The sequence below is a fragment of the Haliotis cracherodii genome, unplaced genomic scaffold (assembly GCF_022045235.1).
Source record: "Haliotis cracherodii isolate W230 unplaced genomic scaffold, xgHalCrac1.p SCAF_12, whole genome shotgun sequence".
Taxonomy (NCBI): domain Eukaryota; kingdom Metazoa; phylum Mollusca; class Gastropoda; order Lepetellida; family Haliotidae; genus Haliotis; species Haliotis cracherodii.
The window spans coordinates 12,864,548-12,936,636 of NW_027266267.1; the positions used below are offsets into that span (position 1 = coordinate 12,864,548).

The 72,089-nt window shown below is 38.5% G+C and overlaps 2 protein-coding genes and 1 long non-coding RNA gene across 3 annotated transcripts in view; all 3 read right to left on the reverse strand.

The window, feature by feature from the left end:
* Positions 1–18,039: 18,039 nt before the first annotated feature.
* On the reverse strand, positions 18,040–48,471 carry LOC139457044 (uncharacterized). The gene is made up of 7 exons (XM_071238487.1): positions 48,310–48,471; positions 44,351–44,680; positions 22,312–22,641; positions 21,902–22,015; positions 20,902–21,015; positions 19,111–19,233; positions 18,040–18,179 (listed from the first exon to the last, which is right to left on the reverse strand). The coding sequence occupies exons 1-7, from the start codon at positions 48,377–48,379 to the stop codon at positions 18,040–18,042; spliced, it is 1,221 nt and encodes a 406-aa protein (XP_071094588.1). The 5' UTR covers positions 48,380–48,471.
* Positions 38,993–39,562, reverse strand: LOC139457564 (uncharacterized). Its single transcript, XR_011652602.1, has 3 exons — positions 39,505–39,562; positions 39,234–39,321; positions 38,993–39,028 (listed from the first exon to the last, which is right to left on the reverse strand). It is a non-coding gene; the product is annotated as an uncharacterized lncRNA (long non-coding RNA).
* Positions 48,472–56,817: 8,346 nt separating the features above from the next.
* The window catches only part of LOC139457045 (uncharacterized), a 24,541-nt gene continuing 9,269 nt past the window's right edge, over positions 56,818–72,089 (reverse strand). The window contains exons 3-7 of the mRNA XM_071238488.1: positions 60,641–60,973; positions 59,047–59,148; positions 57,723–57,833; positions 57,453–57,492; positions 56,818–56,827 (exon numbers count right to left, since the gene is read on the reverse strand). Of these exons, the coding sequence (XP_071094589.1) occupies positions 56,818–56,827; positions 57,453–57,492; positions 57,723–57,833; positions 59,047–59,148; positions 60,641–60,973 (596 nt within the window). The remainder of the gene's footprint in view (positions 56,828–57,452; positions 57,493–57,722; positions 57,834–59,046; positions 59,149–60,640; positions 60,974–72,089) is intronic.

The following is a 72,089-nucleotide window of genomic DNA, read 5'->3' on the forward strand; positions in this document are numbered from 1 at the left end:
TTGCGTCATTTAAGTTATGAACATCTGCTCCGAGAAACAATACAAGCATATCAACATCAAATTTATCATTAAAAAAATGTTCTATAAGACATAAACTATTTACAGTGCAACATAATGTGGCAATCATAGTCATAGCAGTGTCGATTACAATGTTTGCTTTCTTTCGACACGTTTGCTCTTGATCCGATTCTAAGGTGTCTTAAATGTGGATAGAGATGTACTATGTTATGATGAACATGCATTTAGAAGCATGTTTGACACGTGAGAGATCTGGTCCCTCTTCGGGTATGGACTGGGAACGCCAAATCTGAATTTCAGATAGTCCCGGGAGTACAGAACTCGAGAGATTCTGCTGTTGGTGCCAGGAGTGTCAAATCGATGGATTACACGTGAATGCGGTGAACTGTGAATGCATACGTTTTATGATATAAACGAGGCATACCGAAAAACATAGTAGAAAAATAGTAGAAATACACTTTATGATATAAACGAGTTATTGAGAGTTATTGACTGTGTGTACAGTTGCAGCTAGTGAGTCTACTCACGATTCAGATGTGTTTCAGATAAAGCGCTTGTTTTAGATCAAGCATACCAAAAAGCTTTCAAAAGCCGAATTGAAATAACATCTATATCCACTGAGTGAAAATTCATGCTATGTAAGTCTTAGCTTCGACAGTAATATAGCTCAACTACAATTAGATCCGCTATCTGTCATAGATCTCCTGAAGCCAAGAGATGCCATAGCAAAGGCCAAACTAACTATTTCTGAGAGATGCACAGATACTCGGACGTTTATAAATGGAGTAGCCAATGATAAAATGAAATTATATCAATATACGAAAAAAGAAATCATATCAATACAAAAACAGATATTCTGTGAATACCAAACTAGACATGTGTAGCCTACTGACACACCCGAGTCCCAAATAGGGACAGGTCAGCCAAATTTGCTAAGGCAGAAGGCGATCTCTTAAACACTTAAAGCAACAACGACAATAGTATCACCAAAATGGCAAATGTGCAAGTGAGACTGACTTTATTAGAGAGTGTGAGAGGTGGGCAGCAACAGTACTGTGACGGGTGTAGATTTCGTCGCAGGAGCGTACACCATGAAACAAAGTATTGGATATGTGCTGTCGTCGGGTGTACTGCACGCCTTTCAAAGCCTTTGAAGACAGACAAAACAAGGTTGAAGAACTGGCCCGCTGGAGACGATTGCCGACAGCCATGCAGTACCTAAGATCACCGCCTTCATGGACATCTTGAATTGAAGGGAGGCAGTTCAGTCCTTTTGTTACTTGTTCTTGGGTTTCTGTACTACAGCGTATATGTCTGAAACTGACGTTCACACATTGGGTATATAACGTGCATCATACATTTTTGTTTGTTCTTAAACGCCGCATTCAACACTATTCCAGCTATATGACGGCAGCATGCAAATAGCCGAGTCTGGAGCAGTCAATCCAGTGCTTGACCTTATGAGCATCGACCCACGCAAGTGGGATACGATGATATGGATCAACCAAGTCAACGAATCTGATCACCCGAAAACCTTACGCCTCTAACGACAAGCATAGGGTCCTGAAGATCAAATTTAAGCAGGATCTTGCTACATGTACCTTCATATATGACTATATCATATTTAAGGATAGAGAAAAATGAGTAAAATAGATAAATAACAGATTCGGATCTAGACTTCGTCATTAAATACATCAGATGAACTACAAGAGCATGCATTACGGATGTGCCTCACCATGTTGAACCTCTGCATGTTTGCATCTGGTGACACAGTATGATATTTAAATGAATACTGCAAATATCATTAGCCAAAAAAACATATCCATTTATGTACGTGTAATCATCTGGTTCTTGTAACGTTTAGAGATAAATGCTAACATGCAGTTACCTGACAACATTAAGTCATCCTCCTGATTCTCAGCTGCGTTCATTGGTTGGACATCGCATGACCCTTCATACAAGTCATTTCCCACTGAAACATACACAATGAGAGAACACGGAAATGCGCCACGTAAATAGGATGTGACAAGGGTAACTGTCAGCTACAGTACAGCTGCAGTATACTTCCAAAATCAGTTTTAATTCTAATACCGTGTTATTCGAATTATGATCAATTGAAAAGCATACCTGTGTTGTTGCCTGCCGTGTTTTGATAAACTGGTGAGCTGGAAGGAGAACAGCAATAAGACCAAAGACTGAAATATTTTTCAACAAACGTCAAAAAGTACAATTTAGTTTGAGTGTATGTGCTTGCATAATAATGTGTGTGTTTGTCTTGTGTGCATGTGTTTGTGTGTGTGTGTGTGTGTGTGTGTGTGTGTGTGTGTGTGTGTGTGTGTGTGTGTGTTTGTGTGTGTGTGTGTGTGTGTGTGTGTGTGTGTGTGTGTGTGTGTGTGTGTGTGTGTGTGTGTGTGTGTGTGAAAATATGTTTCCGTGCTTTCTGTCTGTGTGTTGTTTGTATGTGTGTGCGTACGTGCGTGGATGTGTTTGTGTGCATGTGTATGTTTAATCTGGAATAACAGTAACACTTACGCTTTATTATTTCTTTCTTCTTTCCTATCATTTTGCTGATCTGGAAGAGGAACTTTTCATCATTTTAGGAAGTCTATATATCATACTAACCAGAATTAACTCTGACAATCAATGGATACATATCAGTGCGGAGGTGGACGGTTATTGCAATTGTCAAACTGCCTTTTAAAACTTGTTTAATTTTTGGTGCATAATTCAAGTCGAAGTTTCATCTAGAATTATCATAAATCGCAACACAAATACACACGGGTAGCTTTTCTTCTCCGTCTGATACACACGACGCCCACGACAACGACGATAAGCAGAACAGCTCCACCTACTGCCCCAACCACCATGTAGAGATGTTCACCTGTAAATGCTGAAACAGGATATCATGGTTAGTCAAGGTTGTGAAAAGAACGGCTCACCTACTGCCCTAACCACGATGTAGACAGACAGGATCTGTATGACTGTCATCTGTAAATGCTGAAACATAACATCATGGTTAGTCCAGGATATATACAGAACAGCTTGTCAAGGGTGGAGGTTATATTATGGACAGTTAATTAAAAGACTCGCTGAAAAATAGCATCATAATTAATTAGTCCCGGAGATATACAGAACAGTTTGTCAAGTTGTGAGCATTACATGTGTGCAATGTATGGAGAAGTGAGAGAATGTGTTGGTTTTAAGGTGTTATGCGGAAAGTCTCAGGTTGTAGACGTTTCCAATCCACGTGTACGCGGACGGTGCTACAATACAAATGATAAAGAGGGTACGAATCTAAGATTCAAGTCCTACAATCTAGGATCACAGACACAGCTATGACGCGCAACTATGCACACATAATGTTCAGGCCTTATCAAATAAATCAGATGAATTCGGAATCTGGTTTGTCAGACGTTGCGATGACACACACTGGTTGGGGATTCCAGGTTAGAATAGGTCCCCGGATAATTTAAGCTTTGCTGGACATGGATCGGCTGTGCAGGACCGGCAATTTTAGCGTATACGTGTACACCGACGACATAGATCGTTGCTCAGAGACTCGTTTGCTTGATTGTCTGGTCCAGGCGTATCACAACAAACACTGATTTGTTTTTTATGACTTCTAAGAACAAACATATAATATGGCCCCTGTAATATTCAGATAAACATGTCTTGTTTATTGTCTGACCCTTGTATGTGTTCTCCAATGTGTGTGATAAACAGCTGACAGCAAGTATTACACTACTTACTGCATGAATAAATGAACAAATGCGTCATGACTGTCCGCTGGTCTCTATTCAAAGTATTTTATGTGTTATAATACATATAATGTATATTATTAAAATCTCACTTTCCAATTTAAAGACAGAATGATGAAAGAAGGAAGCATTCTATTAACTACCACGCCAAATACACTCGCCCTCTTTTGCGCACATTGTTGCATAAAAGTGTAAATATATGTATTTAAGTTGTTTGAATATTTTTTCAACAAATATATGAAACGTCTATCTTTAAGCTAATATAATTTCCATATGTCAGTGTACTATTAAGCAAACAGTATTTCGCCCAAATGTGACAGGCAGCGACATTTCAATGATGACGTTATACAGTACTATGACGTCACAAAACGAGGTTAGAATGCAGATTTCATTGTTCAAAGGCTCTGCCCCCATTTACGCGACCTGTCGTAATTCACGTTTAGTTTCACATATAAATCTTTGCCACTTTGACTCTCCGTCTGACATTTGGACCTGTATCGCATATTTTGGCGATATATTGACTTAACAAAATCCATATACAAAACAGTTCAAGTTGCTCAGACACTGTTAAAGCACACTGCATGGATTCCCAATAGGAAACAGTATACATCTGTGATAACTTGGTCGGTAGACAAACTGTGCACATACAAGCTAGATTATGAACCGACACGGTGTGACAATGCCCCGGCAGGTTATGCCTGTAAAGTTATTTTTGATATATCACAAATTTCAAAGGCCACTGGAACGACAGTGTTGTGTTTTCTCAAGTTTCTAATACTGGTCGTTTATTATCGTATATAACTTATACTATTTGGTGCATATTCGTGGTGTGTTTGCGGCTCCCCGTGTAAAGTGTTGTTGTTACCTTGTACATATTCCCAGTACGATATGGATATTTAAAAGAGAACTACCATTCTTTGTCGTCACTGTCTCCTGATCCGATGTACTCTTAATGTATCGGGTTGTTGTTGATGATGACTGCGTTGACATGACAGGACTTGAAGTATCGCTTTGTCCAGCCGTACCTGAAGGACAAGAGCTTATCTCTGTGTATATCGTTCCTGAAAAACATATCATTCATTTCGCTAGCTCACATAATTATATGTACTGCGCTGTCCCCAATTACTTTTGCGGTAAGTCATACGCAATCTGTCGTAATTCACGTATTGTTTCACATATAACAAACCCAATCTTTGCTGCTTTGACTCTTCGTCTAACAATTGGACATGTATCACATTTTTGGCCGATATATCGACTTAACAACATCCCTATACACAACAGTACAAGTTGTGCAGACACCCTTAAAGCAGACTGCATTGATTCCCAATAGGAAACAGTATACATCTGTAATAACATGGTCGGTAGACAAACTGTGAACCTACATGATAGATTATGAACAGACACGGTGTCACAATGCTCCTGCAGTTGAAGCCTATAAAATGATTTTTATATATCACAAATTTCTTAAGGCCACTGTGGTTTTTTTAAGTTTCTAATACTGATCGTATATTATCGTATATATCAAATAATATTTGGTGCATATTTGTGGTGTGTATGTTAATTTTTATTCTTTCGTTACATCCGTCTCTCCGTGTAAACTGTTGATGTTACCTTGTACATATTCCCAGTACGATATGGATATTTAAAAGAGAACTACCATTCTTTGTCGTCACTGTCTCCTGATCCGATGTACTCTTAATGTATCGGGTTGTTGTTGATGATGACTGCGTTGACATGACAGGACTTGAAGTATCGCTTTGTCCAGCCGTACCTGAAGGACAAGAGCTTATCTCTGTGTATATCGTTCCGGAAAAACATATCATTCATTTCGCTAGCTCACATAATTATATGTACTGCGCTGTCCCCAATTACTTTTGCGGTAAGTCATACGCGATCTGTCGTAATTCACGTATTGTTTCACATATAACAAACCCAATCTTTGCTGCTTTGACTCTTCGTCTAACAATTGGACATGTATCACATTTTTGGCCGATATATCGACTTAACAACATCCCTATACACAACAGTACAAGTTGTGCAGACACCCTTAAAGCAGACTGCATTGATTCCCAATAGGAAACAGTATACATCTGTAATAACATGGTCGGTAGACAAACTGTGAACCTACATGATAGATTATGAACAGACACGGTGTCACAATGCTCCTGCAGTTGAAGCCTATAAAATGATTTTTATATATCACAAATTTCTTAAGGCCACTGTGGTTTTTTTAAGTTTCTAATACTGATCGTATATTATCGTATATATCAAATAATATTTGGTGCATATTTATGGTGTGTATGTTAATTTTTATTCTTTCGTTACATCCGTCTCTCCGTGTAAACTGTTGATGTTACCTTGTACATATTCCCAGTACGATATGGATATTTAAAAGAGAACTACCATTCTTTGTCGTCACTGTCTCCTGATCCGATGTACTCTTAATGTATCGGGTTGTTGTTGATGATGACTTCGTTGACATGACAGGACTTGAAGTATCGCTTTGTCCAGCCGTACCTGAAGGACAAGAGCTTATCTCTGTGTATATCGTTCCTGAAAAACATATCATTCATTTCGCTAGCTCACATAATTATATGTACTGCGCTGTCCCCAATTACTTTTGCGGTAAGTCATACGCGATCTGTCGTAATTCACGTATTGTTTCACATATAACAAACCCAATCTTTGCTGCTTTGACTCTTCGTCTAACAATTGGACATGTATCACATTTTTGGCCGATATATCGACTTAACAACATCCCTATACACAACAGTACAAGTTGTGCAGACACCCTTAAAGCAGACTGCATTGATTCCCAATAGGAAACAGTATACATCTGTAATAACATGGTCGGTAGACAAACTGTGAACCTACATGATAGATTATGAACAGACACGGTGTCACAATGCTCCTGCAGTTGAAGCCTATAAAATGATTTTTATATATCACAAATTTCTTAAGGCCACTGTGGTTTTTTTAAGTTTCTAATACTGATCGTATATTATCGTATATATCAAATAATATTTGGTGCATATTTGTGGTGTGTATGTTAATTTTTATTCTTTCGTTACATCCGTCTCTCCGTGTAAACTGTTGATGTTACCTTGTACATATTCTCAGTACGATATGGATACTTAAAAGAGAACTACCATTCTTTGTCGTCACTGTCTCCTGATCCATATATCGGGTCGTTGTTGATAATGACAGTGTTGACATGACGGGACCTGGAGGACAAGAGCTTATATATGTGTATATCGTATGACTGGAAAACATTCCATTTATTTCAGTAGCTCACACAATTATATGTATTGCCTTGCACAAACAGTGAAGCCGAAATAGACCAAAGTTCCAAATAAATTCAATGCAGACAACGATTTGTAATGCGTTAATCCTGATGCAAAATAATGATAAGTTTTCACTGTCATGTCGTGTGGGTCTTATCACATCATTTCTACTGCAACTTGTGATAGTGGTTTGTCCTACCGGTAGAGGAACACTTGTTTAACCTTTTTCCACGAACCCGTGCTGTCATCACTGTTTTTCAGAGATCCACTCTGATATTTGCAATATGGTTGTAATCTCATGGATGTGACGTTATTAACTCACATATTATCATCATACTCATCATATTTTTTAACAAAGGAAATCTCATTCAAGTCTACATCTCTTCAAAATGCTTGCTAAAGATAAAATATAGTACCTTAGTTAACATTTATTTAAGCGATTTTAATGCAAATTGTGAGAGTGGTGGGTCCTACCATGGTTACCCTTTTTCGTCAACATTTGGTGTCATCGCTGATTTTTTCAGAGATCCATTCATCTAATTGTCAATTCTTGCCCCATTACGCCTTATGCAAAGAAAACACCTTGCAATAATGTAATTTTTGTGCAAGCATTTTTTACAATAGTCTGTAGTATATATGTATTTGAAAATTTATTTTGGATAACTATTTAAATGGTCTGTCCCTTATTAGTTAAATATGTTTGTGTTCATCACAACAACAGCAGCATGGAAATTGGAAACATTGAACAATTTTTACAAGTTTTGAAAGGATACGGTGAATTTGTTAGGGAATGGATGTTGTGGGAAAATAAATAAATAGTTAAATAAGGGATTATTACAAACTAACGGGACACGTTCCAATTTCGTATGTATTTAGTATGTGTCACATTGATACCGTGATTCGTATATCATAGTTTATCTATCAGGCCTTGTATTATTTTGTGAGCTGGTCGTGTAAAGTGGTACGTGACCTTATGTACAACGCTGAAGTCACTTATCACATGGAGTAATGCAAGGTTAGTCGTGGAGAGTTCTTGGATGGGCGACCGTGTTCGGCAGCGTGAGAGTTTCTAAGTATTTGGTCCTGCCCCACACTGCGTCTGCTTTGACAACTGACTTCGCATTATGCCTATAAAGAATTATATAGCAATGTGACTGTAACCTTCTAGCGCCTCATATGCAGCTGAGGTTGTCAACTTGCCTTCTTAATATTTACGTCCACAGTAAATTCACAATTCACAATCTTAAAAAAACTAGATAATCAGATATGTATTTGTACACAACTTGCAGATGTTTTGACATATATGTTGTTATGTAAAGGTAATTTCAGTCGAAGCTGTTGTCAGTATATCTTTAGTATTTGCCAGCAACATTGTTATACTGGTAAAACTGTCAAGTGTTACTACTTACGTAGCCTCCTACATTGTTCGTTTTACCATAAACCTAAAACCGTATGTTTCAATATAATTGATTGATCATTTCTAGATATGTTTGGTTATTCACTTATTTAACAGTTTAATTCTGTGTAAACCTATTTCTGGGTTCACCTCCGCTTTTAAATATGGAAATCACATTGTAACAATATAAACACACTTCATTACTACAAATAACAGTGGGTCATAATTAACACAAAGACAACGTTAACGTTTCAAAGTTTAGAAAACGACACCTCAACCGATGCCCCACGTCATACATGTACATCTAAGGATATCACTTCAAAGAGTATGATTTACTTTATTCTGGTACCGTCGTTGATAAAAAATAGCACGTTACCGATCTCCATGTTGTAAAGCAGATACATAGTCCCATAGTATATCAGATCACGTCCCATGTTTAGTATTTATCCATTTGGGAAATTTTGGTCAAACTGATTTTGAATAAATCAGATCAAGCTGATTCGGGGAGTTAAGGGCCAATATCTCTGGTCAGATAGGCTTACGCAAAGATATCTGAGATCTATTTAACATCTTTACCTGTATTTACGGGTATGTCTGTCATCACAATCGTGTGAATATAATACACATCTTAATTATGTTCACAACTGTGATCTATATTGTCGGCCTGAACCTGTTAAAACATACAGCGACCATGTAAGTAAAAACATTTTTCTTGCAAGTTCTAAGTGTATTCCCAAATGCGAATATAAACCCTATCTTAAACCATTTTGAAAACCTGATGGACTTAATGATGCACATTACCGTATTAGGGTTGGTAGAACTTGGAACATGGCTAAAAATGGTATCAGGGAGGACAGCATACAATATCTAAAGTAAGTGCTAGTTTCCATAATACATGTTTTGAGTGAAGTGACCTGTATCTGATCAGATAATCTCTCAGAGATAATCTGAGTTTCCATCGCTCTTCCTCATATAAGGACATTGCATTTCCTCCATTCAGTTCTGATGAAGGTCGAGAGGACACATTTGAGGTTAGAGTTACTTAGGAAATGGTTTTCAAACCGTGTTTGGTTTGCTGGAACCAACACAAAATGAAATTCATTTAAGGCACAGGGTGTTGCATTAATATTATTGTATACGCAATATTTGCTTTGTATGTTGTAACAAAACTTATAACAATATATGATTCCTGGTTGGTAAAACCTGTCAACTTTGTTGGTAGTCAGTCATCTTACTAGTAGTTACAATTATACTTGCCATTGCCATACACGGCTACGTGAATAACGCCTATCCACATACAAATTAATATATTCCAGCAGACCTTCATTGTAGCATATCAAGTCCCAGTGTATGTCTTTCTGTATATCCTTCCTTTACAACGTGTGATGTAATAGGTTCAATTGCAGAATCCACTTCCTCTCTATATCTCTGTATAGAAAGGAATCATAACTCAGTATATGCTCTCCGCTATAACTTGTGTTCTCTCAAGTTTCAACACACCGCCATTTTGTTAACATAACCGATCTGTCTCACTTTGGTTACTAAAACTTAAATACTGGTCAAACTTGTTTAATACACTAGCTTATCTCTTTCTCCGGGAGACGTGTATGCAAGGGGGAAGTAGTCTCGATAGTCAATAGGGCGTAATATATTCATGTGATAGTAATACACACCGAAGCAGGAACATAATTTAATGAGAACAATCGCCAGATACAGTAGCTAAATCTCTACGCATTAACCATGAGCATGTTCTTTGTATTCGTTGATTTGGGAATCGACACGTAACAGTTGTTAATAGAATGATGTACCTGTCCCCGTTATATGCCGTCTTAAATACAACTAGTGTATCTGGGGAGATATGTTTTGAAATACGCTCGCTATAACACAAACGGTAACAGACGGGGACCCGTTTATCATTCAGAAAACATAATTTACTTGGTCTAATTTAGATATTATTAAATTTCGCATTGTGATGGCACAGTTTCCCTGTAGCGCACATATTTCTTCTTATCAAAACTGGCGGGTATTCAAATATTCCCAGTGAACTGAGATTTTAGAAAGTATTTAATAGAAGTTTGGTTGAAATGCGTAATATTTTCGGTTGGTATGTGAATTTCAAGATACTCTTAGATACCTAAGAGCTATTACATATATATTAGCGCTGCTTTAACTTAGTTTAATATCTAATGGCTTCCAAACATATTCATATTGTGAGAATTTATCCTCCATGGAATGGAACTGAGAGAAGAAGCCTTGAAATAACTAATTCATGTGGTTTACAAGTGCTCATGGGTTACCTCCCTTTTACCAAGTGGTCTGACCGGGTGTACATGAATGTTCTTGTTTGTTCTTTAACGCCGCACTCTATAGGACAGCGGTCAGTAAATAATCGAGTCTGACCAGCATCGATTCACGCAATTCGGATACGATGACATGCATCATCCCAGTTAACGAGCGTAGTCGCCTTTCTCTGCAAGCATGGGTTACTGAATATCTATTCTAACCCGATCTTCACGCTCTTGGTCAACTTTGTCGAATTGTATCCGCATATTGTGACAAAATAGAATCGCATTCAAATTTCGTCATGATTAGAATGTACATTTGTTGCATTATAACGGGGTTCTCAGATTCTCACACCTTTTAACGATGCATTTATATGATAATTTTATGGCTTATGTATGTTAAATATTTGAATACCTTTTATATTTTGTGACTTTTAGGAAACAACTACTTGGGCCCTTATTTTATAAAAAACATGTTCTCAAAACGCAAACACGGCACCACTCCATGATGGTGTTTTATTGCAAATCCGTAACATCGGATTAAATCTGTAAACAAAACCATGAAAAAGCCATGCCTGGCCGCTTTGGTTGAAATACCCGCCTTGCGGAAGATTTCTACTCTTACGTCCGCGTCTTGTTGCATCTCACCTGTAGTGAGTGAGTCAGTCAGTTGGGTTTAACGCCGCTTTTAACAGTATTCCAGTTGTATCACGGCATGTCAGCTTAATGTGGGAGGAATGCCCGAAGTGATGCAGGTCTCAGACGTTTACAACTTCGGTGAAACCCACGAGCACGGGTATGGTGCTGACAAACCTAGAAACATAATCGGGGTGAACCAAATCATACGTTTCTGGCGTGCCTAAGTGACGCAGCCCATTTCTCAAAAGGGTCAGCCCAATCATCCCTTCACTCTGGTCACCAGAAAAACTTCCAAAAAAACAGCCAACATGACTTATAGTCAAGCCACGCTAAATGTCCCTGACCGTTTTCAGGCAATTGAAACAAAGAAAAAATCCATTGTGGTGCCCATTGGTCTCAAGGCATGCTTAAACGAAAACAGCCTCAATCTAGCCCACCGAAGGCTAAAGAAGGCTAAAGAAACGTCAAAGAATGGTCTCATCAGAGTCAAAGACACAAAATAATAGAAGACCAAACCAAGCGCAGACTTCTCCCAAGAACATAATAAGATCCTAACAGCTCAAGATATTGCCAAAGAGTTGAAGCACAAAAATATTACTAGTGTAAATAAGTGTGGAAGAGGGTATGTTGTTGTTGGGGATATCCTAACAGAGTCAACTGACATGCCCAAAAGGATAAATGGAATCAAACTAAAACGGGATACCCCAAAGTGGCTTATGCGCTGTTCATCTGGACAAAAAGATTTATGACGACCATCATTATCAACTTGTCTGTCAAGCTCAAAAGAAAGTCACTCAACGAACAATCCTGTCGGGGTTAAGAATCAAATCAATGGACACAACCAACACACGAGTAGTATAACTCATGTTACTTGGCCAGTCCGTCACTGCTCCCGAGTTGGCACACAGCCAACAAATCATTCAAAGAAAATACAAGCTCATGGTAAACAAAAGGCTCAGAACACAAACAAAGTTTGCATTGATCCAATTTACAAGCAGAAAATTGAGTGTCAAAGCCAAAGCCACCTGCATCTTTTTAAACTGGCTTCCAAAATACTGAAATACAAAGCAACAAAGAAACAACCCGAAATATGGTATGCCCTAAAGCTCAATAAGCGCTCATCTAACAATCATGGACTTGCTTTTATTACAGTGGAACGCAAATGGCTTAAAGAGCGACGGCAATGAAATGAATGAAATCGTCAAAAAAAAGGTGATAAAGCTGCATGTCATTCTAATACAGGAGACTAAACTCAGCGAAAAAGCCAAATTCACACTACCTGGGTACACTCAATATAGAAAAAGACAGAAAAAGACTTATGCCTGGCAACAAGGGAGGAGGACTAATCACCCTTGTCCACGACAGCTGTACCTAAAAAAATGTCAAATCAAATGTAGGAAACCTTGAAACCCAAGTAATCTCCCTAAAACTGGCAAATGACAATGAATTACGCATAGCTAACATATACCACAGGATCACCCATGGAACCAACAGGGGGCAGCTCACGAGACTAGCTGAAATAGTAGGCAGAAATGGGATAATCCTTGGTGACTTTAATGCCCATAGTGCTCTAAGGAAAGACATGAATTATTCATGCAAATACGGCAACATGGTAGAGACATGGGTTGAGGACGACAATCTCATAACTATGAACAACGGCAGTCACACACGTTATGATCAAGTTCAGAACACGTGGAGTACAATTGATCTCACAATTTGCCACCAAAAACCTCGCCTCACATTGCCAATGGCAAGTCCATGATGACACTTGGGGAAGCGATCACCTTCCTATACTCACCTATATAGGTAGCCAACCACAATAAGAGGAACAGCCCAATCCTCAGCCCACATGGGACTATGCACAGGCTGATTGGCCTAACTTTAGGAAGGTATGTATATCATTCAAATCCTCAGAAATTAGCTTGGATAATCCTGATCTTTTGTGCCAAAATCTCACCTCAGCAATTATTGCCCCAGCTGAAAAATCAAAAAAAAAATGACCAAGAAACTGGCAAAACTCCGGTACCATGGTCGAACAGGGAAATAGTAAAAGCTAGGAGAGTGAGACAGAAAGCCCTAAATAGGTAAAAAAGAGGGATAACTCAGCCTTCGACCACGTCCGAGCAGCCAGGACAAAAGTAAGACAGGTTATAGACGATTCTAAAAATGAGTCATGGCAGACCTTCTGCAAATCTCAAAATGAAAAAACAAATGCTAAAACAGTCTGGAGCAAAATACACGTAATCAGGGGTAAGCAAAAGCGTAGAAATTCCCAAGATAGCCAACACCCTTACAGTCAAAGAATAGGCCAACATTTTAGCCGAGCACTTCTCATATGTCAGCAGCAACAAAAATTGCAGCAACGAATTCAAACAGAAAAAAATGCTTATGCTTAAGATAAGAAAACAGCCGCAAAACAAGCACCAAGAAACAGAGAAGCCAAATATCAAAATGAATTTATATCAATATACGAAAATAGAAATTATATAAAAACAAAAACAAAAATTATGTGAATACCAAACAAACAATACATGAGTCTGAAAGAGGGACAGGTCAGCCGAAATCGCTAAGGCAGAAGGCGAACTCTTAAACACTTCAAGCAAAAACAACATACTCGAGAGAGACTTGAGAGAAAATCTCGACCTTGAGGTTCATATACCAACACAAGAACAGGCCAGCCTCCCTGTCCAGATAGGGCCCAAGGTCGGATAATTAGGCTGGCGTCGTGGCAATTTATCCCTTGTTAAGATTTCATAACGTAGGTTACTGTCTGTTTATCTAATTTGTGACTATTTGTCTGTTAGACGTAACGCAGGCTGTGTGAGGTCAACTTGTATATGTTTTCTTAAAGCCTTAATGCTTTAATTTGGTTTATTGCTCAGTGTCAATGTATATCCTTTAACTTCATCAGTGTAATAATCGTTAGTTCAGCACCGTGACACCAATTGCAAATGTTGAATCTCTTTACACAACTGAACTACGGAATCGATTTATCCTTTGTGTTTTTCGGAAGCAGGAAGAGTACTCAGGTATTGTGCTTCCGTTATACAAAGGATTGACTAGGTCGATGAGTTTGTGTGTGTGGTGTGTATTAAATTATTGATTTTATTTTAACTATTTTCCTTCTGATCCCACACTATTGTAATCAGTGAAATGAAACGAGAACCAACCATATGATTTTATAGTTTAGCATGAACTATTGTTAGATTTTCGGTTTGGAGTGCAGCTTTTATCTGTTATATGTACATGCTATCATATCCCGGGGTATACGACAGGTTGTTCTTCTTATCGACCACTGATCCTTCTGATCTAGATTCGAGTATTTCTGTGACTGTGGCGTAAAACAATACTCATTTCCATACATTGACATTTTCATAAAAAACATTATGGGCATAAATATCGATCTTATTTGAGCTCTGCCTCGTCATGACAAGAGAAGAATACAGAGTTAACTATTGCTGTTCAACAGTGGTGAACAGACCCGTGAAGATTCCGGGTTAAAATAGGTCTTCAGCAACCCATGCTTGCCGTAAAAGGCGACTAAGCTTGTCGTAAAAGGCGACTAACGGGATCGGGTGGTCAGGCTCGCTGACTTGGTTGAAACATGTCATCGATCCCAATTGATGTTTAGTCACAGGATTGTCTGGTCCAGACTCGATTATTTACAGATCGCCGTCATATAGCTGGAATATTGCTGAGTGCGGCGTTAAACAACAAACCGACCAACCAACCTGGCGAACAGCTTTGACGAATATAGACTGTGAAGTCTTACACCTATTGACATTATTATAATCTAGTTAGCGTTCGGGAATATATCTCCAAGCTCTGCAATAATTGTCCCACAGTCACTGCGTAGTGAATCATCACTTTTGTTCTTTCACAAAAATATACAGTTTGTCGTTGTTGTGGACTTATTAGAGCGTTGTAGTCAATAACGTTGTGGCAAAAAGCTCAAGTTGACAGTGCGAGGTATGCTCCTTGACAACACGACAACGTGCTCTGTCAAGTTGAACGGGAATAAGCGCATGAAGGTCTAACGTAAATACGTTTCTTGTCTAACAAGGAAGTTGGATATTTCTGGAGTAATATCATGTGACTCACTTTGTTGTTCTGAAGTAAGTAGAGCGTGATATCCTTTCATTACCTGTCCATGAGAACCTGTCGTAAAACACCCACTTATCATGGATCTCTATTGTGTTTGAACACTCTTTATCAGTCATGCTTTTAGTAACATAGCTCAGCTTGATCAGGTCAAAGGTGAAAACACTTGCAGGGTTATGGGAGGCCCAGTCGTCTGAGGCGTTGCAATTTGCTGTGCAGAGTTACGTCACCTTTCATTCGCCCATGTCATGTATTAAGGTTATCAGCATAATACACATACTTGTGGATTTCGTGAAAGTTTGGGGTTTCCTTCCACATGAAGCCGACACGCTGTGATATAACAGAAATACTGAACAAAGTTGAATTTACTAAAACTTGCCTAAAACTACAAATGATAGCCATAATGAAGGAATGAATTACTTTATTTCCTCCAGAGTTCAATTCGAAAATCATACATGGGCAAATACATTATTTACAATTCGTTATTTGTGTTACGTGAGTATCTACAATGAAAGCAGGTGATACACTGTTTATGAATTTACAATGTGTAAGGAGTAGGGTCCAGTAGACATACAAAAGATGTGTAGGTATATTCCATATAAAGTACATTTAGCAAAAAGACAGTATGATGTATTCCCAAGTATTATAATTCATTTCGTCAGTTAAGTCATGAACACCCGCACCAAGAACTAATTAAAACATATCAGCGTCAAGCTTATCAATCAGGCATAAAAAAATTCTTAACATAAGACACTTAGTATTTACACTGCAAAAACATGGCAATCATAGTCATAGCAATGTCGATTACAATGTTTGCATTATTTCGAAACTTTTGCTCTTGATCCGATTTTAAGAGGTCATAAATGTGGATATTTATGCATTATATTTTGAAGAACATGCATTTGTAAGCGTGTACGAATCGTGAGAGATTTGGTCTCTCTCCTGTTATGGGTCGGGAACGCCAATCTGAATTTCAGATAGTCCAGGGAGTACCGAGAGATGCTGCTCTTGGTACCGTGAGTACCAAATATTTCTTCTCCATATTTTGACACCCGTAGCAGGGTGGAGGTCAAAATCGTCAAGACCATGTGATCACAGTGAATTAACTCGTTGTCCTGCTTTTGAGCAACACGTCATGACTCCTTCTTTACAGGATAAGTTACAGTTGATGATTATTCTACAATATTTAACGGAGTCAGATCTGTCTGTTGTTGCATTACAAAAGTTGTAGAAGACAAGTGATTAACTCAAGTGGCACTAGAGGTGAGTCTCCATTTGCGATTCTCTTTCTAGGCAGTAATTAACACATTCAAAAACTGTGAATACAAACAAATTGCTTAATGTTCTTTTCAGAAGCCAAATTGTAAATCACCAGGGAAGTATTGGAGGTTACTGAATGTGTATTTTTCTATTCTACTTACAATGATTTTGTCTAAGATTTTAAACAAACACGGCACAAGAGTTATAACCCAGGAGTCGCTTTTGTCTTTATTAGCAGGTATCATCATACCTTGTTAAGTACACAATATAGGGTAAGCATCCTAACAGGTAACGCCATGGGTATGTACAGAAGGATTATGACTGATTGGAGTGTTTGATGAGATGATGGTAAGCAGGGGGTATCTAATAGCCTTGGTCATGGTTGATTAATTGTTGGAGTTATTTCATATCCCTGTTTACGAAGCCGAAATCACACAATGGTATCTGCTTTTAGCAGAGATTTCCAAAAAGGTTTTGTCGCCTCTTTTAAATAACTATTGTTGTGCCTTTAGACCCTTGTTAGGTTTTGCATACACGTCTCATGTATTGAAGTCTTCAGACACCATGGGATCATCTCGTTTCTTTTTCTTGGGTTTCTGTACTGCAGCGTATATGTCTGAAACTGACGTTCACACAATAGGTATTTAACGCGTATCATACATTTTTGTTTGTTTGTTGTTTAACTCTGCACTCCGCAGTATTCCAGCTATATGACGGCGGTTTGCAAATAGCCGAGACTGGAGCAGTCAGTCCAGCGCTTGGCCTTATGAGCATCGACCCACGCAAGTGGTATACCATGACATGCATCAACCCAGTCAACGATTCTGATCACCCGAAACTGTTAATCGCCTATTATGACAAGAGTGGGGTGCTAAAGACCAATTTTAAGCAGGATCTTCCTATTTGTACCTTCATTTATGACTGCATCATATTTAAGGATAAACAAAATGAGTAAAAGAGATAAATAAGAGATTCAGATCTAGACTTCGACATTAAATATGTCAGATGAACTACAAGAGCATGCATTACGGATGTGCCTCACCATGTTGAACCTCTGTATGTTTGCTTTTGTCAGGTTTAGCGTACAAGTTCTCTAAGTTGACGTCACCAGATGGAACCTCCTCCCGTGGTGTGCACGTGTTCGTCACTGGCATGTCCACACTCGCGTATGCATCTGGTAAATTAGTATGATATTTAAATGAATACTGCAAACATCATTAGCCAAGAAAACATATCCATCTGTGTACGTGTAATAATTAAGCACATATATAGGAGAGGGAACATTGTACACTGAGTTCAGATCACACTATCTTCTGATTCTTGTAACATTTAGAGACACATGCTAGCATGCAGTTACCTGACAACATAAAGTCATCCTCCTGATTCATAGCTGCGTTCATTGGTTGGACATCGCGTGACCCTTCATACAAGTCATTTTCCACTGAAACATACACAATGAGAGAACACGGAAATACGGCACGTAAATAGGATGTGACAAGGGTAACTGTCACTCAGGTTGATTGGCGAGATTCCATGGGACCGTTATACCCCTCAGTATGTACCAGCTGTATAATAACCATGGAGGATAACGTGTGTGGGACAGTGCATCAATAGCAAGTGAACCAAGGGTTAGAATGACGCCCTGTTCAGCAGTTGCTACATACAGTACAGCTACAGTATACTTCCAAAATCAGTTTTAATTCTAAGAATGTTATTCGAATAATGATCAATTGAAAAGTATACCTGTGTTGTTGCCTGTCGTGTTTTCATAAACTGGTGAGCTGGAACGAGAACAACAATAACTTATATCGAAGACCAAAGACTGAAATGATTTTCAACAAACGTCAAAAAGTACAAATTTGGTTTGTGTGTGTGTGCTTGCATAAGAATATGTGTCTTTGCCTTGCGTGCGTGTGTTTGTGTGTGTGCGTGTGTGTGTGTGTGTGTGCGTGCGTGCGTGCGTGCGTGCGTGCGTGCGTGCGTGTGTGTGTGTGTGCAAATATGTTTCTGTGCCTTCTGTCTGTGTGTTGTTTGTATGTGTGTGCGTGCGTGCATAGGTGTGTTTCTCTGCATGTGTATGTTTAATGTTGAATAACAGTTACACTTACGCTTTATTATTTCTTTCTTCTTTCATATCATTTTGTTGATCTGGAAGAAGAACTTTTCATCCTTTTATGAAGTCTTAATATCCTCTGCCGCGATCAAACATTTCATACTAACCTGAATCAACTCTGACAATCATTGGATACACATTAATGCAGAAGTTGACGGTTATTGCAATTGTCAAACTGCCTTTTTCAAACTTGTTCAATTTATTGTACATAATTCAAGTCAAAGTTTGAATTATCTTAAATCGCAACACAAATACACACGGGCAGCTTTTCTTCTCCGTCCGATAAACACGAGGCCCACGACAACGACGGCAAGCAGAACAGCTCCACCTACTGCCCCAAACACGATGTAGAGAAGATTTGGATCTTTTTCACCTGTAAATGCTGCAACATAATATCATGGTTAGTCCAGGATATATACAGAACATCTTGTCAAGGGGGAGAGGTTATATTATGTGTGCGATGTGAGGAGAAGTGAGAGACAGTTAAGTAAAAGACTCACTGAGAAATAGTTTCATAGTTAATTAGTCCCGGATATGTAGAGAACAGTTTGTCAAGTTGCAAGCATTACATATGTTCGTTATAAGATGTTCTGCGGAAAGTCTTAGGTTGTAGAGGTTTTCAGTCAACGTGTACGCGTACGGTGCTACAATACAAACAATAAAGATGGTACGAATCTAAGATACAAGTCCTTATACAATCTAGGATCACAGACACATCTAAGACGCACAACTCTGCACAGATAATGTTCCAGCCTTTTCAAATAAATTGGATGAATTTGGAATCTGGTTTGTCAGACGTTGGGAATTCTGGGTTAAAATAGGTCCCCAGATAACTTACGCTATGCTGGTCCTAAGAGGCGACCACATGGATCGTTTGTGCAGGATCGGCGATTTTAGCGTTTATGTGTACAACGATGACATAGATCGTTGCTCAGAGAATCGTTTGCTTGATTGTCTGGTCAAAAACTGATTTGCTTTAATGACTTCTAAGAACAAACATATAATAAGGGCCCTGTAATATTCAGATGTCTGACCCTTGTATGTCTTCTCCAATGCATATGTGTATGATAAACAGCTGATAGCAAATATAACACTACTTACTGCATGAAGAAATGGGAGTTCTCATATTTGAGCTTTGCGTCATGTCTATCCGCTGGTCTCTTTTGAGAGTGTTTCACGTGTTCTAATATATTTAATGTACATTATCAAAATCTAACTTTCCAATTTAAAGACAGAAGGATGAAAGAAGGACGCATTCTATAAACTACCACGCCAAATACACTCACCCTCTTTTGCGCACATTGTTGCATAAAAGTGTAAATATATGTATTTAAGTTGTTAAAATATTTTTTCACAAATATATGAAACGTCTTTCTATAAACTAATATCATTTCCATATGTCAGTGTACTTTTAAGCAAACAGTATTTCGCCCAAATATGACAGGTAGCGACATTTCAATGATGACCTTATACAGTACTATGACGTCACAAAACGAGGTTAAAATGCAGATTTCATTGTTCAAAGGCACTGTCCCCATTTACGCGACCTGTCGTAATTCACGTTTTGTTTCATATATAACACCCAATCTTTGCTGCTTTGACTCTTCGTCTAACATTTGCACCTGTATCGCATAGTTTGGCGATATATTGACTTAACAAAATTCATTTACAGAACAGTTCAAGTTGTGCAGACACCTTTAAAGCACATTACACTGCATGGATTCCCAATAGGAAACAGTTTACATCTGTAATAACATTGTCGGTAGACAAAAAATGCACCTACATGATAGATTATGAATACACACGGTGTGACAATTTAATGCTCCTGCAGGTTATGCATATAAAATTATATTTATAGATCACAAATTTCAAAGGCCACTTGGACGACAGCGTTGTGTTTTCCTAAGTTTCTAATACTGATCGTTTATTATCGTTTATTACTTATACTATTTGGTGCATATTCGTGGTGTGTATGCGGCTCCACATGTAAAGTGTTGTTGTTACCTTGTACATATTCTCAGAATGATATGGATATTTAAAAGAGAACTACCATCCTTTGTCGTCACTGTCTCCTGATCCGATGTCATCTTCATATTTCGGGTTGTTGTTGATAATGACTGCGTTGACATGACGGAACTTGAAGTACCGTCATGTCCATCCGTACCTGAAGGACAAGAGCTTTTCTCTGTGTATATCGTTTTGCTGGAAAACATATAATTAATTTCGGTAGCTCACATAATCATATGTATTGCGCCGCCTCCAATTATTTTTGCCATAAGTCATACGCGACCTGTCGTAATTCACGTATTATTTCACATATAACACCCAAACTTTGCCGCTTTGACTCTCCGCCAAACATTTGGACCTGTAACGCATATTTTGGCTGTGTATTGATGTAACAACATCCCTATACACAACAGTACAAGCTGTGCAGACACCCTTAAAGCACGCTGCATGGATTCCCAATAGGAAACAGTATACACATAAAATATTATGGTCGGTAGACCAGCTTTTCACATCACCATTCGGCCCGAGATCCCGCCTACATAGCAAGCTCCAAGTGGAACGAACTCCCACTCTCAATAAAGACTTCCTCATCACTCTCCTGCTTCAACAAAACCATCATGACCCACCTGTTCAGAAAACACTCTTACTGACTTCATTGCAGTGCACAGAGCACTTATGCACAGTAAATGCTGCGTTATGCAAATGCATATATTATTTTTATTATTATGATTATTATATGCTAGGTTATGAACAGACACGGTGTGACAATATTCCTGCAGATTATGCCGATAAAATGATCACACATTTCCGAAGGCAATTACATATGTTACTCATGTATCTTACCACTGGAACGACTGCGTTGTGTTTATTTGAAGTTTCTAATACTGTTCGTATATTATCGTATATATCGAATAATATTTGGTGCATATTTGTGGTGTGTATGCTATTTTTTATTCATTCGTTAAATCCGGCTGTCCATGTTAACTGTTGATGTCACATTGTACATATTCTCAGTACGATATGGATATTTAAAGGAGAACTACCATTCTCTGTAGTCACTTTCTGCGGATCCGATGCAGTCTCCATATTTCGGGTTGTTGTTGATAATGACCGCGTTGACATGACAGGACTTGAAGTATGGGCATGTTTTTCTGTACCTGTAGGACAAGAGCTCATCTCTGTGTATATCGTTTGACTGGAAAACATATCATTCATTTCAGTAGCCCACTTAATATATGTATTGCCTTGCATAAACAGTGTAGCGGAAACAGACCAACGTTCCAAATAAATTAAGTATATTAATCCTTATGCAAAATAATGTTTAGTTTTCATGATCATGTCCTATGGGTCTTATGACATCGTTTCCTTTTGTATACAATTTATCATAAATGTGTTACAATTTACTATGTTGCTAATGATGTATTGTACAACACAGTGATTATGTCATACCCACCTATTGTATAATTGTTGCTTCTCGGGTGTATATCGGTGTCGGAAACCTGTTTCCCGCACTGCCACGCTGCTCCTTGGTCTGTGGTGGAGTTAAATCTAAACGTCATACTATGGGCCGTGGTACTGCAACTCACATTGATACGGCTGATGATGTCCTGCCCATAGGCGAGTTGGCGCTTAATACAATTACCGTCTTTCTGAGTAACGACCTCAGGTTTGTTGTTCTGCCACCACCCAATGTTTGCTGCAGATCCATCGTGGAAGCTACAGATCAAGGTGAAGAGTTCTCCTTCTGTTGCTGTCAATGGTGAGCTCGTCAGTACAAATCCATCTGCGGAAACAAAATAATCAACATTAAAGTTTTATATACAGGTTATCCAAAAGGTTCTGAAGGTTCGATTCTTCTCATAATTATCACTAGTGTAGCCTTTGTCACTCGTCCATGATTCTACAAGAGTCAATGTGATTACTGGACAAGATGATTACGTACTAATTACACTCATTTATTTCATGAATACCTTCCATATTTTGACTGATACTTATGGTTGCAATCTCACATATTATTATCATACTCATCAAATCTTCGAACAAATGAAATCTCACTCAGGTCAACATAACTTAAAATTATTTGGTAAAGACAAAATGTAGTACATTAGCTTACGTTTATAAGGTGATTTTAATGCAAATTATGAGAGTGGTGGGTAATAGCGGTAGAGCAGGTCGTGCTTACCATTTTTCGTAAACATTTGGTGTCATCGCTGATTTTCAGAGATCCGTTCATGTAATTGTCACAACATTTTGCCTCATTACGCCTAATGCAAAGAAAACACCTTGCAATAATGTAATTTTTGTGCAAGCATTTCTTTCAATAGTCTGAAGCATGTTTGTACTTGAAAATTTATTTTGGATAACTATTTAAATGGTATGTCCATTATTAGTTAAATATGTTTGTGTTCATTACAACAACAGCAGCATGGAAATTGGACAACATTGAACAGTTTTTACAATTTTTTAAAAGATACGGTAAAATTGTTAGGGAATGGATGTAGTGGGAAAACATATAAATTGTTGAATAAGGGATTATTACAAACTAACGGGACACGTTCCAATATCTAAAAATAGTAAGTGTCACGTTGATACCGCGATTCGTATATTTTAGTTTATCTATCAGGCCTTGTATTATTGTATGACCTGATCGTGTACAGTGACACGTGACCTTGTGTACAACGCAGAGGTCACTTATAACATGGGGTAATGCAACGTTAGTTGTGGAGAGTTCTTCGATGGGCGACCGTGTTCGGCAGCGTGAGAGTTTCAAGGGATTTGGTCCTGCCCCACACTGAAGCACATGCACATGTAGCACATGTGTCTCATTTGACAAGTGACTTCACAATATGCCTATAAAGAATTATAAAGCAATTTAACTGTTACCTTCTAGCGCCTCACAGGCAGCTTAGGTTGTCAATTTGCCTTCTTGATATTTACTTCAACAGTAAATTCACAATTTACAACCTTAAAAACCTCGATAATCAGATATGTATTTGTACACAACTTGCAGCTATTTTGACATATATTTTGTTCTGAAAAGGTTACGATATAGATCCTTATACCATTGTCAAGCAAGACTGTCTTGCTTGACAACGGTATAAGGATCTATACCCAAACGTCGCTTTTACATTATTAAAGAAGTTGTTATCCATGAATAATTGTGCCCACTTTGTCATCCGTCATCTTCTAAGTAATGCTTATCAAACAATTCGGATATCCCATTGGCACACTATAAACACACTTCATTACTACAAATAACTGTGGATCATAATTAACATAAGGTCAAAACGACACCTCAACCGATGCCCCACGTCACACATGTACATCTAACGATATCACTTCAAAGAGTATAGTTTACTATATTCTGGAACCGCCGTGGATAAAAAAATAGCACGTTTCCGATCTCCATGTTGTAAAGCAGATACATAGTCTCATAGCATATCAGATCACCTCCCATGTTTAGTATTTATCCATTTTGGGAGCCTTTGGTCAAACTGATTCCAAAATGGAATAAATCAAGTCAAGCTGATTCAGGAATAGTTCAGAGCCAATATCTCTGGTCAGATAGAGTTAGGAAAACATACTTAAGACATGTTAAGATATAACATCCTTACCTGTATCTACTGCTATGTCACCGTATTCATGTTAATTCAATATACATCTTAATTATATTCATAACTGTGGTTGATTGCTTGTTTGTTGTTAAATACCGCACTTAACAATATTCTACCTATATGGCGTCGGTCTGTAAATAATCGAGTACAGACCACACAATCCAGTGATTATTACCATGAGCATCGATCTACGTAATCGGGATACGGTGGCATGCATGCACCCGATCCCGTCACTCGCCTCTTACAGGCATAGTTGCCTTTGACTGCAAGCATGGGTTGCTGAAGCCATATTCTATCCCGCATCTACACGGATTGTCGGCGACCATTAGGTAAAAGCCGTATGGATGCATGTTCCAAGTGTAATCCCAAATGCGAATGTAAACCCTATCTTAAACATTTTTGGAAACAGGATGGACTTAATGATGCCGTATTTTGTTCTTCACAACTACGTAAATCAAAGTAGTCCCATTTCCATACATAAAACACACAACACCTTTTAATCATCGAGAGTTACTTTTATTTAAAAACAGAAATTACTAACGTCTTTAACCCGACTCTAACCAATTACCAAATATGTACAACAATGTTGACGTCACCACTGGTGATTGACGTTTACAAAATGGCGTGTCCACTGACATTACAAGCGAGATTTTACGAGGGCACTTTCGTTGATTCACTAATCTCACATTCATAGATGTGTCATCTACGTATTGTTATTTGTTTTTATGGTTTTCATCGTAACCAAAAGAAATAGTCACATAAGTCGATAAATAGTCATGGTGTCACGCAGAATGCAAGCTTTGACAATTTCTGTTAAATTTACCAATTCATTGTAATGTATATATTTTAAATTCCCTAATTCTTGCTACGATACTCTTCCTATGCATATTATAAAAATATATTGAGCCATTGTATGCAACAAATAGACGAAAGATCTTTCAAAGTAGAAGTAAATGCAACCCATTGTATAATCTGAATTTTGTTTAGAGGTTATTTAAGAGGTTTTTCGAGCACAGCCTTCGTTTTCACACTTCATTTATTTCGCTTGCATTCTTCGGGAAAGTTTGTATTGTTGACAAAGAACATTTAGCAGTCATTTGATTCTAAAATGTATAGAGAATAGAGCTACGTTTGAAATATACGTGATTAATAGGCGTCTCATAAACACTATACTTCAAAAGTCATTTTGTAAACACTGTCCAACTGCGACGTCTCACAATGATCATTAGTGTTTTGATAAAAAGACAGATACCTGTGATAAAAAATATGTTATATGTGAAATTCAAATCTCTGAGTAGATATTCGAATTTTTTTATTTCAAAACATACCCTGAATTACGTTGTAAATGGTGATTTAGTAATGTGTAAAAAAGGTAGGATTTACGAAGTTCCAATTTTTTTAGCAATTTCAGGAGGTTGTATTATATTGGGTTAAAAAAGAATATTAATATATTGTCCAAAATAACCGATCTAAAGTCGTGGTAAGCAGGGGAGACATCAATGAAATGTTCAATTCGGGTATTCCATACGAAAAGCCGGTACAAAATCATATATATGTGATCAAAAGGTGAAGTGTATACTTATTTTACGTCACTTTACGTAAGTTTAGTTAAAACAAATTAAACAATCACATCACGGGAAACCCCTTAAACTTGAAGAAATAAGCAGTTTATATCATTGTGTCACATATTCTAGTTTTGATGTAATGAGCATTGACTAAAGATAAGTATACACATGTAGTATGTTTCATTGCAGATTAGACCCGTGAAGATCCGAGGTAGAATAGGTCTTCAGCAGCCCATGCTTGCCGTAAAAGCCGACTATGCCTGTCGTAAGAGGCGACTAACTGGATCGGATGGTCAGGCTCACTGACTAGGTTGATGCATGTCATCGATCCCAATTACGTGATTCGATGCTCATGATGTCAATCACATGATTGTCTGGTCCAGATTCGATTATCTATAGACCGCTGTCATCTAGCTGGAATATTGCCGAGTGCGGCGTTTAACAACAAACAAACAAACATTAACAGTCTACCGAGGAGTAGTAGCCTGTATTTGTCTATGTTTCCTGTTCGTGTCCACATTTCTAAGATTGGCTATGGTTGAATCAGTTGATGATTTTTAGTCTAGACCTGGAATTACTCTGACAAAGTGCAATTGAGTATTTTCCATCTGAAAAAAAAGATCTCAAGTAAAATATACCCCGCTGAAACCTGATGTGATTATGTTGGGAAATTAAATCGCATTGAAGGGTAATCGCCAGTCATATCATACTGTCAAACGGTGTTAAGAACAACCTATAGACGTGCAGGTGTCGCGCTGGGTAATGTAGTGTCATCAGCGAGCATAACAACTGGGATTGTTAATCCATGTACAATATTACCACTATCTTTTTTCTTAGTTCACAGATCAGAGCATTAATATAAACACGAAAGAGCAACGAAGAAAGCATCCGTCCTTGCTCGACACCCTGCTCAATGGGTGATATTTCTCCACGGTAGGTGAAATACGAACAACTATTGCTGCAATTGTGACAAAAATTCGAAATCTATCCATGATATGTCTATGTCGATTTCCTGTTATACTGACATTCCGATATCTCATAATGCTACAACTCATACCCTATAACGTATTTATTTTACGAGTATGACGGATGATAAGCATGTTGTAAAATAGGTTTGATGATTCGAGGTGTTAACATAATATTATTTAATGCGGAATATTTGCTTTCCATGTTGTAACAAAACTTATAACAATGTGAGAATCCTGGTTGGCAAAACCTGTCTCCTTTGTTGGTTGTCAGTCATCTTACTAATATTTACATACATACTTGCCATTGTCATTTACAGCTCCGTGGATAAAATATATCCACATACATATCAGTATATTCCACCAGGTCTTCATTGTAGCCAGACTCGTCCAAGTATATGTCTTCCGGTATATCCTTCCTTTACAACGTGTGATGTCATAGGCTCAATTGCAGAATCCACTTCTTAAACCCAGAAGCAAACAGGATGTCGTCAGCAGCATACGTAAACCTCTTCTGCTTGTACTCTCACAAGTTTCGACAAAACAGCATGTGTGTCTGTTTGTAGACAGAATCGTAAAGCAAGATACCCTTGTATTACAGCGTGACCAGGATATGAAACGCTATTTTCATGTACCGCAGTTTAAGTCCTGGAACAATACTCCTTTACACAACTCCAACTTGCCAGCGAATGGGAGACGCTCTGAATAGAAAGGAATCCTGCGTAGCAACTACGTATATGCTCACCACTATGACTTGTGTTCACTCAAGTTTCAATACACAGCCATTGTGTCAACATAACCGATCTGTCTGACTTAGGTTACTAAACTTAAATACCGGTCTAACTTGTTTGATACACTAGCTTATGACTTTCCCCGGGACACGTGTATGCGAGGGGGAAGTAGTCTCAATAGTCAACAGGGCGTAATATATTCATGTGATAGTAATACACGCCAAAGCAGGAACATGATTTAATGAGAACAATCGCCAGATACAGTAGCTAAATCTCTACACATTAACCGTAAGCATGTTTTTTGCATTCGTCGATTTGGGATTCGACACGTAACAGTAGTTAATAGAATGATGTACTTGTCCCCGTTATATGCCGTCTTAATTACAACTAGTTTATCTGGTTAGATACGTTTTGAAATACGCTCGTTATAACACAAACGGTATCAAACGGGGACCCGTTTATCATTCAGAAAAAAACATAATTTAATTTGTCTAATTTAGATATTAAAAAATTTCGTATTGTGTTGGCAGAGTTTCGCTGTAGCGCACATTGTTTGTCTTATCAAAACTGGCGGGTATTCAAATATTCCCAGGGAACTGAGATTTTAGAAAGTATTTAATAGAAATTTGGTTGAAAATGTGTATCATTGTCGGTTGGTATGTGAATTTCAAGATACTCTTAGATACCTAAGAACAATGACATGTATATAAGCGCCACTATAACTAAGTTTAATATTTAATGGCTGCCAAACATATTTGTATTGTGAGCATTTATCCTCCATGGAATGGAACTGAGAGAAGCAGCCTTGAAATAACTAATTCAGTTGGTTTACAAGTGCTCAGGGATTACCTCCCTTTTAACTGTCAAGTGGTCTGACCGTACATGAATGTTTTGTTTGTTTCTTGTTTAACGCCACACTCCACAATATTCCAGCTATATGACGGCAGTCTGTAAATAATCGAGTCTCACCAGCATCGATTCATGCAATTGATATACGATGACATGCATCAACCAAGTCAACGAGCATGACCACCCAATCCCGTTAGTCGTGTCTCACGACAAGCATAGTCGCCTTTTACGGCAAGCATTGATTAATCAATACCTCGTCTTAAACGATTAAAAATGCGTATCATTGTCGGTTGGTATGTGAATTTCAAGATACTCTTAGATACCTAAGAACTATTACATGTATATAAGCGATACTGTAACTAAGTTTAATATTTAATGGCTTCAAAACTTATTTATTTTGTGAGAAGTTATCCTCCATGGAATGGAACTGAGAGAAGAAGCCTTCAAAGAACTAATTCATTTGGTTTACAAGTGCTCAGGGGTTACCTCCCTTTTAACTGTCAAGTGGTCTGACCGGGTGTACATGAATGTTCTTGTTTGTTGTTTAACGCCGCACTGAGCAATATTCCAGCTATATGACGGCGGTCGGTAAATAATCGCGTCTGACCAGCATCGATTCACGCAATTCGGATACGATGACATGCATCATCCTAGTAAACGAGCGTAGTCGCCTTTCTCTGCAAGCATGCGTTACTGAATATCTATTCTAACCCGGATCTTCAGGCTTTTTGTCAACTTTGTCGAATTGTATCAGCATATTGTGACAAAATAGAATCGCATTCAAATTCAGGTAATACACAGAACGATTTATGTTTAAGCTAATATAAAATTTAATGTCCTACATAACATTTCAATAATGTTTGTAATCATTTTACATGTTTAAGTGAACTTCTTCATAAATAATGTTCATTAGTAAAATGTGTAGACACATTGCAAACACATAAGACAATTTTATATAAAATTCCTATGATCTGCTATGGGCCCAATCCTCTGCTCAGTGGAAGTATTGCCCTTGTAGTGTTCCATACATTACAAAAGCCTGACATTATGTAGAGGGGAATGTCCGAGTAACTCTCCATTCTTTAAACATGATGGAGCCGAGGCCAATTGTTTTTTTAAAGGAATGGAGAGTTACGAGAATATTCCCCAAATTAAAACACATCTCTGCTTTTACACTTTGACGAAACATTCTAAAGAACCACAAACAAGGCAGTGCAAAGATCTACTCGCGACGGAGCACGTGCAACAGCGGCAGACAACACAATCAACTGTCCATTCTCTAAAAATATTGGAGTGCTCACACAACAGAATGACGTCACATATGTTGTTTTTTGTTTACAGTATTTCGTCATGATTGCAATGTGCATTTGTTTTCATTAAAACTGGGGTTCTCACACTTTTTAACAATGCATTTATGTGATGTAACTTATTAAAATAATGTTCTGGCTTATGTATGTTAAATGTTTGAATACCTTTTATCTGTAATTACCTTTAAGGAAACAACCACTTGGGCCTTTGTTGTATATAACACATATTCTTAAAGGGCCAACACGGCACCAATCCATGATAGTATTATCACACACTTAGAGCTATATGTATGCCTATATGTTTGATACGATAGCGTCAATGTATAGAAGTGGGTATTGTTTTACGCCGCAGTCTGAGAAACATCCGAATCTTGACAAGACGGACCAGTGGTCGATGTGATGAGCAGCATGGCGACCGAGTATATCTCGGGATATGACAGCATATGAATGTAACAGATACAAGCTGCACTCCATATAATATCCCAATAAAAACCGAAAATCTACCAACAGTTCATACTAAACCATAAAATCATATGGATCGTTCTCGTTTCACTGACTCAAATGGTCTGATATCAGAAGGAAAATAGTTAACACACACACAAACTTATCGCCCTGGTTTACCCACTGTATCACGCAAGCAAAACCCTGTTTTTAGGGCATAATCACTACGCCCGATGTCTTCCATTAAGTGTCCGACGAAGGAGACAGAGGGCTTCTGCAAATGATACTGCCCTGAAAAATAGCGTTAACGTTATTACAACTAAAATAGATAGAATTTGTTATCAAATACAAATATACAAAAAAATCGGTTTTGAAACATTCATTGCTCTCAACACACAACCAAATAAACATACAAATAAAGAAACGTCATAGAACACACCACATGACATCACTATTGCACTCCCTATGACGTCACCTACGGATAGTGGCCCGTCGTCAAGCAATATGAAGGCACTATCAAGTATACAGTGGCCCTATCATTTCTGATAACATGCGGGTGGTTTAATGATAATGGTATCCATTTATGGCTATACTAATCACTAACATCGGTTTAAAGTTTGCTAAAATAAACACAAAATAGCCTTGTCTGGCCGCTTGGGGTGAGACACCTGCCTTGCGGAGGTTTTCTACTCCGACGTCCGCGCCTTGTTGCATCTCACCTGTAAAAGGTTTGTTTATGTGACGTATACGTTGAGAAAAATCACGAATTAGATTCGTATAGCCGTGTCTGACACAAGATCAAGACCCTAACTCCCTTTCGAGACAGGGTCCAAGGTCGAATAATTAGGCTGACGTGGTGGCAATTTATCCCTTGTTAAGATTTCATACTGTAGATTACTGTCAGGTTTGTCATTTTATGACTGTTTGTCTGTTAGACGTATGTCACGCTGTGTGAGATCAACTTGTATATGTTTACGTAAAGCTTTAATGCTTTCACAGTGGTTTATCGCTCAGTGTTAATATATATAGGATATTTAATGTGTTTTCTCAAATACCACTTTTATCTCATCGAGTGAAGTGGGGAGAGTCTAATATATTCACGAGTGACGTGGGGAAAGTCTTATATTTTTGAAGAGTGACTGCGTCACTCGTGAAAATATTAGACTCTCCCCACTTCACGAGATGATATAAAAGTGGTATTTGAGAAAACACATTGAATTTTATATTTGTTATATACATGTTTTATTTTTATTACATGCAATTTATATATTTTTTCGAAAACAGTGTCTGATAAATTACTAAGTCGCCCCTTTACCACCGCCGAATAAAGGGGGTTTGCGAAAAGAATATTGTTCGTGAATAAAACTAGCCCTGTTAATAAATGTTATGTGAAATATATTATTTCCTATCGAGTATTAAGTTCCGTGGACATTTTTGTTTGTCATAATTAAACATTCCTGTTTAAAATGAAAACAGAAATCATTTTCAAACAGCGATTATTTTATTGGCGTAGGAATACATAAACAGTTAGTACTGTGACTATGTCGAAAGATCAGCTGAGCGCTTTCCAGGCTTACAAAATCCGCCAAATTTGATCAAATTTTCTCACAGATAAGTATGAAAGTTGACATACACACATTAATAGAACCACGAACATTTTAACTCAAACATTGTTGCTTGCTGTCATGAATTAAATCAGGAAAGTTCAATTCTGGGAAAATTCAAGCGGGCACCTCTCGCCTCGGCTGTACGTCTCGCTGTCGCCAGTTGTGCCTAATGTCTGGCGAAGCATGTCCGGCGCAAGAGTGATATTAACATTGCCATAGATGTTATTTCCAGACATCAGACTCCATGTCTGATATTTGAGAAAACACATTGAATTTTCTATTTATTATATACATGTTACATTATTTCTTGTTGCTTAGCAGAGGTAAACAAAGGGGGATAACTCTTTTAATGTTTTGATTCAGCAGAAAGTAGTTCCGGCACCTTGTTTATATCAGTCACTAGTGACTGATAACTTGATCTATCGTCACTGATAAAGTCCAGTATTCCATTCATATGTATATAATAAAACCTTAAACTTTACCAGTGTAATAACCGTATGTTCAGCACCGTGACAACGATTACAGATGCTGAATCCCTTTAGGGCTGGGACGAGTCCATATTTACTACCTGGGTACCCGGCACCCTATTATCCAACCCTACTCGGGTATGCACTGTTGGTCTCAGGAGATATCTCAAAACGTGCGATTCGAAACATTTTTAGCATAGCTCTGGCAGATACATGTGTTAAACAATCCGGGCCCACTTGCACAAAGCGATCTTAGCGCTAAGATGATCGTAACTCCCTTAACATAGGCTTACAATAGTCTTAGCGCTAAGATCGCTTTGTGCAAGTGGGCCCTGGTCATTCATACACTGAAGATGAATTAAGTTATATCTTCATTCAACCATATGAAAAACCAGGAGGAATGGGTCCATAGTCAGAAAGAAATGCGAATACATTAGTGATTTTAGTGTAACCATAGAGTTCCAGATAATTTTTGTCAATAAACAATATATCACGTGACTAACCACGGTTCCTGGTAGTCCTGTGGGTACCCGGGTCCTACTCAGTACCCACCCGACCCTGGTACCCGAGTACACAACTGAACTACGGGATCGATTTATCCTTTTGTGTTTTCAGGAAGAAGGAAGTGTACCCAGGTATTGTGCTTGCGTGATACAGTGGGTAAACCAGGGCGATAAGTGTGTGTGTGTGTGTTAATTAAGTGATTTTGATGTTAAATACTTTCCTTCTGATATCAGACCATTTGAATCAGTGACGCGAGAACGATCCATATGATTTTATAGTTTAGTATGAAATGTTGGTAGATTTTTGTTTTTTCACATCGACCACTGATCCGTCTTGTCCAGATTCGGATGTTTCTCTGACTGCGGCGTAAAACAATACCCACGTCTGCACATTGACGCTATCGTATCAAAAATATAGGCATAAATATAGATCTTATTTGAGCTCAGTGTCGCCATGACAAGAGCTGAATACAGCGTTAACTATTGCTGTTGTTGATCAGTTATTCTGACTAGGAAGTTCCATCTGGTAAACAGATTTGACGAATATATAGTGAACCGCAAAAGAAACGTCACCATGGATAGATATATGAGAAACCTTATTTGTCCAAACACTGTAAACATACTTTGATACATATTAAAAAGATGAAACTTGGCAAAACTGTTTATCAAGGTTGAAATTAAATTGTAAAATGTTCTTAACGTGAAACACAACACTAGTCTCTGAGAAAATGGCATCACAAGTCAGTATCTCGTGTGTGCGCCATCTGCATTGATGACTGTCGTGAAACGGCGATACAGGCAATGGATGAGGCGATTGATGAAGGCCAGGGGCACTTGAGCCTACACACTGAGGTACGCCTGACGCAGTTCAGCTGCAGTTGTCGACCTTGGTCGGACGTCATTCAGCCGTCTTTGAATCTCGTCCCACAGGTGCTCAATGAGATTTAAATTGGGACTGAGGGCGGGCCACTGCATGGTTTTGATGCTATTCTGCTGTAGGAAGTCTCTTGTTGCTCTTGCAGTGTGGACACGGGCGTTATCATGCTGAAACTCGTGGTTGCGGTGACGTGACAAATCAGGTATGGCTTGTGGTCTCAAGACTTGATCAATGTACCGAGTTGCTGCGACACCATTGCCTCTCCCTGGACCGATGTTCTGGAAGACCACACAGGCAACCCTCTGTGCAAGACCCAACACCAGGATGCTCGGACCACCCAACGCGTCTCTCTCTCAACAACACAAGCATCCGAATAACGTTCCTCACATCGTCGCTATACTCTCTCTCTCTCTCTCTGCCATCTGCTGTTGTGGTACAGTAACGGCTCTTGTCTGAGAAGAGGACTCTTCTCCACTGCTGGTGGCACCAATGTTGGTGCTGCGTTGCCCACTGAAGACGGTCCCGGCGATGACGTGGTGTCAGAATGGGTCCTCGGTGTGGCCTGTGACAGTGGAGGTGTCTGCTCCTCAATCGTCGACGCATGGTGTCCGCACTAATGTGTCGCTGGTGTGTCTCCATGGTCTGTCGAGCAGTTTCCGCAGCAGCAACAAAGCGATCTTCAAGATGCTGTTGCACAATCTGACGATCCTAACGTAAGGTTGTGACCATTGGTCTTCGGTTATCTGTAGTGTTGGTGGTCTGGTACCGTTGCTGGAGCCTGTATATAATCCTTACGTGGACTTGAAATGAATTGGCTACTTGCCGGGCTGTTTGTCCACCTTGCAATCGTCCAAGGGCTTGGTGTCGCTGATTTCTTGTCAATCTTGGGAAGTGGTAGCAATCGATAACGTATGGATATTATCCGATCTGATGGATTTTCATTGGGAAAGAAATCGGGGAACAGATCTGCATTTCATTTTTGCACGTTGCCGTGATGCATTTGGGCGATTGGTTTTATTGTCATCTGCTTTGTTTGTTCATTATCAAATTTCATTTTTCCGGACAAGGTAATGTTGAATTAAGAATCTTTGCCAAAAATTACCCAGATATTTAAATGACAACTTTTCATGCAATGTTACTTTGGGTGACGTTTCTTTTGCGGTTCAGTATAGATTCGGAAGTCTCACACCCACGAAACCCAACGAATATCGACGGTATTATATTCTTGTGAGCCTCCCTTGTATATACCCCCAAGCTCTGCATTAATTGTCCCACAGTCACTGTGCAGTGAATCATCACTTTTGTTCTACATAAAAATATACGGTTTGTCGTTGTTGTGGACTTATTAGAGCGTTGCGTGGTTGTCAATGACGTTGTGCCAAAAAGCTCAGGTTGACAGTGTGTGGTATGCTCCTTGACAACACGACAACGTGCCCTGTCAAGTTGAACGGGATTTACCGCATGGACGTACAGTTGTGTGTGACGTAAATGCGCAATTTGTCCAACAAGGAAATTGAATATTTCTAGAGAAACATCAAGTGACTCACTTTGTTGTTCTGTAGTCAATAGTGTGTGATAACTTTCATTGCCAGCCCACGCGAACCTGTCGTCAAACACCAACATGTTATGGATTTCTATCATGTTCGATGTAATCTACATTCTGTATTAATATTAATAGGGAATGAATTCATTACAATAATAAAGATTATTAACAGTGTTACATATTTGGCTTTCGTTATCCTCATACGCGTATATTGAACTTCAGCGCAACACAGTTGGCATGGGCTTATAGGCAGTTTTAGATATCACTTTGATACTAAATATAACTGAACCAAATGATCAATATAGAATTTCATAGAATTATAGATATGTTGACGAGCTTCACTTTAACACACTCTATGGCTCTTGAGAATCGACGAATGTAAAGAACATGCTAATGGTTAATGTGTAGAGATTTAACTACCGTATCTTGCGATTGTTCACAAAAGACAAGGGGGCACGGGTGGCCCTGTCGTCTAAGGTGCCGCGATTCGCTGTGCAGAGTTGCGTCCTTTCAACACGCTAGAAACCTATGACCAATTATGTTTCTAGGTTTGTCAGCACCATACCCGTGCTCGTTGGTTTCACCGAAGTGGTAACCGTCTGAGACCTACATCACTTCGGGCTTTCCTCCCACATTAAGCTCACACGTCGTGATATAACTGGAATACTGTTAAAGAGGCGTTAACCCAACTCACTCACTCACTAACAAACGACAAGGCATTTATGTAGTCGCGACCTTTCGGCTGATACCGTTTTCTACATGAAACCTTGTATAGCAGTTGCGATATTGCACGTTTTCCCTCATTTGATATATACAGATCCTTCTGCATGTACTTCACATAATTATTGTGACCTACGGTATTAAGAACAAAGACTTGTGTATGATTAATAGAAATTGGGTACACAATTTCGCATCATGTAACATAAACCAAAGGGTTGAGACTACCACCAGCATGTGTTTCATAGAGAGATAGTCACGTTAAATAGCGAAACTAGTAACTCCATTGATTCCTTTAATTCATGTCCATTTAAATTTAGTTCAGCCGAGGGACCAATTACGGTGCCGTGCTACCAATATAGGTCTTGACAAATTGTGTTATCGTTTGTAGTAAGAAACAAAATCATCTGTCGTTGTTGAAAAGTAGAGAAATACAACAATGGACATGCGTGTGATTGTAATCATTGCCAGTAGTCACAGTGAAACGTACACTTTTGGATAGCTCTGCTTGATCAGGTCAAATGCCATAGAGTACAAATGACAGCCATAATAATTGAATGAATTTCTTTATTTTCTTTAGTTCAATCCGAAAATCATACATTATTTACAATATTATTTTTTTTTATATTACTTGAGTATATACAATGAAAGCATGTGATACAGTGTTCGTGAATATCATTTTACAATGAACAATTTGTGAGCAGTAAGGTTTGTATGTGTCTAGTAGATATACGTAAAAAGTTTCGTTATATTCCATATAAAGTACATGTAGCAAAAAGACAGTATGATGTATTCCCAAGTATTATAATTCATTGCGTCATTTAAGTCATGAACATCTGCTCCGAGAAACAATGCAAGCATATCAACATCAAATTTATATTTAAAAAAATGTTCTATAAGACATAAACTATTTACAGTGCAACATAATGTGGCAATCATAGTCAAAGCAGTGTCGATTACAATGTTTGCTTTCTTTTGACACGTTTGCTCTTGATCCGATTCTAAGGTGTCTTAAATGTGGATAGAGATGTACTATGTTATGATGAACATGCATTTAGAAGCGTGTTTGACACGTGAGAGATCTGGTCCCTCTTCGGGTATGGACTGGGAACGCCAAATCTGAATTTCAGATAGTCCCGGGAGTACAGAACTCGAGAGATTCTGCTGTTGGTGCCAAAAGTGTCAAATCGATGGATTACGCGTGAATGCGGTGAACCGTGAATGCATACGTTTTATGATATAAACGAGGCATACCGAAAAACATAGTAGACAAATAGTAGAAATACACTTTATGATATCAACGAGTTATTGAGAGTTATTGACTGTGTGTACAGTTGCAGCTAGTGAGTCTACTCACGATTCAGATGTGTTTCAGATAAAGCCCTTATTTTAGATCAAACATACCAAAAAGCTTTCAAAAGCCGAATTGAAATAACATCTATATCCACTGAGTGAAAATTCATGCTATGTAAGTCTTAGCTTCGACAGTAATATAGCTCAACTACAATTAGATCCGCTATCTGTCATAGATCTCCTGAAGCCAAGAGATGCCATAGCAAAGGCCAAACTAACTATTTCTGAGAGATGCACAGATACTCGGACGTTTATAAACGGAGTAGCCAATGATAAAAATGAAATTATATCAATATACGAAAATAGAAATCATATCAATACAAAAACAGATATTCTGTGAATACCAAACTGACTGACACACCCGAGTCCCAAATAGGGACAGGTCAGCCAAATTTGCTAAGGCAGAAGGCGATCTCTTAAACACTTAAAGCAACAACGACAATAGTATCACCAAAATGGCAAATGTGCAAGTGAGACTGACTTTGATAGAGAGTGTGAGAGGTGGGCAGCAACAGTACTGTGACGGGTGTAGATTTCGTCGCAGGAGCGTACACAATGAAACATAGTATTGGAGTAGTGCTGTCGTCGGGTGTACTGCACGCCTTTCAAAGCCTTTGAAGACAGACAAAACAAGGTTGAAGAACTGGCCCGCTGGAGACAATTGCCGACAGCCATGCAGGACCTAAGATCACCGCCTTCATGGACATCTTGAATTGAAGGGAGGCAGTTCAGTCCTTTTGGTACTTGTTCTTGGGTTTCTGTACTACAGCGTATATGTCTGAAACTGACGTTCACACATTGGGTATATAACGTGCATCATACATTTTTGTTTATTCTTAAACGCCGCATTCAACACTATTCCAGCTATATGACGGCAGCCTGCAAATAGCCGAGTCTGGAGCAGTCAATCCAGTGCTTGACCTCATGAGCATCGACCTACGCAAGTGGGATACGATGATATGGATCAACCAAGTCAACGAATCTGATCACCCGAAAACCTTACGCCTCTTACGACAAGCATAGGGTGTTGAAGATCAAATTTAAGCAGGATCTTGCTACATGTACCTTCATATATGACTATATCATATTTAAGGATAGAGAAAAATGAGTAAAATAGATAAATAACAGATTCGGATCTAGACTTTGTCATTAAATACATCAGATGAACTACAAGAGCATGCATTACGGATGTGCCTCACCATGTTGAACCTCTGCATGTTTGCATCTGGTGACACAGTATGATATTTAAATGAATACTGCAAATATCATTAGCCAAAAAACCATATCCATTTATGTACGTGTAATTATCTGGTTCTTGTAACGTTTAGAGATAAATGCTAACATGCAGTTACCTGACAACATTAAGTCATCCTCCTGATTCTCAGCTGCGTTCATTGGTTGGACATCGCATTACCCTTCATACAAGTCATTTCCCACTGAAACATACACAATGAGAGAACACGGAAATACGGCACGTAAATAGGATGTGACAAGGGTAACTGTCAGCTACAGTACAGCTGCAGTATACGTCCAAAATCAGTTTTAATTCTAATACCGTGTTTTTCGAAACAATTGATCAATTGAAAAGCATACCCGTGATGTTGCCTGTCGTGTTTTGATAAACTGGTGAGCTGGAAGGAGAACAGCAATAATTCATACGGAAGACCAAAGACTGAAATATTTTTCAACAAAAGTCAAAAAGTACAAATTTGGATTGTGTGTATGCGCTTGCATAAGAATGTGTGTCTTTGTCTTGCGTGCGTGTGTTTGCGTGAGTGTGTGTGTGTATGCAAATATGTTTTTGTGCGTTCTGTCTGGAATAACAATTACACTTACAGGTTCTCTAAGTTGACGTCACCAGATGGAACCTCCTCCCGTGGTGTGCACGTTTTCGTCACTGGCATGTCCACACTCGCGTATCCATCTGGCAATACAGTATGATGTTTAAATAAATACTGCAAATATCATTAGCCAAGAAAACATATCCATTTATGAAAGTATAATGATTAAGCACATATACAGCAGAGCGATCATTGTAGACTGATTTCAGATCACACTATCTTCTGATTCTTGTAACATTTAGAGATACATGCTAACATGCAGTTACCTGACAACATTAAGTCATCCTCCTGATTCTCAGCTGCGTTCATTGGTTGGACATCGCCTGACCCTTCATACAAGTCATCTTCCACTGAAACATACACAATGAGAGAACACGGAAATACGGCACGTAAATAGGATGTGACAAGGGTAACTGTCACTCAGGTTGATTTGCGAGATGTCATGGAACCGTTCTACCCCTCAGTATGTACCAGCTGTTTAATAAGCATCGAGGATTGCGTGTGTGGCACAAGTGCGTCAATAGCCAACGAACCATGGGTTAGAATAAGGGCCTGTTAAACAGTTACAACATACAGTACAGCTACAGTATGCTTTTAAAATCAGTTATTATTCTAATACCGTGTTATTCGAATTATGATCAATTGAAAAGCATACCTGTGTTGTTGCTTGTCGTGTTTTGATAAACTGGTGAGCTGGAACGAGAAGAGCAATAACTTATATGGAAGACCTAAGACTGAAATAATTTTCAACAAACGTCAAAAAGTACAAATTTGGATTGTGTGTATGCGCTTGCATAAGAATGTGTGTCTTTGTCTTGCGTGCGTGTGTTTGCGTGAGTGTGTGTGTGTGTGCAAATATGTTTTTGTGCGTTCTGTCTGGAATAACAATTACACTTACAGGTTCTCTAAGTTGACGTCACCAGATGGAACCTCCTCCCGTGGTGTGCACGTTTTCGTCACTGGCATGTCCACACTCGCGTATCCATCTGGCAATACAGTATGATGTTTAAATAAATACTGCAAATATCATTAGCCAAGAAAACATATCCATTTATGAAAGTATAATGATTAAGCACATATACAGCAGAGCGATCATTGTAGACTGATTTCAGATCACACTATCTTCTGATTCTTGTAACATTTAGAGATACATGCTAACATGCAGTTACCTGACAACATTAAGTCATCCTCCTGATTCTCAGCTGCGTTCATTGGTTGGACATCGCCTGACCCTTCATACAAGTCATCTTCCACTGAAACATACACAATGAGAGAACACGGAAATACGGCACGTAAATAGGATGTGACAAGGGTAACTGTCACTAAGGTTGATTTGCGAGATGTCATGGAACCGTTCTACCCCTCAGTATGTACCAGCTGTTTAATAAGCATCGAGGATTGCGTGTGTGGCACAAGTGCGTCAATAGCCAACGAACCATGGGTTAGAATAAGGGCCTGTTAAACAGTTACAACATACAGTACAGCTACAGTATGCTTTTAAAATCAGTTATTATTCTAATACCGTGTTATTCGAATTATGATCAATTGAAAAGCATACCTGTGTTGTTGCCTGTCGTGTTTTGATAAACTGGTGAGCTGGAACGAGAAGAGCAATAACTTATATGGAAGACCTAAGACTGAAATAATTTTCAACAAACGTCAAAAAGTACAAATTTGGTTTGTGTGTGCGTGCTTCCATGAGAATGTGTGTGTTTGTTTTTCGTGCGTGTGTTTGCGTGAGTGTGTGTGTGTGTGTGTGTGTGTGTGTGTGGGGGGGGGGGGGGGGGGGGGGTGCGTGGGGGGGATGCGTTTGTGCGTTTGTGCGTGCGTTTGTGCGTGCGTGCATGTGTGCGTGCGTGCGTGCGTGCGTGCTTACACTTACGCTTTATTATTTCTTTCTTCTTTCATATCATTTTGTTGATCTGGAAGAAGAGGTTTTCATCATTTTGGAAGTCTCAATATCCTCTGCCGCTATCAAACAATTCACACTAACCAGAATCAACTCTGACAATCATTGGATACATATTAATGTGGAAGTTGATGGTTATTGCAACTGTCGAACTGCATTTTAAAACTTGTTTAATTTATTGTACATAATTCAAGTCGAAGTTTCATTTAGAATTATCTTAAATCGCAACAATAATACATACGGGCAGCTTTTCTTCTCCGACTGATACACACGACGCCCGCGACAACGATGGTAAGCAGAACAGCTCCACCTACTGCCCCAACCACGATGTAGATATGTTCATCTGTAAATGCTGAAACATAATATCATGGTTTATCCAGGATATATAGAGAACAGCTTGTCAAGGGTGAGAGGTTATATTATGTGTGCGATGTGTGGAGAAGTGAGAGACAGTTAACTAAAAGACTCACTGAAAAATAGTATCACTGCTAATTAGTCCCGGATATATACAGAACGGTTTGTCAAGTTGGGGCATTACATGTGTGCAATGTATGGAGAAGTGAGAGAATGTGTTGGTTATAAGGCATTATGGGGTAAGTCTAAGGTAGTAGACGTTTCGATGAAATCCACGTGTACGCGTACGGTATTAATGAGGGTACGAATCTTGGGTTCAAGTCCTTATACAATCTAGGATCACAGACACAGCTATGACACGCAATCCTGCACAGCGAACGTTCGGGCCTTATCAAATAAATCGGGTGAATTAAGAATCTCGTTTGCTGGACGTTGCAATGATACACACTGGTTTTACCCTTTGGGGATAGATCCCCAGCAAATTTAAACTATAATGGTCGTAAGATGCGACCACGTGGATCGGCTGTGCAAGATCGGCGACTTGCATAGATCGTTGCTCAGTGAATCGTTTAGTGGATTGTCTGGTCCAGGCGTTTCACAACAAACACTGATTTGTTGAATGACTTCTTAGAACAAACATATAACATGGTAACATTCAGATAAACAAGTCTTGTTATTGTCTGACCCTTGCATGTGTTTTCCAATGCGTGTGATAAACAGTTGACAGCAAATATTACACTACTTACTGCATGAATAAATGAACAAATATGCGTCATGACTATTCAGAGTATTTTATGTGTTATAATACATTTAATGTATATTATTACAATCTAACTTTACAATTTAAAAACAGAACGATGAAAGAAGGAAGCATTCTATTAACTACCACGCCAATTACACTCACCCTCTTTGCGCACATTGTTGCATAAACGTGTAAATATATGTATTTAAGTTGTTTGAATATTTTTTCTACAAATATATGAAACGTCTATCTATAAACTAATATAATTTCCATATGTCAGTGTACTTTTATGCAAACAGTATTTCGCCCAAATATGACAGGCAGCGACATTTGAATGATGACCTTATACAGTAGCATGACGTCACAAAACGAGGTTAGAATGCAGATTTCATTATTCAGAGGAGCTGCCCCCATTTACGCGACTTGTCGTAATTCACGTTTTGTTTCACATATAAACCTAATCTTTGCCGCTTTGACTCTTCGTCTAACATTTGCATCTGTATCGCATAGTTTGGCGATATATTGACTTAACAAAATCCCTATTCAAAACAGTTTAATTTGCGCAGACACCGTTAAAGCAAACTGCATGGATTCCCAATTGGAAACAGCGTACATCTGTAATAACATGATCGGTAGACAAGCTATGCACCTACATGCTAGATTATGAATAGACACGGTGTGACAATGCCCCGGCAGGTGATGCCTATAAAATTATTTTTATAGATCACAAATTTCAAATGCCACTGGAACGACAGTGTTGTGTTTTCTAAGTTTCTGATACTGATCGTTTATTATCGTATATAACATATACTATTTGGTGCATATTCGTGGTGAGTATAAGAATGTTTAATCATTCATTAAATCCGGCTCTCCATGTAAACTGTTGATGTTACCTTGTACATATTCTTTTTTTTGTCAAAGTATCTCCTACGTAGGACTTACTATGTCTTACGTCATACTTTGTATGGCCTAGATTCACTATCTCCTATGTACGACTTAGTATATCCTACGTAGGACTTTGTATACCCTACATAGGACTTACTATCTCCTACGTAGGACTTACTATCTCTTACGTCGGACTTTGTATGGCCTAGAATCACTATCTCCTATGTACGACTTAGTATCTTCTACGCAGGTCTTAGTATCTCTCACGTTGGACTTACTATCTCCTATGTAGGACTTAGTATATCCTAGTATGGACTAGAAAAACTACATAGGAGATAGGGAGTCCTACGTTGGAGATAGTAAGTCCTATGTGGGAGATACTTAGTCCTATATTGACTTAACAACATCCCTATAAACAACAGTACAAGTTGTGCAGACACCCTTCAAGCACACTGCAAGCATTCCCAATAGGAAACAGTATACATCTTTAATAATATGGTCGATAGACACACTATGCACCAACATGATACATTATGAACAGCCACGATGTGACAATGTTCCTGCCGGTTATGCCTATAAAATGATCACATATTTCTGAAGGCAATTACATATGCATTAATTGTTTTTCTAATACTGATCATATATTATCGTATATATCGAATAATATTTGGTGTGTTTGGTAATGTTTAATCATTCATTATATCAGGCTCCCCATTTTAACTGTTGATGTTACGTTGTACATATTCTCAGTACGATATGGATATTTAAAGGAGAACTACCATTCTTTGTAGTCGATTTCAGCGGATCCGATGCAGTCTCCATATGTTGGGTTGTTGCTGATAATGACTGTGTTGACATGACATGACTTGAAGTATTGGCATGTTTTTCTGTACCTGTAGGACAAGAGCTTATCTCTATGTATATCGTTTGACTGGAAAACATATCATTCATTTCAGTACCCCACAAAATTATATGTATTGCCTTGCATAAATAGTGATGCCGTAATAGACAAACGTTCCAAATGAATAAAGTATATTCAGACAACGATTTTTAATGTTAATCCTGATGCAAAATGTTGTTTAGTTTTCATTGTCATTTCTTACGGGTCTTATCAAATCGTTTCCTTTTTTATACAATTTATGGTCATTGATGATTACACTTGTGACAATTTACTATAATGCTAAAGATGTATTGTACAACGCAGTGATTACGTCATACCCACCTATTGTATAATTGTTGCTTCTCGGGTGGATAACGTTGTCGGAAACCTGTTTCCCGCACTGCCACGCTGCTCCTTGGTCTGTGGTGGAGTGAAATCTAAACGTCATACTATGGGCCGTGGTACTGCAACTCACATTGATACGGTTGATGATGTCATGACCATAGGCGAGTTTGTGCTTAATACAATTAGGGGTCTTTTGAGTAACGACCTTAGCTTTGTTGTTCTGCAGCCACCCAATGTTTTTTGTAGATTCATCACGGATGCTACAGATCAAGGTTAAGAGTTCTCCATCTGTTGCTGTTAATGGTGAGCTCGTCAGTACAAATGTACCTGCGGAAACAAAATAATCCACATAAAAGTTTTATATACAAGTTATCCAAAAGCTGTTATGGCTGTCACATACCATTTGTCACGTTCGATTCTCCTCGTGGTTGTCACTAGTGTAGCTTTGGCCCAACTTTTTCACTCGTCCATGATTCTACATGAGCCAATGTCATTACTGGCTAGGATTATAACGAACTAATCACACTTAATGTTATCATTTATTTCATTAATACCCTCAATATTTTGTCTAATATGGTTGTAATCTCACTGATGCGACGTTAACACATATATTATTATCATACTCGTCCAAATTTAACAAAGGAAATCTCATTCAGGTATACATGACTTAAAAACATTTGGTATAGATGTGGCAGGCTCAACTATGTACATACGTTTAATTAAGATTTATTAGTAAGTAGTAAGGTTATATGGCCTTGTTAACATTTTAACTGATTAGTTTATTACGATATTTACATGATAAGAAGATATTATTAGTTATAATATGAGTTATGTTTTATACTTTAGTATTTTATACCTTAAACATTCATTCTATAGATCTGTAACATTAAGTAAGCTTACTCTCAGTCTAAATTCCACTAATTGCCACACTGCATGCTTTGACTTACAGCACTCTTTGCCCCAGCGCGCCCTGGCCCAGTCTATTCTCTTGTTGATAGGCCAAGCTGGCCTTAGCTACAACAATGTTTGTTGTTGAATTTTAGAAAATCAGTTGCTATTTGTCACCTCAAGGAGAGACTCTGCGAGATTTATTGCCACTTTCATTTCTATGTGAGGATTTGGATTTGTGAAGGGATTTATTCATATTTAAGATTAGTTTATTAATTATTTTATGATGTTGTATATATGGATGTTTTCTAATTATTGCGATTAGAAATAATATATATTGTAGAATGCATTTTTAAATTGATTTATTAGAAACATAATGCATCTTGTATATATTTATAGTGCTTGATGAACTTACAGTTCAATGAGTAATTATTATCTGTATAAAACAGTATTAAACACAAAACCTAAATAAATATACATATAAACTAAGTAATATAAACCCCTCTGGACAGTAATGGAAAGTAAATGTATGTCTGTATGCTTGATTTATGTTGGTAAGTGCAAGTGTATGAGTGTTGTATGTCTGAAATGAGTGGCTGTTGTACTATATATTTTTATACACTATTTTACCATAGGATATCACTTGTATATAGTATTCTGCATTTGTATTTCTTTATTATGCAGCTTTCTCAGTGGCAACGTTCACCGTACAATCATTGTCACGGTATTACCAGTTCAGGTATCACCTATCTGGTATGTAATGTTCGTTATCACACTATATCATATTAACATATTTTGTATCTGTGTATTGATGTATTGTACGGATACGTCTGATGTATTGTGTAATTAAAGTAAATGCTATTCATTAAATGGATGTGGTGTCTATATTTTAGAAATTTAAAGAGTAACTACATGTATAACGGATTGTATATATTTATTTCTATATTATATTTGCTTATTTGCTTAGGTACATTCGCACCTATAATAAAATAAACGTCATCAGCCTCACCCCCCACAGCTGTTTGTGATTTATTTGGCCAGTAGATCGCCTACTCCACTATCGGCCAACACAATCACGGTTACATAGATAAAATATAATGCATAAGTTCACATTTATAATGCGATTTTATTTTAAATTGTGTGAGTGGTGGGTCCTTCCGGTAGAGCATGACATGCTTACCCTTTTTCGTGAACATTTGGTGTCATAACTGATTTTCAGAGATCCATTCATGTAATTGTCACAACAGTTTGCCTCATTACGCCTAATGCAAAGAAAAACACCTTGCAATAATGTAACTTTTGTGCAAGCATTTTTTTCAATAGTCTGAAGCATATTTGTATTTGAAAATGTATTTTGGATAACTATTTATATGGTCTGTCCCTTATTTGTTTTTCATCACAACAACAGCAGCATGCAAGTTGGACAACTATGAACAATTTTTACCATTTTTGAAAGGATATGGTAATTTTGTTAGGGAATGGATGTATTGGGAAAATATATTACTTGTTAAATATGGGATTATTACAAACTAACGGGACACGTTCGAATATCTAAAAATATTAACTGTCAAATTGACAACGCGATTCGTATATTACAGTTTATCTATCAGGCCTTGTGTTATTGTGTGAGCTGGTCGTGTACAGTGGCAAGTGACCTTGTGTACAACGCAGAGGACACATATCACATGGAATAATGCAACGTTAGTTATGAAGAATTCTTCAATAGCCGACCGTGTTCGGCAGCGTGAGAGTTTCTAGGGATTTGGTCCTACCCGACACTGAAGCACATGCACATGTAGCACTTGCATCTGCGTTGCCAATTGACTTCGCAATATGCCTATAAAGAATTATATAGCAATGTGACTGTTACCTTCTAGCCCCTCACAGGCAGTTGATGTTGTCAACTTGCCTTCTTAATATTTACTTCGACAGTAAATTCACAATTAACAACCTTAAAAAACTAGATAATCAGAAATGTTTTTATACACAACCTGCAGATGTTTTGACATATGTTGTTATGAAAAGTTAATTCCAGTCGAAACTGTTGTCAGTATATGTTTAGTATTTGTCAGCAACATTGTTACACTGGTAAAACTGTCAAGTGTTACTACTCACATAGCCTCCTACATTGTTCGTTTTCATCATAAACCTAAAACTGTATGTTTCAATATAATTGATTGATCATTTCTAGATATGTTTGGTTATTCACTTATTTAACAGTTTAATTCTTTGTGAACCGATTTCTAGGTTCACCTCTGTTTTTAAATATGAAAATCACATTGTAACAATATAAACACACTTCATTACTACAAATAACAGTGGGTCATAATTAACATGAAGACAACGTTAACGTTTCAAAGTTTAGAAAACGACACCTCAACCAATGCCCCACGTCATACATGTACATCTAAGGATATCACTTCAAAGAGTATGACTTACTTTATTCTGGTACCGTCGTTGATAAAATATAGCACGTTACCGATCTCCATGTTGTAAAGTAGATACATACTCTCATAGCATATCAGATCACATTCCATCTTTAGTATTTATCCATTTTGGAGCCTTTGGTCAAACTGATTTTGAATAAATCAGATCAAGCTGATTCGGGGAGTTAAGGGCCAATATCTCTGGTCAGATAGGGTTATGCAAAGATATCTGAGATCTATTTAACATCTTTACCTGTATTTACGGCTATGTCTATCATCACAATCGTGTGAATATAATACACATCTTTATCATGTTCACAACTGTGGTCTATATTGTCGGCCTGAACCTGTTAAAATATGCAGCGACCATGTAAGTAAAAGCATTATGCTTGCAAGTTCTAACTGTATTCCCAAATGCCAATATAAACCCTATCTTAAACCATTTTGGAAACCCGATTTACTGGAACAAACACAATATGAAATTCATATGACGCATAGGGTGTTGCACTAATATTATTGTATACGGAATATTTGCTTTGTAGGTTGTAACAAAACTTATAACAATATGTGATTCCTGGTTGGTAAAACCTGTCAACTACGTTGGTAGTCAGTCATCTTACTAATAGTTACATTCATACTTGCCATTGGCATGCACAGCTCCGTGAATAACGCCTATCCACATACATATCAGTATATTCCAGCAGACCTTCATTGTAGCATATCACGTCCCAGAGTATGTTTTCTGTATATCCCTCCTACACAACCTGTGATGTCATAGGCTCAATTGCAGAATCCACTTCTTAAACCCAGAAACAAACAGAATGTCTTCAGCAGCATACGTAATCCTCTTCTGCTTGTATTCTCACAAGTTTCAACAAACATAGCATCGAACAGAAAAATTCCCTTGTATTACAGCGTGACCAGGATATCATACATTTTCATTCACCCCAGCGATTTGGAGAAGCTCTGTATAGAAAGGAATCCTGCGTCGAAACTCAGTATATGCTCTCCGCTATAACTCGTGTTCTCTCAAGTTTCAACACATCGCCATTTTGTCAACATAACCGATGTGTCTGACTTCGGTTACTAAAACTTAAATACTGGTCAAACTTGTTTAATACACTAGTTTATCTCTTTCTCCGGGACACGTGTATGCAAGAGGGAAGTAGTCTCGACAGTCAACAAGGCGTGATATATTCATGTGATAGTAATACACACCGAAGCAGGAACATAATTTAATGAGAATAATCGCCAGATACAGTAGCTAAATCTCTACACATTAACCATGAGCATGTTCTTTGTATTCGTTGATTTGGGAACCGACACGTAACAGAAATTAATAGAATGATGCACCTGTCCCCGTTATAAGCCGTCTTATCTGGTGAGATACGTTTTGAAATACGCTCGTTATAACACAAACGGTATCAAACGGGGACCCGTTTATCATTCAGAAAAAAACATAATTTAATTGGTCTAATTTAGATATTAATAAATTTCGTATTGTGATGGCACAGTTTCCCTGGAGCGCACATATTTATTCTTTTAAAAAATGGCGGGTATTCAAATATTACCCGGGAACTGAGATTTTAGAAAGTGTTTAATAGAAGTTGGGTTGAAAATGCGTATCATTGTCGGTTGGTATGTGAATTTCAAGATACTCTTAGATACTTAAGAACTATTACATGTATATAAGCTCTACTATAACTAAGTTTAATATTTAATGGTTTCAAAACTTATTTATTTTGTGAGAAGTTATCCTCCATGGAATGGAACTGAGAGAAGCAGCCTTCAAATAACTAATTCATTTGGTTCACAAATGCTCAGGGGTTACCGACCTTTCAACTGTCGAGTGGTCTGACCGGGTGTACATGAATGTTCTTGTTTGTTGTTTAGCGCCGCACTCAGCAATATTCCAGCTATATGACGGCGGTCGGTAAATGATCGAGTCTGACCCGCATTGATTCACGCAATTCAGATACCTTGACATGCATCATCCTAGTAAACGAGCGTAGTCGCCTTTCTCTGCAAGTACGGGTTACTGAATATCTATTCTAACCCGGATCTTCACGCCTTTTGTCGACTTTTATCCTGATATTGTGACAAAGTAGAATCACATTCAAATTCCGGTAATACACAGAACGATATATGTTTAAGCTGATACAAAATATAATGTCCTACATAACATTTCAATAGTGTTTGTAATCATTTTACATGTTTAAGTGAACTTCCTCATAAAATTATAAAATTCCTAAGATCTACATCGCCTTGTATCAGGGGACCCAATCTTCTGCTCAGTGGAAGTATTGCCTTTGTAGTGTTCCATACGTTACAAATTCCTGACATTATGTGGAGAGCAATGCCCGTGTAACTCTCGATTCCTTAAACATGTTGGTGCCGCGGCCAAATGATTTTTTTTTAAGGAATGGAGAGTAACGAGGATATTCCCTCAACTTAAAACACATCTCTGCTTTTACACTTTGACGAAACATTCTAAAGAACCACAAACAAGGCAGCGCAAAGATCTGCTCGCGACGGAGCACGTGCAACAGCGGCAGAGAACACAATCAACTGTCCATTCTCAAACAATAGAATGACGTCACAGATGTTGTGTTTTTTTATTACCGTATTTCGTCATGATTACAATGTGCATTAGTTTGCATTAAAACTGGGGTTCTCACACTTTTTAACGATGTATTTATGTGATGTAACTTATTAAAATAATTGTATGGCTTATGTATGTGAAATGCTTGAATACCTTTTTTATTTTTAATTACCCTTTAGGAAACAACCCCTTGGGCCTTTGTTGTATATAACACATATTCTTAATGCGCCAACACGGCACCGAATCATGATGGTTTTATCACTCATGATTTTCAGGGCATTATCATTACCCGAGCTCTTCCATTAACTGCCCGACGAAGGAGAACAAGGGCTTCTGCCAATGATATTGCCCTGAAAAATAGCATTACCGTTATAACAGCTAGAATAGATAGAATTTGTTATCAAATACAAATATACAACAATATCGGAAAAATATACAAATATACAAATATACAAATATGGAAACGTCATAGAACAAACCACATGACATCACTATTGCACTCATGACGTCACCTAACAACGGGCGTGATAATGGCTCGTCGTCAAGCAATATGAAGGCATTATCAAGTATACAGTGGCCCGCTCATTTCTGATAACATGCGAGTGGTATAATGATAATTATATCCATTATTTGCTATAAAAATCCGTAAGATCGGATTAAAGTTTGCTAAAAAATACAAAATAGCCTTGGGGTGAAGTTTTCTACTCCGACGTCCGCCCCTTGTTGCATCTCACCTATAAAAGGTTTATGTGACGTATACTCTGACAAAAAAAAGATGAGGTTCGTATACCCCTTTCCGGACACAAGACAATTAGGCTGGCGTCGTGTTGATTTATCCCTTGTTAAGATTTCATACTGTAGATTACTGTCAGGTTTGACAATTTATGACTATTTGTCTGTTAGACGTATTTCAGGGTGTGTGAGGTCAACCTTGTATATGTTTACGTAAAGCCTTAGTGCTTTAATTTTGGTTATTGCTCAGTGTTAATATATCCTTAAACTTCACCAGTGTAATAATCGTATGTTCAGCACCGTGACACTGATTACAGATGCTGAATCCCTTTACACATTTGAACTACGTATCGATTTATCCTTTGTGTTTTCAGGAAGAAGGAAGTGTACCCAGGTATTGTGCTTGCGTGATACAGTGGATGAACAAGGGCGATAAGTTTGTGTGTGTGTGTTGATTTAGTGATTTTGATGTTCACTATTTTCCTTCTGAATCAGTGAAACGAGAACGATACATATGATTATATAGTTTAGTATGAACTGTTGGCAGATTTTCGATATTATATGGAGTGCAGCTTGTATCTGTTACATTCATATGCTGTCATATCCCGGGGTATAATCGGTCGCCATGCTGCTCATCACATCGACCACTGATCCGTCTGGTCCAGATTCGGATGTTTCTCTGACTGCGGCGTAAAACAATACCCACTTCTATACATTGACGCTCTCGTATCAAAATTATGGGCATGAATATAGATCTAATTTGAGCTCAGTGTCGCCATGACAAGAGTAGAATACAGAGTTAACAATTGCTGTTGTTGATTGGTAATTCTGATTAGAAGGTTCCACCTGGTAGACAGATATGACGAATATATAGTGAACCGCAAAAGAAACGTCACCTTGAATAGATATATGAGAAACTTTATTTGTCCAAACACTGTGAACATACTTTGAGTCATAATAAAAAGATGAAACAGTTCATCAAGGTTGAAATTAAAGTGTCAAATGCTCTTAAAGTGAAACACAACACTAGTCTCTGAGAAAATGGCATCACAAGTCAGTATCTCGTGTGTCCGCCATGTGCATTGATGACTACCGTGCAACGTCGATACATGGAATAACTGAGGCGGTTGATGAAAGCCATAGGCACTTGAGGCCACACACTGAGGAACGCCTGACGCAGTTCAGCTGCAGTTGTCGGCCTTTGTTAGACGTCATTCAGCCGTCCTTGAATCTCGTTCCACAGGTGCTCAATGGGATTCAAATTGGGACTGAGGTCAGGCCACTGCATGGTTTTGATGCCGTTCTGCTGGAGGAAGTCTCTCGCTGCTCTCGCAGTGTTGACACGGCCGTTATCATGCTTGAACTCGTGGTTGCGGCGACGTGCCAAATGAGGTATGGCGTGTGGTCTCAAGACTTGATTAATGTACAGAGCTGCTGTAACACCATTGCCTCTCCCTGGACCGATGTTCTGGAAGACCACAGGGCCGACCCTCTGTGCAAGACCAATTCCACACCACACCATGATGCTCGGACCACCCAACGCGTCTCTCTCTCAACAACACAAGCATCCGAATAACGTTCCCCACGTCATCGCCAGACTCTCTCTCTCTCTCTGCCATCTGCTGTTGTGATATAGTAACGGCTCTTGTCTGAGAAGAGGACTCTTCTCCACTGCTGGTGGCACGAATGTTGGTTCTTTGTTGCCCACTGAAGACGGTCCCGGCGATGACGTGGTGTCAGAATGGGTCCTCTGTGTAGCCTGTTACAGTGGAGGTGTCTGCTCGTCAATCGTCGACGCACGGTGTCCGCACTAATGTGTCGTTGGTGTGTCCCAATGGTCTGTCGAGCAGTTTCCGCAGCAGTAACAAAACGATCTTGAAGATGCTGTCGCACAATCTGACGATCCTAACGTAGGGTGGTGACCTTGGTCTTCCACTACGTGGTCGGTTATCTGTAGTGTTGGTGGTCTGGTACCGTTGCTGGAGCCTGTATATGGTCCTTACGTTGACTTAAAATGCATTGGCTACTTGCCGGGCTGTTTGTCCACCTTGCAATCGTCCAAGGGCTTGGTGTCGCTGATTTCTTGTCAATCTCGGCATGTGGTAGCAATTCGATAACGAATGAATGTTATCCGATCTGGTGGATTTTTATAGGGCAAGAAATCGGGGAAAGGAACTGCATTTCATTTTGCACAGAACTCACGTGCATCAGATTACCATGGCCGTTGGGGTGATGCGTTTGGGCGATCGGTTTTATTGTCAACTGCTTTGTTTATTCATCATCAAATTATTTTTTTTTCCGGACAAGGTAATGTTAAATTAAGAATATTTGCCAAAAATTACCCAGATATTAAAATGACAACTTTTCATGCAATGTTACTTGGGGTGACGTTTCTTTTGCGGTTCAGTATCAATTCGGAAGTCTCACACCCACGAAACCCAACGCCTATCGACAGTATTATATTCTAGTGAGCCTCCCTTCTATATACCCCCAAGCTCTGCATTAATTGTCCCACAATCACTGTGAAGTGAATCATCACTTTTGTTCTACATAAAAATATACGGTTTGTCATTGTTGTGGACTTATTAGAGCGTTGCGTGGTTGTCAACAACGTTGTGGCAAAAAGCTCAAGTTGACAGTGCGCGGTATGCTCCTTGACAACACGACAACGTGCTCTGTCAAGTTGAACGGGAATTACCGCATGGACGTACAGTTATGTCTGACGTAAATGCGCAATTTGTCCAACAAGGAAGTTGAATATTTCTGGAGAAATATCAAGTGACTCACTTTGTTGTTCTGAAGTTAATAGAGTGTGATAACTTTCATTGCCAGCCCATGCGAACCTGTCGTCAAACACCAACATGTTATGGATTTCTATCATGTTTGATGTAATCTACATCCTGTATTAATAAAGAATAAATTCATTACAACAATAAAAAAAATTAACAGTGTTTCATATTTGGTTTTCGTTACTTGATACCACCCAGCATTGACACATTAACATATTATCTATGCCAATATTATCCTCATACGCCCATATTGAACTTCTGCACAGCACAGTTGGCATGGTCTGATAGGTAGTTTTAGATACTACTTTGATACAAAATATAACTGAACCAAATGGTTAATATATAATTGCACAGAATTATAGATATGAAAACGAGCTTCACTTTATGGCTCTAGAGAATCGACGCATATAAAGAACATGCTCAAGGTTACTGTGTTGAGATTTAACTACTGTATTTGGCGATTGTTCAAAACAGACAAGGGGGCACGGGTGGCCCAGTCGTTGAAGGCGCCGCGATTCGCTGTGCAGAGTTGCGTCCCTTGGGCACGCCAGAAACCTATGATTGTGGGTTCGAATCCCGGCTCGCCCCATTTATGCACCATACCCGTGCTCGTGGGTTTCACCGCAGTGGAAACCGTCTGAGACCTGCATCACTTCGTGGCTTGGCTTTCCTCCCACATTAAGCTGACACGCCATGATTAAACTGTAATAGTGTTAAAAGCGTCGTTAAACCTAACTCAGTCACTCACTAATAAAAGACAAGGCATTTATGTAGTCGCGACCTTTCGGCTGATACCGTTTTCTACATGAAACCTTCGCATCATGCAACATAAACCAAAGGGTTGAGACTACCACCAGCATGTGTTTCATAGAGAGATAGTCACGTTTAATAGCGAAACTAGTAACTCCATTGATTCCTTTAAAATTCATGTCCATTTAGATTTAGTTCAGCCGAGGGACCAATTACGATGCCGTGCTACCAATATAGGTCTTGACAAATCGTTTGTAGTAAGAAACACAATCATTTGTCGTTGCTGAAAAGTAGAGTAATACAACAATTGAGAAACGTGTGATTGTAATCATTACCAGTAGTCACAGCGTGAAACATATACTTTTTGGATAGCTCTGCTTGATCAGGTCCAATGCCATAGAGTACAAATGATAGCCATAATGAATAAATGAATTTCTTTATTTTCTTTAGTTCAATCCGAAAATCATACATTATTTACAATATGTTTTTTTTTTATTTTACGAGAGTATATACAATGAAAGCATGTGATACAGTGTTCAGGAATATCATTTTACAATGTACAATTTGTGAGCAGTGGGGTTTTTATGTGTCCAGTAGATATACGACAAGTGTTTCGTTATATTCAATATAAAGGACATGTAGCAAAAAGACAGTATGATGTATTCCCAAGTATTTTAATTCATTGCATCATTTAAGTCATGAAGATCTACTCCGAGAAACAATAAAAGCATATCAACATCAAATTTATCAATAAAAAAAGTTCTATATATAAGACATAAACTATTTACAGTGCAACATAATGTGGCAATCATAGTCATAGCAGTGTCAAAATGCATGCTATGTAAGTCTTATCATCGACAATAATATAGCAATCATCTGCAATTGGATCCGTTATCTGTCATAGATCTCCCGAAGCCAAAAGATGCAATAGCGAAAGGCCTAACTAACTCTATTTCAGAGAGATGGACAGCTACTCGAACGTATATAAACGGAGCAGCCAAAGATAAAAATGAAATTATATCAACGTACGAAAATAGAAATCATGTCAATATGAAAACAGAAATTATGTGAATACCAAACTAGACATGTGTACCCTACTCACACACATGAGTCCCAAAGAGGGACAGGTCAGCCGAAATTGCTAAGGCAGAATGCGACCTCTTAAACACTTAAAGAAACAACGACAATAATATCACCAAAATGGCAAATGTGCAAGTGAGACGGACTTTGATAGAGAGTGTGAGAGGCGGACAGCAACAGTACTATGACGGGTATAGATTTCGTCGCAGAAGCGTACACAATGAGTAGTGCTGTCGTCGGATGTATTGCACGTTTTTCAACCCGTGAAGACAGACTAAACAAGGTTGAAGAACTGGCCTGCTGGAAACGATTCCCGACAGCCCTGCAGGACCTAAGATCCCCGCCTTCATGGACTACGTGACAACATCTTGGGTTGAATGGAGGTAGTTCAGTCCTTTTGTTTCTTTTTCTTGGGTTTCTGTACTACAGCGTATATGTCTGAAACTGACGTTCACACATTGGGTATTTAACATGCATCATACATTTTTGTTTGTTGGTTGTTTAACGCCGCACTCCGCACTATATGACGGCGGCCTGCAAATAGCCGAGTCGGGAGCAGTCAATCCAGTGCTTGACCTCATGAGCATCGACCCACGCAAGTGGTATACCATGCCATGCATCACCCGAAACCGTTAGCCGCCTCTTACGACAAGCATGGGGTGCGGAAGACCAATTTTAAGCCGGATCTTGCTACATATAGCTTCATTTATGACTACATTATGTTTAACATAGAAATAAATGAGTAAAATAGATCGAGAGAATCAGATCTACATTTCGACATTAAATTAACAGACGAACTACAAGCAAATACATTAAGGATGTGCCTCACCATGTTGAACCTCTGTATGTTTGCTTTTGTCAGGTTTAGCGTACAGGTTCTCTAAGTTGACGTCACCAGATGGAACCTCCTCCCGTGGTGTGCACGTGTTCGTCACTGGCATGTCCACACTCGCGTATCCATCTGGTGAAACAGTATGATGTTTAAATGAACAGTACAAATATCATTAGCCAAGAAAACATATCCATTAATGTACATATACAGCAGAGCGATCATTGTAGAGTTCAGATCACACTATCTTCTGATTCTTGTAACATTTAGAGATACATCCTAACATGCAGTTACCTGACAACATTAAGTCATCCTCCTGATTCTCAGCTGCGTTCATTGGTTGGACATCACGTGACCCTTCATACAAGTCATTTCCCACTGAAACATACACAATGAGAAAACACGGAAATACGGCACTTAAATAGGATGTGACAAGAGTAACTGTCGCTCAGGTTGATTTGCAAGATGTCATGGGACCGTTATACCCCTCAGTATGTACCAGCTGTTTAATAAGCATCAAGGATTGCGTGTGTGGCACAAGTGCGTCAATAGCCATTGAACCGTGGGTTAGAATAAGGGCCTGTTAAACAGTTACAACATACAGTACAGCTACAGTATGCTTCAAAAATCAGTTCTTATTCTAATACCGTGTTATTCGAATTATGATCAATTGAAAAGCATACCTGTGTAGTTGCCTGGCGTGTTTTGATAAAGTGGTGAGCTGGAACGAGAAGAGCAATAACTTATGGAAGACCTAAGACTGAAATAATTTTCAACAAACGTCAAAAAGTACACATTTGGTTTGTGTGTGTGTGCTTCCATGAGAATGTGTGTTTGTTTTGCGTGCTTGTGTTGCCTGAGTGTGTGTGTGTGTGTGTGCGTGCGTGTGCGTGCGTGCGTGCGTGCGTGCGTGCGTGCGTGCGTGTGTGTGTGTGTGTGTGTGTGTGTGTGTGTGTGCAAATATGTTTCTGTGCGTTCTGTCTTGGACAACAGTTATACTTACGCTTTATTATTTCTTTCTTCTTTCATATCATTTTGTTTATCTGGAAGAAAAGGTTTTCATCATTTAAGGAAGTCTTAATATCCTCTGCCGCTATCAAACATTTCATCCTAACCTGAATCAACTCTGACAATCATTGCATACACATTAATGCGGAAGTTGACGACTATTGCAATGGTCAAACTGTCTTTTAAAGCTTGTTCAATTTATTGTACATAATTCAATGTCTAAGTTTCATCTAGAATTATCCTAAATCGCAACACAAATACATACGGGCAGCTTTTCTTCTCCGTCTGATACACACGACGCCCGCGACAACGACGGTAAGCAGAACAGCTCCACCTACTGCCCCAACCATGATGTAGAGATGTTCATCTGTAAATGCTGAAACATAATTTCATGATTAGTCCATGATTTATACAGAACAGCTTGTCAAGGGTGAGAGATTGTATTATGTGTGCGATGTGTGGAGATGTGAGAGACAGTTAAATAAAAGACTCACTGAAAAATAGTATCATAGTTGATTAGTCCCTGATATATACGGAATAGTTTGTCAGGTTGCGAGCATAACATGTGTGCAGTGTATGGAGAAGTGAGAGAATGTTGGTTATAAGGTGTTACGCGGAAAGTCTCAGGTTGTAGACGTTTCGATGAAATCCACGTGTACGCGTACGGTGCTACAAAACACATAACAAAGAGGGAAAGAATCTAAGGTTCAAGTCCTACCATCTAGGATCACAGACACTGCTATGGCGCGTAACGTTGCGATGACACACACTGGTTTTACCCCTTGGGGATTCCGAGTAAAAATGGGTCCCCAGCTAAGTTAAACTATGCTGGTCGTAAGAGGCGACCACATGGATCGGCTGTGCAGGTTCGGCGACTTGGAGTTTAGCATATACTTATACACCGACGGCATAGATCGTTGCTCAGAGTATCGTTTAGTTGATTTTCTGGGCCAGGCGTTTCATAACAAACACTGATTTGTTGAATAACTTCTTAGAACATACATATAACATGGTACCTGTAATATTCAGATTAACATGTCTTGTTATCGTCTGACCATTGCATGTGTTCTCCAATGTGTGTGATAAACAGCTGACAGCAAATATTACACTACTTACTGCATGAATAAATGAACAAATGCGTCATGTCTGTCCGCTGGTCTCTATTCAGAGTATTTTATGTGTTCTAATCTATTCAATGTGTATCTTACCACTGGAACGAGAGCGTTGTATTTGTTTGCAGTTTCTAATACTGATCGTATATCATCGTATATATCGTATAATATTTGGTGCATATTGGTGATGAGTATGATAATGTTTCATCTTTCATAAACTCCGGCTCTCAATGCAAACGGGGCGTTTGGGTAGCCTATTGGTTAAAGCGTTCGCTCGTCACGCTGAAGACCTGGGTTCGATTCCCCGCATGGGCACAATGTGTGAAGACCATTTCTGGAGTTCCCTGTCGTGATATTGCTGGAATATTGCTGAAAGCGGCATACAACCATACTCACTCACTCACTCACTTAATGTGAACTGTCAATGTTATCTTGTACATATTTTCAGTACAATATGCACATTTGAAAGAGCACTACCTTTCTTTAGTGTCACTGTCTCAGGATCCGATGTAGTCTCCATATATCGGACCGTTGTTGATAATGACTGTGTTGACATGACAGGACTTGATGTTTGGTTATCTTCCTCCGTACCTGTAAATCAAATGCTTATCTCTGTGTACATACTTTAGCTGGAAAACCTAGCCATTCATTTCAGTAGCTCACATATGGGAACCTCCCAATTGTCAGACGTCACATTTGTCAGACAGTTTATACCAGGACTAGTCAATGATGGTTATTAAAGTAATAGTTACCTGTTTACCTTTCATTAAAGTGGAACAGACCAAAAAACAGACATTTTGAGGAATTTTCAGGAGAGGTTTATTATGCACTTTTAATCATCAAATCATACCAGAAATCACATATTTATTCGACTTTAATTTGGAACATATAACACTATTTCACTATAACCTATCATACAGCGGACGGAAATGTTATCATTTTACATAAGAAATACTATTATTACATTATTAGAAAGACACAATATACACTGAAGCGTGTGATATAACACATTTTGATTTTTTTACAAGATATATTTCTTTATATTATGACAAAAGACAATATATTCATCAAAGTTTTTGTTGTTGTTGCTTTAAGTGCTTCTGTCTTAGCAATTTCGGCTGACCTGTCCCTCTTTGGGACTCATGTGTTTGAGTAGGGTACACATATCTATTGCGAGCTTTAGTATTCCTAAACTTTCTCTTTGTGTTGATATGATTTCTATTTTCGTATATTGGTATGATTTCATTTTTATCTATGGCTGCTGTGTTTATATATGTTCGAATAGCTGTGCATCTCTCAGAAATTGAATTAGTTTGGTATCACTATTGCATCTCTTGGCTACAACAGATAGCGGATCTAACTGCAATTCTTGTTTTAACCAAGCCCGGGCTGGGGCGTGGTCTTGAGATTCCAGTAACAAGGGAGCAATGGATTCAGGCTGATTGAAAGATGGGCATACCTTGTCATAGTGCTTGTTGTGAATTCCCCAAAGTAATATAGTGCGGTACTTATAGTACATGTGAGATTATACACAGGTTATGGAGAAGTTTAGTCCATATAACGTGTTCTAATTCTATCTAACAATGTATTAAATGGAAATATCGCAAACAAACTCAACGGTTAAAATGTTTTATGATTTTTCACTGAGTTTCCTGTAGTCTATATAATTGAAAAAAACTACTCCCAGTCTTGACTAATAAAACTCCCACAACCCGACACATATTAAACGCAACTTACAAACACAATCATAATCTGGCTAATCTGTCTCACACAATGAGTTTGGGTAGCTTACTCTGCCCACAGTATACAGCAGCTCAATAATTTGAAGGCAGTTACGCTGGTCACACTTGAATGGTCTGTCAGATGGGATGTCTGACAATTGGCAGTTAACCCACATAATATATGCAAAGCGTTGCATAAACAGTGAAGCCGAAATAGACCAACGTTCCAAATAAATAAATTTATTCATCCAATGATTTGTAATACATGTACATGTATGTGATGGTGATTTCATTTGTGACAGTTTACTTTATTGCTAAAGATGTACAAACCAGTGATTGACCATACCCACCTATTGTATAGTTGTCGCTTCTCGGGTATATCTTCGTGTCGTTAACAAGTTTCCCGCACTGCCACGCCGATCCTTTGTCTGTGGAGGAGTTATATTTAAATGCTATACTGTGCATCGTGCTATTGCAACTCACATTGATACGGCTGATGATGTCATCCACAACCCCATTGAGTACCTGTTTACTACAATTATGGGTATGTTGAGTAACGACCATATGTTTGTTGTTCTGCAGCCACCCAATGTTTGCTGTGGATTCATCGTGGGCGCTACAGGTCAAGGTGAAGAGGTCTCCATCGGTTGGTGTTAATGGTGAGCTCGTCAGTGAAAATGTACCTGCTGAAACAAAATAATCAACATTGAAGGTTAATATACAGGTTATCCAAATGGTGTGTTGGCTGTCACGTACCATCTCAAGCATTTCTCATTCGTCCATGATTCTACAAGCGTCAATGGCATTACTGGACAGGATGATTACGAACTAATCACACTTAATATATTGTCTGATACTTGTAACATGGTTGTTATCTCACGGATGCGACGTTATAAACTCACATATTTGTATCATACTCATCAAATGTTTGAAAAATGAAATCTCATTCATGAATACATGAATTGAAAATATTTCGTAAAGAAAAAATGTAGTACATTAGTTTTCATTTATAAGGTGATTAAAATGCAAATTGTAAGAGTGATTGGTCCTAACGGTAAAGCAGGACATGCTCATTTGGTGTCATCACTGTTTTCTAGAGATCCTTTCATGTAATTGTCATAACATTTTGCCTCATAACGCCGAATGCAAAGCATAACACCTTGCAAAATGTCATTTTTGTGCAAGCATTTTTTTCCATTAGCCTGTTGTCTATTTGTACTTGAAAACTTATTTTGGATAACTATTTAAAAGGTCTGACCCTTATTTCTTGTTCATCGTTACAACAGCAGCATGGAATTTGGACAATTTTGAACATTTTTTACAATTTTTGAAAGGATACGGTGAATTTGTTAGGGAATGGATGTTAAATAAGGGATTATTGCAAACTAACCGGACACGTTCCAATTTCTAAAAATAGTATTGTCACATTGATACCGCGACTCGTATATCATAGCTTATCCATCCGGCCTTGTGTCATTGTGTGAGCTGATCGTGTACAGTGACATCTGACCTTGTGTACAATGCAGAGGTCACTTATCACATGGAGTAATGCAACGTTAGTTGTGGAGAGTTCTTCGCTGGACGACCGTGTTCGGCAGCGTGAGAGTTTCTAAGGATTTGGTCCAAGCCCCACACTGAAGCACATGCACATGTAGCACATGCGTCTGCTTTGACAATTGACTTCGCAATATGCCTATAAAGAATTATATAGCAATGTGACTCTTACCTTCTAGCGCCTCATATGCAGCTGAGGTTGTCAACTTGCCTTCTTAATATTTACGTCCACAGTAAATTCACAATTCACAATCTTAAAAAACTAGATAATCAGATATGTATTTGTACACAACTTGCAGATGTTTTGACATATATGTTGTTATGTAAAGGTAATTTCAGTCGAAACTGTTGTCAGTATATGTTTAGTATTCGGTCAGCATCATTGTTATACTTGTAAAACTGTCAAGTGTTACTACTTACATAGCCTCCTACATTGTTCGTTTTACCATGAATCTAAAACTGTATGTTTCAATATAATTGATTGATCATTTCTAGATATGTTTGGTTATTCACTTATTTAACAGTTTAATTCTGTGTGAACCGATTTCTGGGTTCACCTCTGCTTTTAAGTATGGAAATCACATTGTAACAATATAAACACACTTCATTACTACAAATAACAGTGGGACATAATTAACATGAAGACAACGTTAACGTTTCAAACTTTAGAAAACGACACCTCAACCGATGCCCCACGTCATACATGTACATCTAAGGATATCACTTCAAAGAGTATGACTTACTTTATTCTGGTACCGTCGTTGATAAAAAAATAGCACGTTACCGATCTCCATGTTGTAAAGCAGATACATAGTCTCATAGCATATCAGATCACATCACATGTTTTGTATTTATCCATTTTGGAGCCTTTGGTCAAACTGATTTTGAATAAATCAGATCAAGCTGATTCGGGGAGTTAAGGGCCAATATCTCTGGTCAGATAGGGTTACGCAAACATATCTGAGATCTATTTAACTTCTTTACCTGTATTTACGGCTATGTCTGCCATCACAATCGTATGAATATAATACACATCTTAATTATGTTTACAACTGTGATCTATATTGTCGGCCTGAACCTGTTAAAACATGCTGCGACCATGTAAGTAAAAGCCTTATGCTTGCAAGTTCTAAGTGTATTCCCAAATGCCAATATAAACCCTATCTTAAACCATTTTGAAAACCCAATGCTGCACATTACCGTATTAGGGTTGGTAGAACTTGGAACATGGCTAAAAATGGTATCAGGGAGGACAGCATACAAGATCTAAAGTAAGTGCTAGTTTCCATAATACATGTTTTGAGTGAAGTGACCTGTATCTGATCAGATAATCTCTCAGAGATAATCTGAGTTTCCATCGCTCTTCCTCATATAAGGACATTGTAATTCCTCCATTCAGTTCTGATGAGGGTCGAAAGGACACATTTAAGTTAAGAGTTACTTAGGAAATGTTTTTCAAACCGTGTTGGTTTGCTGGAATCCACACAATATGAAATTCATATGAGGCATAGGGTGTTGCACTAATATTATTGTATACGGAATATTTGCTTTGTATGTTGTCACAAAACTTATAACAATATGTGATTATGTAAAACCTGTCAACTTTGTTGGTAGTCAGTCATCTTACTAATAGTTACATTCATACTTGCCATTGACATGCGAAGCTCCGTGAATAACGCCTATCCACATGCATATCAATATATTCCAGCAGACCTTCATTGTAGCATACCACGTCCCAGTGTATGTCTTCTGTATATCCTTCCTTTACAACTTGTGATGTCATAGGCTCAATTGCAGAATACCCTTCCTCTCTATATCTCTGTATAGAAAGGAATCATAACTCAGTATATGCTCTCCGCTATAACTTGTGTTCTCTCAAGTTTCAACACAACGCCATTTTGTCAACATAACCGATCTGTCTGACTTCGGTTACTAAAACTTAAATACTTGTCAAACTTGTTTAATACACTAGCTTATCTCTTTCTCCGGGAGATGTGTATGCAAGGGGGAAGTAATTTCGATAGTCAACAGGGCGCGATATATTTTCCTGTGATAGTAATACACACCAAAGCAGGAACATAATTTAATGAGAACAATCGCCAGATACAGTAGCTAAATCTCTACACATTAACCATGTGCATGTTCTTTATATTCGTTGATTTGGGAATCGACACGTAACAGTTGTTAATAGAATGATGTGCCTGTCCCCGTTATATGCTGTCTTAAATACAACTAGTTTATCTGGTGAGATATGTTTTGAAATACGCTCGTTATAACACAAACGGTATCAAACAGGGACCCGTTTATCATTCAGAAAAAAAACATAATTTAATTGGTCTGATTAAGATATAAATAAATTTCGTATTGTGATGGCAAAGTTTCCCAGTAGCGCACATATTTCTTCTTTTCAAAACTGGCGGGTATTCAAATATTCCTAGGGAACTGAGATTTTATCAAGTATTTAAAGAAGTTTGGTTGAAAATGCGTATCATTGCCGGTTGGTATGTGATTGGTTGGTTGGTTGGTTGGTTGTTTAACGCCGCACTCAGCAATATTCCAGCTATATGACGGCAGTCTGTAAATAATCGAGTCTGGACCAGACAATCCAGTGATAAATATCATGAGCATCGATCCACACAATTGGGATTGATGACATGCATCAACCAAATCACTGAGCCTGACCACCCGATACCGTTAGTCGCCTTTTACGACAAGCATAGTCACCTTTTACGGCAAGCATGGGTTGCTGAAGACCTATTTTACCCCAGAATCTTCACGGGTAGGTTGGTATGTGAATTTCAAGATACTCTTAGAAACCTAAGAACTGTTTCATGTATATAAGCGTTACTATAACTAAGTTTAATATTTAATGGCTTCAAAACATATTCATATTGTGAGAAGTTATCCTCCATGGAATGGAACTGAGAGAAGTAGCCTTCAAATAACTAATTCATTTGGTTCACAAATGCTCAGGGGTTACCTCCCTTTTAACTGTTAAGTAGTCTGGCAGGGTGTACATGAATGTTCTTGTTTGTTGTTTAACGCCGCACTCAGCAATATTCCAGCTATATGACGGCGGTCTGTAAATAATCGCGTCTGACCAGCATCGATTCACGCAGTTCGGATACGATGACATGCACATCATCCTAGTCAACGAGCGTCTGACGACAAGCATAGACGCCTTTTACTGCAAGTATGGGTTACTGAATATCTATTCTAACCCTGATCTTCACGCTTTTTGTCAACTTTGTCGAATTGTATCCGGATATTGTGACAAAATAGATACGCATTCACATTCCGGTAATACACAGAACGATATATGTTAAAGCTGATACAAAATATAATGTCCTACATAACATTTAAATAGTGTTTGTAATCGTTTTACATGTTTCAGTAAACTTCCTCATGAATAACGTTCACTAGGAAAATATGTAGACACACTGCAAACACATAAGACAATTTTATAAAATTCCTATGATCTGCATCGTCTAAGAACAGGGGACCCAATCCTCTGTCCAGCCAAGGTATTGGCTTTGTAGTGTTCCATACATTACAAAAGCCCCACATTATGTAGAGGGAAATGTTCGAGTAACTCTCTAATCCTTAAAAATTAGTGGAGCCGAAGCCCATTGTTTTTAAGGAATGGAGAGTTACGAGGGTATTCCCCAACTTAAAACACTTCTCTGCTCTTTCACTTTGACAAAACATTATGAAGAGCCATGCATTGTAAACATAAGCTCACGGCGGAGCACGTGCAACATCGGCAGAGAACACAATCAACTGTCCATTCCCTAAAAATAACGGAGCCCTAAAACAGTAGAATGACCTCATAGATGTAGTTTAAATTGCAGTATTTTGTCATGATTAGAATGTACATTTGTTTGCATTATGACGAGGGTTCTCAGATTCTCACACTTTTTAAAGATGACTTATGTGATAATTTTATGGCTTATGTATGTTAAATATTTGAATATCTTTTATATTTTGTGACATTTAGAAAACAACTACTTGGGCCTATATTTTATGTAACACATGTTCTCAAAGCACAAACACGGCACCACTCCATGATGGTATTATCACTCATGTTAGTTTTAATGCAAATTCGTGCCATCGGATTAAAGTCTGTAAAAAAAACCATGAAATAGCCATATGCCTGACCGCTTGGGGTGAGATATCCGCCTTGCGGAAGTTTTCTACACCTACGTCCGCGCCTTGTTGCATCTCACCTGTAGTGAGTGAGTGAGTGAGTGAGTTGGGTTTAACTCTGCTTTTAACAGTATTCCAGTTGTATCACTGCGTGTCAGCTTAATGTGGGAAGAAAGCCCAAAGTGATGCAGGTCTCAGACGTTTACAACTTCGGTGAAACCAACGAGCACGGGTATGGTGCTGACAAACCTTCACACATAACCGGAGTGAACCGGGAATCGAACCCACAATCATAGGTTTCTTGCGTGTCCAAGTGACGCAAATCTGCACAGCGAATCGCGGCGACTTAGACGACTGGGCCACCCGTGCCCCCCTCTACACATTAACGTTGAGCATGTTCTTTGCATTCGTCGATTTGGGAATCGACGCGTAACAATAGTTAACCATAACACGGTTATGGTGCCGAAAAACCTAGAAACATAATTTGGGCGAACCGGGATTCGAACCAAATATCATACGTTTCTGGCGTGCCCAAATGACTGCACAGTGAAACACGGACCCCTAAACGACTGGGCCATCCGTGCACCCCATCTCACCTATAAATGGTTTAAGTGACTGATACCATGTCACGGGTCCTGTACTGTACACACCCCTCCACGCCCACCAAGCTCGGTCTGCTCACCAGCTTAAACTGCATGGTCGTCAATCACCCAGGCCCCTGGGACTGACAAATATGAATTTGGAAATGGAGATGGCGGAATTATGTCCAGAAAGTACAATTGTTGAGAGTCCGCCCAACTCTCGAGAGAACCAGCCCAGTTCTCAAAAGGGTATGCCTAAACCATTCCTTCACTCTGGTCACCAGAAAACCTTAAAAAAAACAGCCAACATGACTTGTATTCAAGCCGCGCTAAATGTCCCTGAACGTTTTTAGGACACATTCACGTTCAAAGGAAATAGACACAAAGAAAAAATCGGTTATGGTGCCCATTGGACTCGAGGCATGCTTAAACAAAAACCTTTAGCCTCAATCCGAAATGTCATAAATCTAGCCCACCGAAGGCTACAGAAACGACAAAGAATGAGTCATCAGAGTCAAAGACACACAAAAATAGAAGACCACAAACCAAATTAGAAAAAGTAGCCTTTAGCGCAGATTTCTCGCAGATCTCGCAAGATCTTAATAAGATCCTAACAGCTCAAGATACTGCCAAAGAGCCGAAGCACAAAAATATTACTAGTGTAAATAAGTGTGGAAGAGGGTATGTTGTTGTCGGGGACAACCTTACAGAGTCAATTGACATGCCCAAAAGGATAAAATGGAATCAAACTAAAATGGGATACCCCAAAGTGGCTGATGCAACTGTACATCTTGACAAAAAAAAGTAATGACGACCAGCTTTATCAACTTATCTGTCTAACTCAAAAGAAAGTAATTCAACCAAAAATCCTGTCGGGTTAAGGATCAAATCAATGGACACAACCAACACACGAGTAGTATAACTTATGTTACTCGGCCAGTCAGTCACTGCTCCCGAGTTTCTTGCAAAGAAAACTGCAACACATGGTGTACAAACTGCAGGAAAGAGAGTCATTTGTCCTTGGCGCCGAAATGTCCAAAACGCTCATCAGCAAACGCATAAATAAAATACCTACTCAGCAATCTAAATACAAATCTATTCGGTATGCTGCGTGACAACACGACAACGTGCTCTGTCAAGTTGAACGGGAATAAACGCATGAATGTCTAACGTAAATACGTTACTTGTCTAACAAGGAAGTTGGATATTTCTGGAGAAATATCATGTGACTCACTTTGTCGTTCTGAAGTAAGTAGAGCATGATATCTTTTCATTACCTGTCCACGAGAACCTGTCGTAAAACACCCACTTATCATGGATCTCTATTGTGTTTTGATTTAATCTACGTCTTGTACTAAAAGGGAATACATTCATTACAATAATAAAGAATATTAACAGTGGTTCACTATTTGGCTTTCGTTACTGTTTACCACCTTGCATTAAAACATTAACATATTATCTATGCCAATATTATCCTCATACGTCCATATTGAACTTCAATACAACACAGTTGTCATGAGCGTATAGGTTGTTTAAGAAACTACTTTGATACAGAATATAACTGAACCAAATGAATATACAATTGCACAGAATTAGTCGCGCTTCACTTTAACACTCTTTATGGCTCCGGGAAATTGACGAATGCAAAGAACATGGTAAAGGTTAATGTGCAGAGATTTCGCTACTGTATCTTGCGATTGTTCACAATAAAACACTTTGCAGGCATTTATGCAATCAAAACCTTTCGACTGATCCAGTTTTTTACATAACACTTTGGAAAGCAAATGCGATACTGCACGATTTCTTTCATACAGATCCTTCTGCATCCTGTTCACATATTTTGACAAGTGGTATTAAGAACAAAGACTTATTTATGGTTAATATAAAGTGTGTATACAATCTGACACCAAGCAAGATCAACAAAAGATTTGCGACTGTCACCAGAATGTGCTGTGTGAATAGTGTGAAAAGTTTAGAAGAGAAACAAGTAATTCCAGATAACATTTAGATTTAGTTCAACTGACAGAATCATTTACTGTTCTGGGCTACCAATAAAGGTCTTAACAAATTGTGTTATCGTTTGTAATAAGAAACGAAATCTTCAGTCATTGCCAAAAAGTAGAGTTATACAACAATGGGGAAACGTGTGATTGTGCTCATTACAGTAGTCACAGCGTGAAATATATACAAGACGTGGCAGTGTGTTGTTCAATTAACTGTATCAAAGCATTTGATGACATGCCATAAAACATTTGACATGACATGCAATCAGTAAACTAATATGCAAGTACAAATACTTGATACAACTCCTTGTCTACATGTCTTTCTAATTCTGCACTATTCATTGTATGTATTTGTAGATTGTTGTGTCAGCCAACTCCTCCAGTCGCACGTACGCACTCTTTATTAGTCATGCGTTTAGCAACATAGCTGTGCTTGATCAGGTCAAAGGTGAAAACAGTCGTCTGAGGCGTTGCAATTTGCTGTGCAGAGTTACGTCACCTTTCATTCGCCCATGTCATGTATTTAGGTTATCAGCATAATACACATACTTGTGGATTTCGTGAAAGTGGTAAAGATGCACAAGTTTGGGTTTTCCTTCCACATGAAGCCGACACGCTGTGATATACTGAACAAAGTTGCATTTACTAAAACTTGCCAAAAGTACAAATGATAGCCATAATGAATGAATGAATAACTTTATTTCCTCCAGAGTTCAATTCGAAAATCATACACGGGCAGATACATTATTTACAATTCGTTATTTGTGTTACGTGAGTATCTACAATGAAAGCAGGTGATACAATGTTTATGAATTTACAAGTTGTGAGCAGCAGGGTCCAGTAGATACAAAAGATGTGTAGGTATATTCCATATAACGTACATTTAGCAAAAAGACAGTATGATGTATTCCCAAGTATTATAATTTATTTCGTCAGTTAGGTCATGAACACCTGCACCGAGAACCAATTAAAGCATATCAGCCAGTTTATCAACGTATCATAAAGCATAAAAAAATCTAAACATAAGACACTTAGTATTTACACTGCAAAAAATATGGCAATCATAGTCATAGCAATGTCGATTACAAAGTTTGCATTATTTCGAAACTTTTGCTCTTGATCCGATTTTAAGAGGTCATAAATGTGCATAGAGATGCATTGTATTTTGAAGAACATGCATTTGTAAGGGTGTATGAATTTTATGACACGTGAGAGATCTGATCTCTCTCCGGTTATTGCCCGGGAATGCCAATCTGAATTTCAGAAAGTCCCGGTAGTGCCGAGAGATGCTCCTCTTGGTACCGTGAGGGCCAAATATTTCTTTTCCATATCTTGACACCCGTAGCTGGGTGGAGGTTAAAATCGTCAAGACCATGTGATCACAGTGAATTAACTCATTGTCCTGCTTTTGAGCAACACGTCATGAGTCCTTCTTTACAGGATAAGTTACTGCTGATGATTATTATACTCAATATTTGACAGAGTCAGGGCTGTCAATTGTAGCATCACCAAACTTGTAGAATACAAGTGATTAACTCAAGTGGCACTATCGGTGAGTCTCCATTTGTTGGCATATAAACTAACTGAATCAAGTGAAGGGTGTAAGCTGCTAGAGGTTTTAGACAAGAGTTTGTATCATTGGCCAATAAAATACAGGGTATAAACATTCCATGAACAGGGAGGAAAGTGTTTGCTTTCCTTAATTCACTTATTAGATCATTCATGAAAACGAGAAAGAACCATGCTTACATAACTCGACCTTGCCTAACACCTTGTTTAGTGGGAAAATCATTAGATCTTTCTCCGTTGTATGATATAAAATTCCTGCTGTCTGTATAGCTATGAAAAAGAAGCTTCCGAAAGTTGCCACTCCAAGGTCATATGTCTTGACAAAAAGACAGTCCTGGTAAATACGATCGAAATACTTTTCACAATCCAAAACTGCGGCAAACACTTGCAATTCTCTTTCTAGGAATAAATTAACACATTCAAAAACAGTGAATACAAACAAATTGCTTTATGTTCTTTTCTGAAACCAAATTGTAAATCACCAGAGAAGGATTGGAAGTTACTGAATGTGTATTTTTCTACTCACTTACAACGATTTTCTCTAAGAATTTAGACAAACACGATGTAAGAGTTATAATCCAATAGTTCCTAGGATCATGTATGTCGCTTTTGTCTTTATGAGCCGGTATTATCATACCTTGTTAAGTACGAAATGCGGATGACATAAGGTAAACATCCTAACAGATAACACCAGGGGTATGTACAAAAGGATTATGACTGGTTGGAGTGTTTGATGAGTTGATGGTAAGCAGGGGGTATCCAATAGCCTTGGTCATGGTTGATTGATCGTTGGAGTTATTTCATTTCCCTGCTTACGGAGTCGAAATCGCACAATGGTATCTGCTTTCAGCAGAGATTTCCAAAAAGGTTTTGTCGCCTCTTTTTTAATAACTATTTTTTTGCCTTTAGACCCTTGTTATGTTTTGCATACACGTCTGTATTGAAGTCTTCAGACACAATTCGATCATCTTGTTTGTTTTTCTTGGGTTTCTGTACTGCAGCGTATATGTCTGAAACTGACGTTCACACATTGGGTATTTAATGTGCATCATACATTTTTGTTTGTTTGCTGTTTAACGCCGCACTCCACACTATTCGAGCGATATGATTGTGGTCTGCAAATAGCCGAGTCTAGAGCAGTCAATCCAGTGCTTGACCTTATGAGCATCGACCCACGGCGTGGTATACCATGACATGCATCAACCAAGTCAACGAATCTGATCACTCGAAACTGTTAGTCGCCTCTTATGACAAGAATGGCTGAAGACCAATTTTAAGACGGATCTCGCTACATGTAGCTTCATTTATGACTACAGTATCTCCAACATAGAAAAAGCAGTAAAATGGATCAAGAGAATCAGATCTAGACTTCGACATTAAACATATCAGACGAACTACAGGAGAATGCATTATGCATGTGCCTCACCATGTTGAACCTCTGAGTGTTTGCTTTTGTCAGGTTTAGCGTAGAGGTTATCTAAGTTGACGTCACCAGATGGAACCTCCTCCCGTGGTGTGCACGTGTTCGTCACTGGCAGGTCAGCACTCGCGTATGCATCTGGCAATACAGTATGATGTTTAAAGAAATACTGCAAATATCATTAGCCAAGAAAACATATCCATTTGTGTACGTGTAATAATGAAGCACTTACATAGGAGAGGGAACATTGTAGACTGATTTCAGATCACATAATCTTCTTATTCTTGTAACATTTAGAGACACATGCTAGCATGCAGGTACCTGACAACATAAAGTCATCCTCCTGATTCTCAGCTGCGTTCATTGGTTGGACATCGCGTGACCCTTCATACAAGTCATTTTCCACTGAAACATACACAATGAGAGAACACGGAAATACGGCACGTAAATAGGATGTGACAAGGGTAACTGTCAGCTTCAGTACAGCTGCAGTATACTTCCAAAATCAGTTTTAATTCTAATACCG

What these genes read in the sequence shown, in the direction of transcription:
- LOC139457044 (XM_071238487.1), bottom strand. Translation starts at nt 48,379, where the DNA reads ATGAAGGTCTGCTGGAATATACTGATATGTATGTGGATAGGCGTTATT. An exon ending in GAAAGTGACTACAGAGAATG is followed by an intron (nt 21,016 to 21,901) that starts GTAGTTCTCCTT and finishes CTTGTCCTTCAG; the next exon opens with GTACGGATGGACATGACGGT. An exon ending in GACAGTGACGACAAAGGATG is followed by an intron (nt 19,234 to 20,901) that starts GTAGTTCTCTTT and finishes ATTATGTTGCAG; the next exon opens with CATTTACAGGTGAAAAAGAT.